Source organism: Phoenix dactylifera, chromosome 2 (genome assembly GCF_009389715.1).
Source record: "Phoenix dactylifera cultivar Barhee BC4 chromosome 2, palm_55x_up_171113_PBpolish2nd_filt_p, whole genome shotgun sequence".
Taxonomy (NCBI): domain Eukaryota; kingdom Viridiplantae; phylum Streptophyta; class Magnoliopsida; order Arecales; family Arecaceae; genus Phoenix; species Phoenix dactylifera.
Genome location: NC_052393.1, coordinates 515,384 through 576,895, shown reverse-complemented (window position 1 = coordinate 576,895; position 61,512 = coordinate 515,384). Strand labels below are relative to the sequence as shown.

The window sequence follows — 61,512 nt, the reverse complement described above, 5'->3', positions numbered from 1 at the left end:
AATGATTTTTTCTCAAGAACGTATAACGGCAACTGGGTGTGCCTCCATCGATCCTTTGACTCTTTAGCTATTCTTTTTTTGCATCTCCCCCTCTCTGTCTCTCTATGCCTCTGTCTTTCTTTCTACCCTTCCACTAGTTATTGGAGTCTTTGTCATATATCCTCCTTTGTCTTTTTCCTTTTGCCCGCTATCTGTTCTTATCTTTACTTCCAACATGTTTCCCAGTGATATGGATAGCCATTAATCCATTGGTCCCTCTCATTTATGGAACCTCAAAACTAAAAGCCATTACCGATGGAAAGTACGAGAGGCCCCCACCTACCTCTCTCTATCTCCAATTTAAATGCGAGAGTTTTGCACTGTTAATTTTAAGGCATGGGTTATTTTCCACTAATACGTCATTGGATTTCATTGTATTTGATTTTTTTTTTTTTTGCTGTATTATTGTTCTAACGGTTTGGATTGTTTCAGGTGTCGAGGAACATTGATCTGGTGTACGGCGGAGGGAGTGTTGGCTTAATGGGTCTGGTTTCTCAAGCTGTGTATGATGGTGGGAGGCATGTGATAGGGTAAGTTATATTTCTTACTTATTTCATGTATTTTTATATATTTCTAGGTGTTTTTGAGAAATCTGGTTGTTTTGTTTTTAATTTAGCTCATTTTAACATATCATTGCCTCTATGCAGAGTTATTCCCAAGACTCTCATGCCTCCAGAGGTATGTCTGCTATTAACTAATTTTAAGTTCAAAAAAGTTAGAATGTGTATCCTGTTTTCCTCTGCAATTTAATACCTTCCCTTTGATACAGTCAATTAAGCCGAAAAAATCTAAATCTTTTTAATAAGCCTTTGGATCATCTTATTGCATCTAAGATTCCAAGTTCATTTACTATATGTTACTTTTGTTTTTTCATGAAAATAAGAAATTGTTTTTTTTTCCCTTCAAGCATAAATTCCCTTGCTTCTTAGGGGTGTGAAAGAACTGCTAATGCTTCTCAGCATATAGGACACTAAGATATCCTTAAAGAAGTGCTTGCAGCTTGAGGAACCTCAATCCCACTCCTCCTCCTCTCTCTAGCTGTGTTCATTCGAACCTCCTATTTCATGCAAAAAGATTATCCTCATGTGGTTTTGTTGGAAACTTTTGGCAGATAACTGGTGAGACTGTGGGAGAGGTGAAGCCAGTTGCAGATATGCACCAGAGAAAGGCAGAGATGGCCAGACAGTCTGATGCCTTTATTGCCTTGCCTGGTTAGTGTAACACCTGAACTCTATGGTAGATCAAGTAGACAAAAATGATACTCTTGATACTACTTAGTATTTAATAATTTAAGACTCTAGAAAAAGAGAACTAAAATCAAGGTAGAACCCATGCTAGTTTCTGAACTTTTCCACTCTTTTTTTTTTTGGTCTTTTTTGTTAATATATCCATGTTTTCTTTCCTTTCATTTTTCCTGGTTTTGAAACCAAGATGCCTATTTTTTTTTTCAGCTTTAGGTTATCTCAAAATTTCAAACACCATGTACAAAGGTCCTCTTAATTAAAATCTAAGAAAAAGTTTTTGGATTACTTTTATCTCAATGGAACCACTAATTTTCTTTAAGATGTAATGTAACTTTTGCACCCAAATAGTTGGGAAAGGCTGGATAGTTATGGTTCATGGTAAGCAATATATCTCGGCTAATCTTTCTCATGTACTTAATCTTTCTCGGAGATGTTGTATGCCTCTTGCAACATGAAGCGAAGGCTTTAACAGTTTTAATATTTCAGAATAAGCTCCTCATTATTTGGACTCTAGATGGGATTCTAATATGATCGAGTAAATAGGAGTTGAAACTGTCAAAACAATCTCGTGAACTTGAGGGGAAAATACAGCTAAAACCTTTTCTAATTTCTAAAACTGCAAAAGAGAGAAGCTCCACATAATTTTCTGAAAATATGATAAAAGTATACAGAATTGAATAATATGCTTTAAAATTATGTTCCTTCTAATATGTCATAACTAAAAAAATTCTGAATGTTTGGATAAAATAATTGTATGATAAGAAAAAAGTTGTTGTTGCTCTCTTAATTTTCCCCAAATGGTAGAAGTGTAGAGCATCACCTTAAGCGAAAAATACATGATAGGAGAATTGGCTTTTACAAGTAAACCTCTAAACTATCAATATGTGGTGCTGAAAATTAGGATTTTCTAAGAAGTATGAACACGTAATTGTTTGTGCTATTGGTTAGCAGCCTGTCAAAGTTTATAAAGTTTGCCAGTCAAATCATGTTAAAACTATTCTCATTAAGTTGTCTGTATTTATTCTTTAAATGCATAAGAATTAACTTGGTTCTAGTCAAGTTACTGGCTGTGTTGTGAACAACTTGGCTCAGATGAGAAATTAATGAGCTGTATCCCTCTTGGGTACTCCATTGCTTCACATTTCCTGTCACTAAATTACTGTTATCCTCAGAGGTAACTCCTGCAGAAGCTAATTTTCTTAAGCAGAAGGTAATTTGTTAGGAGCTTTCCAAGAAAGGACTAAACCAAGGAAAACGTCTAATAACTAGCAGAAAAATGTTAAAGCAGTCGAAGAACAGTGATTCGTCATAGCTCGAAGCTGATTTAGTGGACTTTGCAGGAGGTTATGGAACTCTTGAAGAGTTGCTTGAAGTGATTGCATGGGCTCAACTGGGAATACACGACAAGCCGGTAATGAGAAGTTTTCTTACAGTAATTTGGGTCCAACCAAGGTTTTTGTGTATGTATTTCGATTGCAGTCACCTGTCATCTCTTGGATTATTATTTGCTTCTGCATGTTTTTGATTTTATGATACGACTTGTGTGAGAACTGCATATTTGAATTACTACAGGTACTAAAACCCACAAAACTAGTTGAGCCTTAATAGAAGTGGTCTCCATTTGGTGGAGGTCAAGTTATTAATTCCCTCAAAGCTATATTGGAATTTTTGAATAATTTCAGGGATAGTTTTGTCATACTTAGGATCTTATTCAAAAAGATTAATCAGAAGGTGTTATTTCGATTCCTTAGTTCTGTATAAATATCAAGATATATCCAGTGCATAGCCAATATGGGATTAAACACATGTCTGCACGAATGCCGGAAGACCTTCAAACAAATGCATATGATACAGAGGTTTGTTAAGCTTGTTCAAATTTGCTGAGGCATGTAAAGCCTTGTGCACAAGATGGGAAGGGCCTTAGTATCCAACTATAAGATTCATATTAAAAAAAAAACAAAAAAAAGGAAAAATGGAATGCTTGCATTTCTAATATTAGATTTCTCCAAGGCATTTTTATGATCTACAGGGTATGAATTATTTGTGGTTTAATTTTGTTGTGTGATGACTGGTTTCTTGGATATTTATTAGCTTGCTCGGTTGACTGGAAACTCAGCTTGCATTTTCAATCATTTTGGTTTTCCAAGTCATAGCAAAATTTTCATGGTTGGTTCAAGAGTTATCCAATTTGTGAAGTTGACTGACACCAAACTCAAGTAGCAAGTAGGTCACCTCTGCTAAGCAGCATTTATTTTTCATTATTTTCTTTTATCTTTTACACATTTTAAAAGTTTGCCTAGTTGACTTGCAAGTCAACCGTAGTCTCTTTTCTTGTTACATTGGTCTCAAGTCAACTTAAAACAGTCACAAAATCATGTTTCAAGCTGAGTTTCGGACTTATCCAACTTGTTAGGTTGACTCACCTCAAACACCAAGTAATTTGGTCAACTCTGCTGAAATTTGCTTATTTTTTTTACCATTTTTATTTAGTGAGAAAATGAGGTGAGTTTTGAACTTTATGAACTTTGATAATGTCAACGTTTCTTGGATCTATATGTGTCTGTGCACTGGAGACTAAGCAGCTGCATTCCCAAAAATCTTTTTATTTTTCGGACTTCTTGCAGGTGGGATTGCTGAACGTAGATGGCTACTACAACTCATTGTTATCTTTCATCGACAAAGCTGTGGAGGAAGGTTTCATCATGCCAAGCGCCCGCCATATCATCGTTTCAGCTCCAACAGCAAAGGAATTGGTGAAGAAATTAGAGGTACTTAGAAATTTACAGGACTTGCAGCCAAGTGCAGTTTATATGCTGTTGATGTTGTTCATTCATGTAACATGAAACCTATTGTTAATGTATATAATCACACAAAGAGGCATAAGCAATAAGCACGAATATAATTTTTATGCATTGATCTCAGATTACAACTTGCAAACATTGAATTTTTTCCATGTTCTTGCGTTCTTTTAGGTATACTTCCCTCGTCATGAAAGAGTTGCTCCCAAGCCGAACTGGGAGATGGAGCATCTGGGACACTGCCAGAAATGTGATGTTTCTAGATAGGTAGAAGGAAGTTTGGGCAAGCTTTGGAAGGCATTAAACCACATTTTGGTAGGGTGTTAGGGGCAGGTTGAAATGACCAAAACTTTGTTGTATGAGATAATGCTTAGTGTTTCTTGTTTCTTTCTTTCTTTCTTCTTCTTCTTTTGTAATTATCACAAGGCACCTCAACATGGAAACAGTTCCTTCAACTTTTCTTAAGTAGAAATTATGGTTTTGTCTATGTTCAAATATTAGAAACAGACTCTAAAATATCATCTAGTATTTCTTCTTGGCCAAACCTCTAAAGAGTGAAATAAAGCATTCACCTAAATAAGCTGTCTATAGATGCGGTCCTGTTTTCATTCTCTATGATTGTGAGATCTACTGAGCAAACATTAATATCACAATCCATCCTTAAGAGAGAATTCGGTCTTATAATACTTTATTATTGCATAAAAAAAGGCAAGGCTTCAGTCATGTAATCATTTGGCCTGAGATGCAAGAAAGCTTTTCCTTTTCCTCTTTTTGTGGTGAAAGATGGAAGATAGGAAAAAGGAGCGGGTTGGCAGGCTTTTACAAAATCTTTGTGCAAACAAAGCCCAAACCTGCCCCAGTTTAACAGATTTACTGAAAAAAAAAGCCATATAATAGATCAGTCAACTTACCTGATCCCAGTCCTCCACTGGCGACAGCTAAAAGTTATCACTTTCAAATTGGACCAGGCATCTGCTCGGATCTAATAGGGTTGTTCTAATCATCTATATACCACAAGGGCATTTGTGAATATACTAATTTTATCTCACTTCCCATTTCTGAGTGATAAAACAGGACACTTTCTGAACAGCTTTTGTTTGAACTCATGCGCCGGCAATTTACGCCCACGAATAATATTAAATGCTGTAAAATGCAAATCCAACACGAGCGAGGAGAAAACTTTTAAGAAAATAAATAGTCGTGATACATCCGACGATGTCATTGCATAACATGCGTAAGAAAAATGCTTACAGCCAGGTCCACAACAGTTTTTACAACTATAGTTGAACAGTATAACAAGATCATAGATTATTACAGCAACTGCTCTGCATGAACTGCTCCCTGTAGTACACAGTATTATGAAAGATCAGCTATGTTTAGTTAACAAAATGCGAACTCTCAAAGATCAGAAGTGGAATGGCATATCAGTTTCATTTTGTACCTTTATATTCTTCTCACTATGTTAATTATATTAATTTCTATTTGTTCATCTGACAACTGCAGAACATGAGCACCAACTAGACTCAATTTCTTGTTCAGTTTCTCCCTAATGATATTACCTCATCTAGTATCTTGAGTGCTGCCAGCGATCATAAAGGATTCACCACAACCACACTACCCTTCTGAATTAGGATTTATAAATATGAACTCAGAACTGCAGAGATAATTATTTCAGAATGAATAAATGACTCTAATTTATTGGCCCGATAAGAAAAAATATAGCAAAAAATCGAGCTAGATGATCAGCCAGGAGCAAGCATACTTTAGGGCATCATTAACAAAATCCATCTTGGTTCCAACCACATGCATGAGAGCTCTTGGATCAGTTAATTTTAAATATTCCGAATGACAGTCTCTCAAGCAATCATCATCCTAAGATGATCAATGAACTAATGTTAGGCTACAGAACACACGAAAACACAAAAATAGTTCTACACATTCACCCCTTGTAACAAAAATGACTATGTACACCTGCTAATATGTGTCGACACGGCTTTCTAGCAATGAATGGCTTGATAAAAACATACTTTATAAATGGATGGTGGTTCACTTCTGCAGAGTAAATAGGATCAATGGATCAAATAGTATTCTAAGGGCCTCCTTGGACACCCAATCACCTAAATTTAGATATTGATAAAACAGGTGGCAGTTGTGTAAAGATAAAAAGGAAGACAAAAGTCTAAAGTAAAGCTAAAAGATTATCAAAGAAAGATAAAATGGAAGACATAAATAAACTGTTAGAAAACTTATTTGAGAAATTCAAGAACCAAAATAACCATCAAATAAAGAAATTAGCTCCCTCTATATGTTATATACACATCAATGTCAGATTATCTTTTTCTTCAGAACTATGCCTAGACTGCATATAGAAACAAAACTGAAAACGTTTTGCTTAAGCAGAGCATGGAGGAAGCTCATCTGGAGGAATACATAGTTCTGTATCAAGTTCTGAACATTCTGTCACCAGCTAATAAAAGAGATTCTGTGATATGGAGGTTGATTTCCTCTGGTGTTTCACCATTAACTCATTTTACAAACTTCTGAATTTTGGAGGGCTATTGCCAGCAGGATATTTGGTAATTTCATAAGCAATTGTGCCTGAAAAAGTGAAGCTGTTTACCCTGTCGGCCGACCGGTGAAAACGGAGGGGTTTCAAAAATACAGAAAATTTAGTCATCTAGATGCTATAATGATCTTTTCCGTCAAGCAATGGAAACCCTAAGCTACTCCTCAGCTCAGTTCATCGGGACAAATTAAGTTAAAAAAATCCAAATTATCAAGCAAAACTGAAAGAAACCTCTCGGCGTGGTTGGATAACAAATAGATTTGAAATCTAATGAAGAAATCAAGTGCTCGCGGTGGCTGGTAAAAAAAAAAAGCCGTGATCCAGACCTAAAAATGCGAACTTTATTCTTAAATTTATTACATCATACAGAAAACGACGAAGAAAACGACCGATTCCAGCCGTCCTAAATCCAAGATCGACTCCAACCCCAAAGTTTTAGGGTTAGGGTTGATGAAGGGTCTGAATAAAGAAGAAAATAAGTCTGAGAAAAAAGGGAGAGAAAATTTAACGCCTAACGAGATGATCTGTGCGCCGAAGGATAAAAAGGCGGTCCTTCGCCGGCGACCGGCCGCCGGAGACCAGGCCGAGGATGAGATTGAGAATCCCGAACGTTCAACGAAAACGGTCGTTGCTCGCCCGGTTCTACCTGTGGATTATGATGATATATTTACACGCGGACATGTGCTACTTAAAATGGTCGTATCCAGTAGAAAATATACTGGTAGCAAATTAGCATATCCAAGTATCGAACAACGTCAAAATAAATCAAGGTAGTTATTTCAGTTATGTAACAACCCGCCGTAACAGAACAAGTATAAAACATAACGGACTCTTTAAAACCGTTATAACGGCCATTAGAATATCGTAACGGCCCTGGCTTATTGCCTCGCTTCTGTAACCTTCCGCTTTCCCAGAGCCGCCTTCGTCAGTCCTTCGCTCCACGAAACCTCAACGGTGTCGCTCCCTCTCGGCTCTTGGCGAACGAAACAAGAGCTCCTTCCGCCGGCTTTCAAGAATCCGAAGACAGCTATCTCATCTGACTACTCCTTTAGATCCTTCTTGATCTCTTTTTCTTGGTCGTTTGCTGTAATTCGATTTGGATTGAGAATCTTGCTTTTGGGTTTACCCTTCCGTTTTTTCTTTTATATATATGTGATTATCTTTGGCTAGGAATTCGATTCCAGATCTTGATGGGTCATTCCCTGATCCATTAAGCCGGTCCCATGTAGATGGAGTAAGTCTTGATGATCAAATTTAGTGCTTTTCTTGCTGATTAGGAATTGTTCGTCCATAAAGTTCATATCTTTCTCTCATACCTTTCATTACTTGTTATTTGACGTAATAGATGTGATAAAACAATGCTTTTGAAACCATTGAGTTGATTTATAAATGCAGAATCTCATTTAGAGATGTTCAATTTGGGTAATCATGTCTTTGAAATCGGTGACAAGGTGAAGCCTTTCCATGGTTGGGAAGTCTTGTGAATGGCCTAGTATCTATGCGATGCCCTTGGGTTACTATTTAAAACTTCAGTTCTTGTACCTGTCTGTGTGGGATTATGATGGAATTCTACTGGCTTGGCTTTGGGATTGTATCTGTCTGTATGATCTAAGAGGTCATAACGAAGCACCTTTGTCTTTTCAACAAAATATTTGCATACACAACAACCTCTTCCATGCATGACAGAATGGAAGATATTGCAACAATTACAAGCCAAGCCTTGTTTCCATAAGGAATACTGCTTCTGAGTCCGATGGCAGAGAGAATAGCAGCAGAGTAAGCGTTATAGTAGGCTCCTTGGATTATTTGTTATGAAAACTACCTGGTTAAGAAGGTCCTTCCCTGTCCTTAGAAGCCATGCTTTTGAAATGTCTTCCATCTTTTTTTTGAGGGGGGTTAGAATTTGTAACAACCCACAACCTCACTCAAAATGACGGGCCGAAAGGTATCTTTTAGGTTCCTTAATCTTGTATCTTTTAGGTCCTCACATACTCTCTCCGTTCAAGCTCTGACGTCCTCATTAGGCTAAGGATTCAAATCCACTCAAATCTAATCATAAACATCACGATCGGCTCGTGATCAGCTTGCATAAACTCGTATTGCAGTGTCCCTCTAGCTCTGACACTATTTGTCATAATTCAGGATCTCACCTCAAAAGGCTAGCCAAAAGGTATTTTTTGAATTCTTTAATCCTATATAAATACCCAAGATCTATTCAGCAAATAATCAATGTTTGACTAAACACACATCCGCACGGGTCCTCACATAAATAGGCCATTCTAGGTACCCATAGATGCAGAAAGTTAAAATGATACGTTGATCGTATACTTAAATAAACATCAGTCTTGTATGGGTAGAGGTGATTAAAATAGTTCTTGAATGAAAATTCTGTTTCTTTTCCTTTAAAAGTTCTCTGCTCAGTTTATGATGATTTTATCCCCTTGATAGATTCCTTAATTAAGGGCGCCAAGTATACTTCATTATGTGCACTTGTGTTTCCTCCTCTCCAACTCGTTATATATTCTGCCTCTATAACTTGTCTATCATTGCAATAAGTTGTCAGCATGTCGGCTATCTACCATTGAGGCTGCCAGTTAATGAATGCCTGAGGCATTCTTGCGTGGAAATATTACTGCTGATGCAAGAACAAGAACTTTTTGTGGCCATGTTTCATGCTTTAGTTTTCCATATGGCCTCAGATGCTGATAATTTTGCCTTACCATTTCTTGTGCTGAGATAGCCTCGAGCATGCATGGCTTGCATGATCCATTCTTTTTTGTTCTGATGGTCAATGCATACGTACATCCTTGCCAAGCACTTCATATTTTGATGGCAGATATGAAGCAGAATTGCTCTATGTACTAATTCATTTACCATTTTACCATTTCATAAATGGCATCCTGGACCTTGTTTCTTTGAGTTTAATGGTCATTATAGACTTTTTAAGTCAAGAAAATACATGTATTATGTTGAAAATATTTTGCCTAGAAACTGCTATATCTTTATTTTATAGAAGTATTATAAAGGAATAATCTACTAGAATAAATCAGAAGATTGAAAAAAGCTTGCCTAAATTGAAGCGTGTGATATACATTGCCCTAAGAACATGATTCGTCCCCTCTGTACAGGTTTGCGACGATCGAGCACGATCGCTGTGTAGGCTTGATCCGATCGTCTTCTTCAGCCCAAAAAAATAAAAAAATAGAAACCAGAAAGTTGAAGAGTGAAAAAACTCTGTCTGTAGAAGAAACTTTTGGGATACAGAATACCAGTGTGAGAGAGATTCGATTATTTTTTGATTAATTCCGAAGAAGTCTATTTATAGATTATATCCGGAAGACCGAAGAGACGCGACGGTTCCGAAGGTACGTGTGATTCTCTTTCGAAAAATTACAACTCTTCTAAAAAAGAAGTCTCAAAAAAAAATATTTTAAAGCATTTAAAATAGGATTCAAAAATAAAAAATTATTTTTTTAAAAAAAATAAAACTCCAACATATTAATAAAATAGAAAGGATATCCTTGATAAGGAGTCTTGTTTGGGGTCATGAAATACTTCACATTGTTAAGTTAAAGCATACTTTTCAGATACTTTCCTATCGAAGGCAATCCATTGCTATCAATTAAGTCCATTGTTGGTATGATGATACTTGAACAAAGCATCCTATATATATTGAATAAAGTGCCATATATCAGGTTTGAACTAGTCCAGACAGTCAGGTGCCGCGACTAGTTGAAATATAACATAACAATAATTTCATATAAAGCCCTCTTGAGCATAAATTTTGTGGATAATTTATCAGGATGCTCAAGTTCTTTGATACTGGTTGAGTTTTCAATTCATTCCCATGCTGCAACTCTAGCTTGGGCTTATTGTACTGAATATTTTTAAAAAAGAATTGTAAAAGATAAAATAAAATATTATTTATCCAAAAATTATTTATGTTTAAGGAGTGATATGTCATGTATTCTACCACAATGAGCACATCTAGATCAGATATCAACTACGGAGGTTAAAGAAAAATAGCACCTCTGCCTACAAAATTCTTATTATTGTGGGTTTGAAAAAGATTAAATGCACACAACCTTATCTTCACATATAGAGATGTTGTTTCTATTTTCTTGAATCCAAGGCCGCTTGCCCAATTTGACCGACCATAGCTACTAACAAGTACAATAATCCCTGCCTCCAAAGCTCTCATTGTAGCTAGAATTTGTTGACAAATATTAATGGTAACCTTTGCTATCTCACTTGCCGTTTCTTCTCTAATGGCAATATTTTTGTAGCCCCAACCCAATTTATTAGAAGGATAAATTTATAATAATACAGGTGGGATCTTCTCGAGTAACTTTTGTAAATTGGACCAATTGGGACCCACACAATATGCAAGTAGAGTCGTGCTCATCATTGCGAAAAATTGTAAAATACTTTTTGAAATGATAAAAGTTATGTTTAATTTTTAATGAAAGGATTAAAATTATCTATTTCTCCCCTTTTCATATAGTGCATGGCACTAAAACTCATGAATAATGATTAGGGAATCTCATGGTATCCACGTATCTTGTTTTGGCGTGGTAATGGAGTGAAAAAAATTCTAGCATTTTCTTGCTTAGAATGTGGATGTTTAATTAATATGCTCGATGAGGCATCCATTGCAACTTATCACCTATGAAATGGAAAGCACCTAAAAACTAATTAAAATGGCTTTTGAGACAGCAGTAAAACCTTAACCTTTTCCAAACAGCCTTTTTATCCTTTCTGAGGAAAATGTGGAGCATATCTTGTTTATAATATCTTCCGTAAAGAATCAAAATAAAACCTGACCCCACATCTGATGGACCCATTGAAAGGAACAATATGTGCAAGACTCCCTCATTCTAACAATTGATAATTATAAGAACAAACTATTGGCAGATAAGAATCACATTGCTTAGCTTGAGCGAGTGAATGCAGAGCCGGAACTTTCTTCTATAATCTCCACACCAGCACCTTCATCTTTGATCATGATGTTTTCATTCCTTTTAGAAGCCATTATTCCATGACCTAGCTGATGCCGGACAGCGGGAGAAGAGAAGAAAGAGAGAAGAAGGAGAGAGGAGAAATAGGGAAGAGGGAGAGAGGAGGATGAAGAAAGAAGAACTAGGTTTCACACCTAGCCCTACTCAGAATTTCACATGCCAGAGCTAAAAGAAAGGAATTCAGAATCAATTTTCATTCATAGCATAACCCTAAACGATATACGGTCCAACATATTTATATACCCCAAAAATGCAAAAAAATTCTAAAAGAAACTAGTCTCACAAAAGACTCTTAAAATAACGAAATACCAAAATAAGCCATAAAAGCTGTCAAATAACAACATACCCTAATAAATATAAAATCACTTCCAAAATAAAATCAAACTGGCTGGACTATCCTCCTGTGGCAACCGTAGAACCGAGTAACAGGTGACCTAGCACTGGTGTCCGCACCACTAGCAGTACAGAAAACCTAAAACATCAATCCAATTAGACTATCCCTCGACAAATTCTACAATGTCAAAATGAGAGTTTCTGTTCCTTTAGTTACAAGGCTCCATGTGATGCATGGTGGCGTTGTAAACGTTAGGGTTGTGGTACAAAGCACTAGCCTCTTGTAGCTTGCGGAAGTAAAGTATTTCTCTCTTTTTTCTTTTTTTTTTTTTTTCAGAAAGAGGTCTGCCTGATTTTTTTTCTTCCACACCTTTCATCTTACTGGTCCATCCTATGGACCGGAGCAGATTGAAGCAGGTTTGGGTCAAGAAGCGGCAACCTCCTAACTCACCTGCAAGTTATCATCATAGCTACAAAAACTTGGAACATATAATGATTAATAAAGAATTAAATAAACTAATCAACATGATTCATGGGTTTGGAACCAGCTAATTTCCAATTGGCCTGACTCTAATGACCCACTGACTTTGCAAGCTAAACCCAAACTTGCCCATTTATAAACAAGTGGATTTTGGTTTGACCCGTTTTGACCCAATTTAAAAATGACCAATTTGAACCTATTTATTTGGCATGGGTTCATGAAGGTTTGCCGATCCAATCAGAATTTTTCCATCGCTAATTTATTCAACCCTGATTTATTATTAATTTTATAGCACTCTTAATACCTTAGGGGAACAGTCAAATTATTTTAAACCAAGCTTATTTGGTGAGTGATGGTCTACGTGGGCATGATTTGGAAGGGTGATTCGCTAATTCGCGAAATCTACGGTGTAACAGCTAATTCTCGCAATCACCCATAACCGTCAAATAAGAGCCGGCGAATCCCTCGCCGACCGCGCGTCGCATACTCCTTTTTTTTTTTTTTTTGGTCAAAACGCATACTCCTTTTCCCTCTCTCTCTCTCTCTCTCTCTCTCTCTCTCTCTCAATGAAAGAATAGACAAGGGAGCAGAGGGGGAGGAGAGAGCGAGGGAGAGAGGGACAGAATAGAAACGAATAGAAACCCCTCGTTTCCATTCTCTCCCACCAACCCTACGCTATATTTGCCGCGAAATCCCCGCCCCCTCCTCCCTCTCCCCCCACTCCTTCCCCTTCTCTCCCTTCTCTCCTTCGATTCGATCCATCCGATTCTTCTCCCACTCGGCATTTAGCGGTTCGGTTCTTGATCTCCTTCCTTCGGCCAATGTTGGTTGATCCCTCCTTCGTTTGGTCCCCTTTCCACGGTTCCGTCTTGCCTCGGATCTAATCGGATCACGTCTCGATTCCCATTTTTCAGCTCGAAGGTATGACGAGATTTTTTCTTTCTTTTTCTTTATCTTGTTCTTTTTGCCTTGCATCATCGGTATTGATCTGGTCGTGTCAATACTTTGATTTTTTTAAATTCTATTTATCAGGTTTTGAAGAAATTTAGATGCACTTTTGACCGGTTGTAAAGTATTCATTCTTCTTCTGTAATTTACAGAGTTAAATATTGTGCATTTTGGTTGCAATGTTAATGATTGACTGGATGAAATTTTTAGTTGGATCGTCAGATGGTTCTTGCTATCATCCAGAATTTATCATGTGGTTTGATATGTTTTGGTTATAGATGGGGAGAAAGTTTTGGACGCTGAAAGAATTTTTTTGTGCGACATCGCTCTGGTTCGGTGGTCCTTATTGAATCAAGCTCTCGATATAAAGTGCGAGAATGTTATGTCCCATTCACGTAGCATTTTTGCATGGTTGGGAAAACAAAAGAATAGTTTGTTATATTGTTGACAAGTCATGACAGTAGCTAATGCTTTCTTTCTTTCTTTATTCCCTTTGGGTGTTATCCATTATTTTGAATTCTTGGGTTTTAAATTGCTTAATGGTTTCTTATGCCAGTCTTATTGTATATTATCTTTGCTTTGTAGAAGTCTCCATTCTCAATAATAGGGCAGATGGATCTGTTCTTTAAGCTTCTTTCTGGAAAACATTTCACATGGTTACTGGTTTTCGTTTCAAAATTATAACAACTGATCTTTCTGATTTTCTTTATGAAACTCTCTATTAAGTTGTTCTTTTAACATTCCACTAATGGATTCTCACACCTTTTAATTCTATGCTTTGTACTTTTATATTGTTACATGTAGGTGACTGTCTACGAGTGTTGTTTGCCTGGATTATGCACAAAGACTTCGAAGGAAGTTTCAGCTGAAGAGAAAATTTTTGTATCTGAACCAAAGGAACCATGAAAAAAGCTTTTGATCAAACATTTAGAGACCTGTAAGATTTATTTATGAAGTATACTATGATCATCCGATTCTGTGAATTTTGTTTCATCTGATGTACGCTATGCCAGAAATTGGAATATCTTTGAAAATTTGTCACTTTAGTGCATTACAGGTTGGAACATTGGATAAAGAGATCTGATAATATCGTGAACTATTTTAAGTTTTCAGTCAATGTGACTTGTGGGGATTGCGGTGTCCTCAGATGTATGGCCAGGTCTTATTTCCATCTTTTTTCTTGTTAATTTTTTGCAGCAAGAGAGAGGTCAACAAGAAAGTCTTAAAGGTGCCTGGTATTGAGCGGAAGGTTGGTTATCTTATTTTGGCGTCCTCTTAGTTTTCATGTACTCTATGCCTTTTCTTTATTAAGCAACATGTTTTAGTAGGGAAAGAAATATATGACTTTGATATGCCTAGCAATTCCATGTAGATGGTGGGCTTCTTGGTTAAATTTAAGCTTAGTGCCGAAGCATGAAATCAACTCTTTCCCCCCTGAGGAATGCTATGATTTCACCATTGTGAACACATAAAAGACTACAAGCTGACCAATGAAAGGAGATAGGCAATCAAAACCTCCAAATACATAATTCCATTGAGCTCCAGGACCTTCCAATCAATGAAGCAAAAGGAGAAAACTTATACTGAGGCTGTACATGTTAGACTACAAAGTCTGAGATGGTCCAGCTTTGTTGCTTGGACGCTTTAGGTTTTCAGAGTTCTGGAGTGCTAACTCTTTTGGACACTTGGAGATGACATGGCGTAACACTCTGAAGACACTTCAGGAATGCAGTGTCCTACTTGATTAAAAGTATCGGCATGTCACACGATTTTTAGAGAGTCATGTGTTTGAGTTCTCAATTATTTTATTGCTAATCACTAAGGTGTCCAGTCTCTTATAGTAGAGAGTCACATCAAAAGTTTATATGCCATTAATCCGAGTTTTCTTTAGCAAAAGAGTTTCAGCAAATAGTCAAAGCTATTCTAGCTGCCAGCTATTTTGAAATATTACATATTTTTACTTCTGTAAAATTTACTATTTGGAAGTATTTCTGTGTTGGGTTTTTGGAGGTTGAAATGATGAATGGTTGGGTGGACAATTAGACACTTCGCACCCATGCCAAGTATCTTTTTAACACAGCAATGCTGTAGAAACAGTAACTTCCTGAATTATATAAACTCCAAGTCAGATTTCAACAAGAATACTATGAATGAAGATGAAGATTTTCTTTTTCATTCACCTTCAGGGAATTAATATATGTAATCTTGTCTCTAAATTTCAGGTGCTTGATGCAACAAGCAACGAAGCTTGGGGTCCTCATGGGTCGCACCTGGCAGATATTGCACAGGCCACCCGGAACTAGTAAGCTTGCAGTTTCATCTGCTTTAGGCTACCTGCATTCCTTATTTGCAGCAAGGTTAATCACATTTCAAAAAATCATGCAGTCATGAATTTCAGATGATCATGGTGGTCATCTGGAAGAGGATTAATGATACTGGAAAAAATTGGCGTCATGTCTATAAGGTGCCGTACAATCTCCTTCCATCTTGTCATATGCTGCCTTCCATGTAAACTGTTATGCTGTATCTATTAATGACCTTTACTAAATGTTCAAAATGTTTGTACAATCTTCTTCCATGTTATCATTTGCCGCCTTTCATGCAATCTGTTATGCTGTATATGTTAATGGTTTTCAGTAAACTTTTAAAATGTTTTGAATATAGCACTATTTTTTAACAAATTATGCACTGACACAATGCCATAATGGGTGTGTTGATGAAGTTGTTTGTACTTTGTAAATTGTTTAATCTTTTTCTGGCATGCTCTCCACTTGCAAGTGACACTAATAGCTTATTCCATTGAGCCTCAGGCATTGACTGTTCTGGAGTACCTAGTAGCACATGGATCTGAACGTGTAATTGATGAAATCAGGGAACATGCTTATCAAATATCGGTAGTCAATGCCATCTGTTTTCATTCTTCTGCTATTTTTGAATATAAAACTTATTTAACTTGTTTTTGGCATGAATTTATCAAACTTGCAATGCTTATGAGTTTAGCTTTTGTCTGCTTTGTCAGACTTTGTCCGACTTCCAGTATATTGATTCTAGTGGGAGGGATCAGGGAAGCAATGTTAGGAGGAAATCTCAGAGTCTCGTTGCTCTAGTAAACAGTAAAGAAAGAATACAGGAGGTCAGAGAGAAAGCTGCTGCTAACAAAGAAAAGTGAGCTTATGTTTTTAACAAATAATGTTGAATTATGCGACACATTTTGCAAATTTAGTATCTTGTGATATTGTATAGGTATCGTGGTGGCAGAACATATAGGCCTGATTCTCATGGACATGATGATCGCTTTGATGATAATCATTTTGAGGGTCGTTACAGAAATAGAGATGAAGATCGCAATGGGTATGAGAGGGAAAGAGATTCAGGGTATGACAGATATGGCCGAGGTGGGGACTCATCTAGTCAGGATGGAGATCGCTACAGTCGGGATTTTGGTGAACGCTACAGAACAGATGCTTATGGAGATGAGAGTTATAGAGGGCGTGGCAGTGATAGTTACCGATTTAGGTCAAGAAGTAGGAGTGTTGATGTTGATACAGATCGTTCTGTTGATGATGATGACCGTTATTCATATCGGTACATGCTACTTCCTCCTTTTATTTCAAATAAAATATATTTATATTTTGATTTTTCATCATGATTAAATTAAAGAATATTTACTTTCCAGAGTACACCCTCTGTTCTGTAAGTATTGTTCTCAAATACACAAGGTACTTAATATCCTCTTTATGGTGCAGAAGTGGTGATACAAGGGCTGATGACCATTTTCAGCATGAAAGGTAATTCCCAAGTGACTGTGCTTCATGGTCATCCTTTAATTGTTGAGTTCATGGATGTCTCATGTCTAAGGATTAATGTACTAGTGCATCCTAGCATGTCCAACTGATACAGTTCCAATGAGGAAATGGTACTCAGGACATCCCCAAGGCACCAATTCCCAGTATACCTGTCAGGATGGCTTGGAAGTTGGAATGGTTGCGTCTGATAGGCGGGATGGCTTCGCATCCCATACTATTTTCCTTTTTTCCATTTTTGCCCTCTTCATTCATGTTGTTAATGGCCATTTTGTCCATCCTGACCCATCCTTGTACCGTAGTGACCCAAGACGAAACTGGCACAAGTACCAGTATCGAAACTTTAATCCTTGCTCATATCCATGTTCGCAAACCATTGTTTGAAACCGAAATAATTAGTTGTTTCACCAGACAACTTGAGTGCAAGCTATCTGAGGAAATTGTTAGTGCCCCACCCAGTTACGAGGAAGCAACAAGGGATGCCCAAAACTATGTGCAGGATGAGAGGTAAAGATTTCCATTGTTTGGGAAAACAATCTTTGATGCAGTCTATTTCTTCTGACATCATGCTCAATTTAAGGGATGGAGGGACCTTAAAGGCACCCATAGATGATACATCTTCACTAGCTGCACCTAAGGCAACTTCTTCCAAAGATGCAAGCCAAAGTCGAGACCCTGCTGTCACTGGTGGATCAGTGGCAGCTGAAGACAACATAGTTGATGCTTTTGATGAGTTTGATCTGCGTGCTTCAGTGGCAGGTAACGAAGATCTGGCCTTTCTGTTGAGTTCCTGCAAATCTGCTGCCAAAATCATCTAAACTGATGTCACAACTGCGTAATTTATGTTTATTTAAAAGTTAAAACTAATATTTATGGCGTACATGTTCAAGCATGGGTTTTAAACAAAGATATTTTGGTTAAATTTCTTCCTGCCAAAACCATCTCATGTTCATATTTGCAGTTGTATAATTTTTGTGCTTACTTCAGCATATGTTTTTACCAACAAGTGTAGTAGCTATTTTGTTATTATAACTAGAATCCCATTAACTTTGTTAATGATCACTTCTGCTATCCATATGCCAACTTCCACTGTGAATGTTGTCACCGGTCCACAGTGTACGAAACACGTAATGAAGTTGGAAGTAAATTGAAACTGTCATGACATGGGTGCCCTAAATACATGAACTGACGTTTTGTATACCACTGCAAGTGGTGACCAAATCTTGCAGCAGAAATATATGTTTGATCACGTGAAACATTATGATAAACATCAATAATGCATCTTCTACTATATATAACACTAATGCTTTATTTTGACTGGAAGATTCCATAAGGCTGTGAGGCTTGCATGTCCCATGCTCCGTGCAAATATACCTTATATGCCTCATATACTATGAAGCCACTAAGTACACTGTGTTCAGTTTATTCACTCTTGATTTACTCTATATAGATTATGTTTTTGAAAAGGACGAGTCACTCATATATATTCTCATATATATTTATTTATCATTTCTCACAGAGTATCATTGCAATAGAGATATGATCCATAACTTTTCATTAGTTAATGGAATCATAGCCACTCATCATATCCTTCTTCCTCATTTGAGTCAATTATATGCTGTGCTAGTTCCACATTGAATGACCATGTAGAATTAATCTATCCATGTGACTGCTCTCTTCTGTTTGAGAAATACATCCAAAGCCATGGGCACTGCGTTTGCTGAAGTCTATTTGTATGGCTGAAGAGAAAAAGTAGTAGGAGTGAAGCAGCTGATGTAGAGTCCATTAGTAATTCAAAAACCCATGAGAGATGCACCATGGATATTCAAGTCTCAACAGTTCTTTGCCTTGCTCTTGCATTTTTTTGATCATAGTTTTCTTGGGGTAGAGGAAGAAGTTATGGACTACGACTACCATTGAGGGTCAATCATTGTAGTTCGCTCATGCATGCATGAGGTTGTTGGTATAGAAAGTTGAGGTGAAGGCCTTGGTGAATTCTAGCCTTTATCAGGAAACATTTGAGTTTACTAAGTCACAACTGATACGAGCAGACCAAAAGGCTATTTCACTAATTAAGGCAAGGTCTGCGTAGACTAATTGTTAAGCTTAGGCCTTCCAGAACACACAGTTTCCATGCTGTTTATCCCTTAATTATGATGTTCATTTTACGATCTCAGTGACCAGAAAGTTGATACTGTTCAGGTCATGGCTGATATCTAATCTCCTTTGGGAACCAAGACCTAATGAGCTACCCCATAGCAAGGTTTTAAGTATCGATTCTTATTGGCTGGTATGGGGGCATACGATAGTGATCCAGTATGGTACTGCTCCAGTATGGAGGCTTGGTACACCCCATACCAACACATGGTACAAGTGCTGTGCTGATTCCAACAGTGTATTCAGTACAGAGGCATTCCTGTACTTAGAAAGTAATAATATAGGGTCTGATATCGAGACTTAAAATTTTACACAAAGAGTCCATCCTTGATTAGAATCGTTCATTATTTTCTATTATTATTATATAATACAACATATGGATATCATATAAGAACATGACAAACCATCTGGATTCAGGAATTGTATGTTCATTTGCATCTCTGAGGACTTTTCATCTTCTATTCCAGTTAGACCAAAGCATGGCGATCCATGTCTAATTTTTTGTAAAGTTTGGGTGCTGTGTGATGAGAGTGGTGATGACATGGTTTCTTGTAATAGACTTCTCATAGTTATTGGAGTCAAGGTTTCTGAGAATCATTAATTTAGTTTTTAAAAATTCTGATCAGGTGATTTTTGTTTCATCATTAACATATTTTGTTGTTGGAAGGTGTTCTCACAAATCATTGTTTAAGTCCATTTTTGATTAGGCAAGTTCATGTTGCATCAAAAATATTTCTTATTCATGATTTGATATATTTATAATATTAAATGGAGTAAGATGATGAATATCTGGTGGATTGTGATTTGTGACTATTGGTCAAGTTCTTTTTGCCGAAAACTTTTTAGTTTCTGTCTTTTTTTATCGTTGTTGTTGTCATTATATTTTCCTCATTCCAGTTCTTTACATAAAACTAAATCAGATGCCATATAAATTTCTGGTCTAAATCTAGTACATTTAGTTAATTCCTTTGAAAGAATGACCCTTGTGATCCCTCACAATCTTGAGCAATTTTACCCACTAAGAATCTTGTTTCTAAATCAGAATTATTTCCAAATTATATTTTTCAAAGAAAGACCATGGATCCTCTTCTGATCTCCTTATTCTAGACAAATTCTACTCCAGCATTCTAAAGCTACTCCAGTTAATTAAACTTTACATGATGTTCTATGTTTACCTAAAAATTCCATGTTAAGTTTTGATATCTAAAATTTAGACATCAGAGCTATAAGCTTTTCTTAAACTTGTGAGTGGCTTGATATGCTGACCATTCATGTTCATTAGTTTCTATATACTGATAATATCGGATGAATCATATATTTGATTAACAATGACCGATTTTCTCTCATTGGAGTTAATGCAAGCTCTCCCTGATATTCTTCGTTGGAGAAAGATACCAATCATACGTCATCCTATAGCCCTAAAATCAGACAGCTTAGCACAAACAGTTTAGGTGGTTCGGGAGTTCTCTAACCTTTCAAATCGTGAACTTAAAGCTCATGGAAGACGTTTGGGAACAAATGAATATTATAATTCTTCAATCTTTTATTATTAGAACTCTGAACCATTTCCCTTACTCTCATTAAATTGGCTTTGTTACTTTATCGATGACTAATTAAGCCAGTGTCGCTAACAAGTGGTTGATGGTGGTCAAAACTGGACTTCATTTTCTTCCCAACTTTATAGTAATTCAGGCTTGTAAAATCAAGCTGTTCGTTCATGGTCGCTTTCACAATTGTCAAACATTTCTATCTGGCCTTCAAGTTCCTTGCTTTCTACCTAATAAACCAAATGCTGTTTTTTCTAGTAAAATTTCTGATACCTTTTGACTCCTTCCTCTATTTTTCCCCAATTTATGCCTATGCATTATCTACTTTGTATATCTAAATTGTTTAGTAGATACATGTACTCATTTTGCCTGACTAGATCTAGTAATATTGTTTCTAAAACTCATCAGTTTGACTGAAGTTATGCTAATAAGATGTTTTAAGTTGTTTAATAGTATAGTTTTGAGACTAGCAATATGGTTTTTAAGATTATGTCCATCCAAGTAATACTATGCTTATGTTCTCTGGGATTCTGTCCAGCTCATCATCGTATGATACTTTCTATAGGTTCTCAATATCTGTTTCCCTAAAATTTGTGTTCGAAGGATCATATTCTTTTCACCTTTAATTTCAGAAGAACTAAAACTATCTGCGTAAAGCTTAGTTACGGAAGTGTGTTGAGTGCTGCTACATGGAAACAGGTCTCTTAAAAAAAATTAATAAGAAAACAGTCAGGAAGGAGGTGCAGGGACTAGTTTCCGAGGAGATTCACAAGCAGATGTGTCACCCTAAATGGAAGATTCCTGATACCAAGATGTAAAGTTTATGGGCTCAGTCCATTCTTGCTTTTACCATACATATCCAGAAGTACTAATGTAACACGGTTCCTTCATTTTCCTTGCAAATATTGCAAGTTCTGACTTTTTCCAAAACTAAAAGAAGCTTGATCTATTTAAAGGTTTACGAAAGCTTGGAATTTGCATCAAATTTTTTCAGCATGCTGCAGTGCCGATTCTCCCTGTTTAGATCCAACTATTTGTGTTTCTTTTCTTCTCTTTAATGTTTCTTGATCTCCAATCTGTATTATGTATGGAACCACTTTACATTAGAAACACCAAAAGGTCAACTTGCTCAGGCATTTTTTTTCAGCAGCAAAGGTTTGCACATGTGCAAGAATTTAATATAAAGAATCACTTGCTAGGTAGATACTTCATGTAGATCCTTTTTATCTTTGTAATTGGAGACATTCCTTCTGCTGGCTGGGCTAGTATTAAAATGTTATGAAGTTAGTTTATTATCATTAATAAAAAAATCATGAGGTTTTGTTAAATGATAATTATGTACCATTGTCGATGTGGCTGTGACAACAAGAAGTCTCAAGCTGTCAAAGGATTGCTTGCTTCTCAGTGTTCTTTATATGCATTGTATGATTCAAATAAATTTACAAATCAATTAATGAAGCAAGTAGTAGTATCTGAGTGGTATTCGTAAATTTGATGAAGAATTTAAAGCACGAGTGCTTCGTTATTGTTTAATACTGTCAGCTATTTCTACCAAAAAAAAAGAATATTATCAACTAGCAAGTGTTATTTTGGCTACACAATGATTGCAAGTACCACATGCCAACCTACTTTGACTTCTTTTCCTCTCTCTTTCTCAGCTGCTCCACTGGCTGCAAGTAGTCAAGAGTTGGACATTTTTGGATCCTTATCAGCACCAGATTGTGCAAATTCAATGCCTCTGGCGACATTACCTTCTGGCATCACAAGTTCTGAAGCTGATACGCCAATTAATTCTGGTTTTGGGACAAATCTTGTTGTCCCATCAACATCCTCTGCTACTGTGAACCAGGTATATTTGGTCATCTATAGTGGGCATTTAAATCTGATTAAGTTTTAGTATCATATTTGGTCGTGGGAGCTAGTTAATCAAGTATTCTTATGACTTGTCATTATTTTCTCTCTTCGAATTCTCCTAAAAAGTGAACTTTTTTTTCTTTTAGTCTAAATCCCAAAAAGTATAACTTCCAGTCCTAGATAATACTGTGTATCAAAACTCAGATGAATCTGTTTCTTTTTTATGCCAAATATTTATAGATGTTGAACAGAAATGGAACATACTTTTATGTTGTATATTTTGCCAAATAACTGTTTTGGAAGGTGGTCCTTTGGGTGCCTAGGTGACTGCATGAGCTTGGGCAATCACCTGGCTGCCATTTTTAAGGCCTCATTCCAAAGTGGCCACCGTGTGTGGTCGTGCTGCTTAGTGGCACCCATTCTAGTCTTAAAGTGGCCTAGACGGGTCAGATTTGGGCAGTAGTTTGGAGTTAATCATGTGTTAGGATGGGTGAATGGGTGCTTTTGATGTTTTAGATGGGTGGATTATCAACACCCTTCCCCTTAACACCTTGGTGCGTAAACACTTGTTTTGTGTACAAGTTACAAGCTTGCTGATTCGTAATAGTTGTTTATTTCCAACTCTGATTGGTTTTTCTATGATTGCTTTTTGATTAATTGAACTACTGAGCAGTTTTTTGGGATTATCAAGTTACTTTATTATATTATTTGTAGGTGAAAACTACTATTTTAGTGGTTACATATCCCTAAGACTTAGAAAATATAAAAGACATATTTTCGTAATTTCCTTTTTGAGAAGGAATGTAAAGTTCACCTTGTTTCAGTTGTTTCTTTAATTTATTGTTTCCTTAAATTTCTTCATATTTATTTTAATATTCTGGGTATTTCTATATATTTATGAATCTCAATTGCTTTTTTTTAAATTTTTTTGATATTATCCATCTGGGCATCTATCTAAGCATCATCTGCTGCAGAAGTGCTACCCAGTCTTCTGCCCTCTATGCAGCAACTGACTTTGAAAATACTGGTCTGGATTTATTTTAGTAATCACAAATGATTTTCATTAGCAATTCTTTTCCTCTAGAATGAGAATCCTTCAACCTTGTCTCTTTCCCTTCTAATCTTGTATTTCTTCTGTTCATTCTCCATTGCGGAACAATCATGATTCCTATTTTATCTATGCCCAGCCTGTTGAAGATCCTTTTGGAGATTCTCCTTTCAAGGCTACTCAAGAAGATTTCCCGGCTCAGCCACAAGGCTTCACACCTGCCCCTTCCTTCCAGCCTCTTGGATCAGCTGGTGGTACTGAAACTCAACAGCCAATAGCCCCCACCTTGGAAGCATTCTCAAACTTCAATTTTGGTGACACCTTGGATGGTATTACTTACGCTCCAACTGCTGCAAATAGTCAACATTCTTCTGCTGGTCCTACATTTTTGGCTGCAGAGTTTCCCAACGCACAGGAAAACAGCGATATTCTTGCAGATATTCTACCACCTACAGGCCTTGCAGCTCAAATCCCTTCACAGGCAGTTCAGCATACGGCTACGACAGCTACAGCAAGTGCTCAAATGAATTTCCTTCCCCAGTCAGGGGGAGCTGTTCTACCACAGATGAGCTTTGCAGCCAAAATCCCTACACAGGCAGGTCAACCTGCAGCTCCAACAACTATAGATGGTGCTCAAATGGATTTCATCCCGTGTCCCTGGCTATCAACTCCAGAAGCAGCTCCAGTTTCATCACAGGCAGCTTGTTTTGCAGCTCCAGCCAGTATGCAGGCAGCTGAGCCCACAGCTCCAACTACACGTGGCGCTCAAATGAATTTTCTCCCTTATTCAAAGCTATCAACTCCACAAGCAGTTGCAATTTCATCACAGACAGCTCATTTTGCAGCTCCAACTAGTATGCAGACACCTCAACCTACAGGTCCAATAACTACACATGGTGCTCAAATGAGTTTTCACCCCTATTCTGAGCTATCAACTCCACAATCTGCCCCAGCTATATCACAGACAGCTCATTTTGCCGATCCAGCTATTACGCAGACAGCTCAACCTGCAGCTTCATCTGATATCCTTCCCTTCCAGTCAGTTGCATCAGCTCCGGTAGCTTCACAAGCAGCTTCCACTCCCTTGGCTCTACCTCCTGTGAAAGCTCAGCCATCAAAATTCCAGCCAAAATCTGCAGTCTGGGCAGACACATTGAGCCGAGGTCTTATCGATCTGAACATATCTGGACGTAAGTGCTTGCGTTTTTCGCTTACATTTTTTCAGTAAATGTCTTTCCATTATTATTATAAATTCCCCCCAATGTAGGATAAAATTTCTTGTTTCTGATCTTTGTTGTTGCTAACTATTTGTTCATTGGGTTCTGATTTCTGCTGCAGCTAAAGTCAATCCCTTAGCAGATATTGGAATTGACTTTGAGACCATGAACCGGAGGGAGAAGAGAAAAGAGATGAAAAGCTCTGCGACTCCTGCTACATCTACCATCACCATGGGCCAAGCTATGGGAGCTGGTTCTGGTATCGGTCGAGCTGGTGCAGGTGGCCTTGCCCCACCTCCAAATCCCACAATCAACCCAGGCTTGGGAATGGCCATGGGCATGGGAGTGGGCGGAGGAACTGGCATGGGAATGGGTGTCGGCATGAGCATGGGCGGGTATGGTTGGGGCATGAATCAATTACCTGTGGGCATGGGAATGGGGATGAACATGGGTATGGGCATGGGAGTGAATATGGGCATGGGTCAAGGAGCACACGCGCGACCGCCCACTGGATTGCCTCCCGGTCCTGGCATGCCTCCGGCTCCTGGCTTGTCAGGTATTGGCTACAATCCCATGATGGGTATGGACAACTATGGATCACAACAGCCATATGGAGGTGGGTATGGATGAAAGAGTTTAATCATTAAATAAAACTGGGAAGGAGAAACGAACCCAAGCCTGAGAATTGGTGGCACTGGTATTCCTGAGCTGGTTGATTAAGATGTACTTGTGTAAATTGCATTCATTGTTTGGGCGTTAGGATTCTATGAATGTCTAGTATTGAAAGTCAGGCTTGATCTGCGAGTATTTGATGCGGTGTTAACTGGATGATAGATTGTTCTAGGTTCATTTGTGGATTATTTTTGAAATTTGTAACAGCATGTTTGCTGGAAGGAAAATAAATTTCATTGTCATTTTTTCATATTGGAAAACCTTGTTGAATTTTAACAAATCTTCCATAAGATCATCTGAATTTGGCACGATGACAGCTGATATCGTACAATTACTATGGCAGATGAAGCACTCTCCGACTAGTTTATTCTCTTTTATTTATGTTAAAATTTTAAGATTTCCTCTGAAAATATCATTCCATTTTCCTGGAACACCCTCAATGCTTACAAACAAACGTCCTGATTGGTATCAAAATACAAAATACTAAGGAATGCTCACTTTTTTCTATTTTATTTTTTTAAAAAAGAGCAAAAACCTGGCAAGCCGAGCAGCTTCATTTAATCATTTCATGGCGAAAATGAAGGCATGCTCACTTTATCATTTGACTCTATCGATATTGACAATGGGACAGCAAAGATGGTAGTACAGCCAGTTTCTGCCAGTAAAGATGGTCGTACAGGCAGCTTCTGCTAGTAGCTTTTTTTTTTTTTTTTAATATGAACGAGACGCTAAGACGGATCACCGACCCAGGAATTTTAGGAATTTTTAATATGTCGGCAACGCCCAATGGTGAGAGCTAGAAGTATCGGTAAACGCAACTAATTAACACTTCGATTTAACAAAAACAATATCCCTAAGACAAACAACAATTTTATCTGGGAAAAACACAGGAAAGCATCTTTCGACTCCCCATCTTCTCTTCTCTCTCTTAGGGCTCGTTTGGTTCGCGGGAAGTACTTTCCCTTCTAGGAATATGATTCCTGGGAATTAGATTCCTAGGAAGAGGATCCCTAGAAAAGTACTTTTGGCATGTTTGGTTAACCATGGAAAAGTGACAAATTTCCAAAGTACTTATGTTTGGTTGACTATCCACTTTCCTGGGAAAGTTATGTATAATTCCTATTATGCCCTTAATAAAAATTAGATCTTTAATGCCTCTTTAATGCTTCTTTAATGCTGAAGGGTCTTTTTGGGAAAAAATAAAAAAGGAGTAATTCCCACCTCATGGGAAAGTAACTTTCCCATGTTTCTCATGGGAAAGACTTTCCCATGAAATGTGGGAATCATATTCCCATGGGAAAGTAACTTTCCCATCTCTCTTCTTTGAAAACTCCAACCAAACAAGAGGCATTTCATTACTTTTCCGTTGACTACACTTTCCCCCCTCCTTTTCTTGCGAACCAAACAAGTCCTTATTGGAAGTGAAACTTTAAAAAAAAAAATTAAGAGAGGAGTGGACCTTTTTATAACTAATTTGGTACAAGGCAAGCATCTCTTGACGTACCCCAAGAATAAGCATTACTTGATTGGATTTGATGGAGACGCGCGTCTCTTCACATATCTCTCTCTCTCTCTCTCTCTCTCTCTATTATAATATGAGTTGACTCGAATTGATTTTTTAATTTAAAGTAGTGAAAGGGGCTAGTTTCCGTTCTCTCTTTCGCGCGAATCCATAGACCGCAGCCTGAGCCCTCAAATGACGCCGACGATTCATAAACACGGATTCGAGTTGTATATTTGGCATGAACGAATGATGATGGATCTTCTTTCAATGATCTCAACGTTCTGCACAGATTTTAAAGTATTCTGAACTTCTTGGATCAGGACCTGTACAGATCTCGAAACGATGGAAGGAGGGTGAATCCTTCTTTCGCACGAAACATACAACTCCGGATTGAAGCGGAATCAAACCCGTTCTATTGCTGCACATGAGAAGGGTCATATCATCCGAACTAACCTTCCGTGGTAAGTTGATTCAAATTGATAAAAAGCTGCAAAATATATAGAGTAAAATAAGGTGATCTGCCTGCTATCTGTGTTCTGTGCAACATGGCAAATATTCAATTCAAAATTCCTTTACTGTGAGCAAAATTTTCCCTACGACTGGCCTAAACTTCGGCAAGATGCACGTATCTTGCAAGTCAAAAGATGCTAGCCTCTGTACAATCTAAATAAATGTTCCTGGAGACACCACCTTCGTTCGAAGTAATTTCAACTCTACAACGCTGTTTAAGTACCTCAGATCCATCAATGGCGGTGGCTTTAGCTGCAGCTAGCCTCTGCTTCTCTCCTCCCCACTCTCTTGCTATTTATTAAACCAGGAAAATAGCGGGACTCCTCTAGGTTTCTGCTTCTTGGTTTCTTGAGAGGTTTGACGAGCTGCCACTTTGGCCATCTGGGGATACCAGATTCTAAGGTTTCAGATCCGGGTTCTAACCTTATTTTTCCGTAAGCCTTCTTGCCCTTTTTTTTTACAGATAATGGGAGCGGGTTTCATGCCCCCACCCTCACGTAAGCCATATTAATGGTTTTTTTTGGTTACTTAGAAGTCTAAATTTCAAATTTAAATCTTTATTATGCATCTAAATTTCAATCTTTAATCATTTTCCCTCAACTGTGGCATTTCATATTTGCTGTACAATAATCAAACATTACATGTCCGGTTAAAGCAACCTAGTGCAATGTATTGATCTCATATTTTTCGATAGGTAAAAAATGGCATCTCAGCCGATGTGGTCGGCAATATAAAAAGTTATATACATACAACTAGATATAGATAGATACAGACTAGAGAGAGAGATCGGGTAAGTCAACATCCATGCCGGTCTTATATTTATCTCAAGATGAGATAGAATAGGTATAGTCTGAAGACAGACAGAAGGAGGATAGAGTTAAATGAGACCAGATAAAATCATCAAAATTATTTTTTTTTTTGCACACTTTTTTTTTTTTTTTTTTGCTTTGAGAAGGAGATTTATAAAGGGTAAAATCCTTCCCATTCAAATCGAATCAGATCGGATATCTGATGAATGGAGTAACAATATATAAGGAAAGCTGATATTGCTCCTTTTTTTTTCCCCCACCCAAAATCTGGCACTTTATTGTTGTCAGGAAGTGTGCCCATGTGAACCCTTCTTTGATTGCACTTCTCATAAGGTCTCCAAAATCTACAAGTTAATATATGAAAGAGGACTCAAGTTTATGTTTAGTCTCTACGTAGCACATATACGCATGTCTCTCGTGTATTAAAAGCTTCCCCACATGATTTGTTGCTTCCAGAGTAACAAACACTCCTCTTCCCCTTTTGGACCTATTGACTTTTGATCCCTCTCTCCACCTCAACTGTAGTTCTTGGACTCAAAGCTTCCTTCCGGCATTTGACTAAAAGTTCTCTCCTTCATTATATGAAATCAATTATTCCTAGCCTCAATCATTCTATGAGAGTGTAACCATTGTCTTCAGTGCTTGTTTATGCCTTTATTTACGCACTGATATCTATGAATTCATTGGATTAAGCTTTCTTTTGCCCTGGACAATGCTTTTCCCTTGTCCAAATTCAAACTTCATGGCAGTGCTAATTAGTCGATTCAATTCTTCTCTTGTTTGAGTTGCCTGGAATTTAGCCCTATTTCTTGATTCTGATTTCCTTCGGAGCATAGAGACAAGCTCTCTCTGTATTATTTAGTAGTTCATAACCACGAATTACTAGTGTTATCCATTGAACTTATGCATGGTTGTTTAAGGTGGATATCATTACTGAGAAGAAAAAAAAAAATCTTCGGATGCTCATTCTGAAATAGATTTCCCCCTGCATTGAAGCTTGTCATCATTCATCAGAATTATAGTATGTTTTCATTATATGCTCCTGCCATTAAATTGCATTTCATATTGTATATTTTTATTTTTCCTTGATAAAAATTGATATCTAGGAGAAACCATAATTTTCAGTTGTTCTATTTGCTTAAATTTTCGTGCTTCTTTGCTGGACTTGTTTCTATTGTTTGGACATTTAATTCCAGCATTTTGTTTCACTGCTTTCTTGTTTTATAGACCTTGTTCTTATGTCAAGATCTTCTTTACGTATCTGGTCTTGTTTCTTGCCTCCCAGTCGTGGATTGACTATCTTCCAGCCAGCACTTTCATGTTGAGCCCTGTAAATCTTCGCTGGTTCTATCGAAGTCATTGTAGATCGACTTTGGTATTATATGATTAGAGGCTTCTTCTTGAAAAAAAAAAATATTTGTCATTTGTACATCTCTCTAAACTTGGCATGTTAATGCAGATCTCTCTCCGAGTCCAAATTCCTCCGATGGGTTTAGTTCGAAGTCCGAGTATAAGAAGTGATGAATCCTTGGAAGGGATAATCAGTGAATATTGCTCTCGAAAAGCTAATAAAATTAGGATGCCAAGGAAGTCTTCTTCTCGCTTCATTTGTGCCCTCACTTTTCTTCAATTTACTTTTGCCATATATGCAACCTTTCTTCTTTATTACATGACTCCCACCATTGATCTACGTTCCAAGCCAGACTTCTCATGGGCCACTCGTATCGCTCGAAACTGGAAGCACTTCATCCTGCAACCCCGAATGCTGGCAAGCTTCCGAGAGAATCATGTTGCATTCTCCCCATCTGATGTATGCGAGCACGAGAAGCTTGATTTCCTACAGAAGAAGTCGGATGATGCACTGATGATCAAGCTCAAGCAGGAGCTCTACAATGAAGTGCTGGAGTTTCAGAAGCAAAATTCAGGAGCTGAAACACTTGCTGAGATCATGAGAATGAAGTCTAAGTGGAGCTTACGAGTTTCGGAAATCCCAAAGATTACGGTGATCTTAAACCATTTTAAGAGGAAAACACTTTGTGCTCAGCTTGATTCACTGCTACATCAGACTTTGCCTTTCCGCCATGTTTGGGTGCTTTCTTTTGGAAGCCCAAATGAGCTCTCTCTTAAAAGAATTGTCGAGAGCTATAACGATTCCAGGATCAGCTTCATTAGCTCAAGCTATGACTTCAAGTACTATGGAAGGTTTCAGATGGCTCTGCAGACAGAAGCTGATTTCGTTTATATTCTGGATGATGATATGATTCCTGGAAGGAGAATGCTGGAGATTTTATCACATGTCGGGGGGACGGAGAAGTACAAGAATGCAGTCTTGGGAAGTATAGGAAGAATCTTGCCTTTCAGACAGAAGGACTTTACATTCCCGAGCTACCGAAAGTTCCGATCAAAGGAGGCAGGCTTGTATTTGCCCGATCCGGCCTATGATATCGCTGTCGAAAGGATCGTGCAGGTTGACTTCTTGTCGAGTTCGTGGTTTCTCTCCGCCGATCTTGTTAAGACTCTCTTTGTTGAGAAACCATCTACTTTTATGACTGGTGAAGATCTGCATCTCAGGTAAGTGATGATCATTTGGAACAGAACTCCATGTTAATTGGTTTTGTCTAGTTTTTGAAAGCATATGGAGGGAGGGATTCGCAAGGATGATTAAGAGCTGCGAACTACCATCTAAGTAGCAAATATTGCCTACATAACATTTAGTTGGTCGATATGGATCTAGAATTTCTCAAATAATATAGCAGACAAATTCCATGCTTTTTGTTAGTTGCTGCCTATGATTTGGGTTGGTAGGTGAATTATGCCGGTTTTAAATGAAGCTTTTAGCTTGAGAGGTTAATTTTTTCATTTTTCTGATGCGATTTTAGTGTCTTCATTTGTTTACTTACGCATAATCTTGCAGTTACCAGCTTCAGAAATACAGGAATGCTGGCTCCTACGTCTTGCCTGTCGATCCAAATGACAAGGAAACCTGGGGAGATAGTGAGCACAGGCTTGCGTATGTCTCTGAGACCACAGTAATCTTCAAGGATATCGTCCGAGTCCGAGATGATCAGTGGTGGAGGGCCCTCTCCACTGGTTACATTACTCGATGGGCTGCAATGTACCCTCAGAAGATAGATGCTCTCTTCTATGCTCACTCCCTTGGAGAGGTTGAAGCACTTGCTCCTCTTCTTCAGAGGTTTCGATCGACTGTGGGAAAGAAAGCATACATTGCAGTCTCAGGTGGCAGCTTCTGTCCATGTGAAGGGGCTGCGGTTGTTCTTAAGTGGCCAATATCTGTTTGCAAGGAGAGAAGGTTCAAGATCTTTGATTTGGAGATTGCAGCCATCTCGGGAGCGTCCAACTCCGAGGTCCCCATTTTACAAGCAGCGTACTCGAGCATGAAAGGACTCGTCAAGATTCACAACCCCAGCTTGCTCATCGCAGTAGCTGATATCGATCTTAACTTGAAGAATGCTCTTAAAATGGCAGCTGAAACTAATTCGAACCGCTCTGCATTGGTTCTCTTGCCGAGGTCTGTAATACCCAAGGTTCTTTGGATGCCCAATCTACGATCGACAGCATTACCAAGTAAGTTCCCAATATCCTTGACCCAATTTAAACCATATACGTTGACGACTTCACTCTTTCTTTAGACTTGGAGAAAGATTACTATAGTTTATTTTATTTCTTTTTCAACTTTGAACTGCATTTCTCAGTTTCTGCATCATGTTACATAAATGAGCATTTTTCTATTCTATTCTGTTCGCTGTTTTTAGCTGTTTAACTTCCTGTTTCCTTTTGTGTTTTTTAGCTCTCTAAGAAATCGGGTGGGCCTAGCCTCCCTTTTCCTTCCAACAAAAAAAAAAAGAAAAAAAAGCTTGGAAAGATACAGAGTAGCAATAAATACAAGCATTACGCTTCTCAGAGAGCTAAATGATTAATTTCATCTCTCTTGCAGACTGGAACAAGATGAGAGTGTCTGTTAATATCATCACCCAGAACCGAGCATCTTCTCTTCAGAGGCTCCTGAGATCCCTGGAGAATGCCTATTATCTCGGGGATGAGATCCCTTTGAACTTCAACATGGACAGCAAGGTTGATGAGGAGACACTAAAGGTTGTGGGATCCTTCGAATGGAAGCAAGGGCCTACGCTCACACGGAGGCGTATCATCCAAGGTGGGCTGATTCGAGCTGTGAGCGAGAGCTGGTACCCGTCATCCGACAATGACTTCGGCCTCCTGCTAGAAGACGACATCGAGGTCTCTCCCTACTATTACCTCTGGATAAAGTATGCGCTCTTAGCCTACCACTACGACCCCCAGGTCTCGCTCCCAGAGCTCTCTTCCATCTCTCTCTACACCCCACGCCTGGTGGAAGTAGTGAAAGAAAGGCCCAGATGGAATGCTACTGGTTTCTTCAAGAAGATCCACCCCAACACCCCATATCTCCATCAGCTCCCGTGCAGTTGGGGCGCAGTTTTCTTCCCCAAGCATTGGAGAGAATTCTACGCTTACATGGGCTCGAGGTTCACCGTGGATGCCAAGCAAAACCCAGTTCAGATCCCCAGGTCCAGGACTAACGGGTGGCAAGCTTCTTGGAAGAAGTTCCTTATCGATATGATGTACCTGAGAGGATACGTGAGCCTGTACCCAAACTTCCCTGGCCAGATGAGCTTCTCGACCAACCACATGGAGCCCGGCGCGCACATCAACGCCATGAACAATGCGGTGAGGCACAGCAAGGAGGACTTTGAGGTGCCGCTGATAAAAGATGACTTCACGAGTTTATTGCCCGGGGGGAAGCTGCCTCCTGCTTCGAAGCTGCCGGTGATCGATCTATTCAACCAGCCGATCCCTTTGAAGGGATTGAAAGCAGCAGGGGCGAAGCTCGGGCAAGATGTGATCAGCTGTAGCAAATCAGAGCTTGTTATTGTTGATCACAGTACCGGCTTGCCTAAGAATTGTACCAAGTTCTGAATATGATTTTTTTTATAAAAAAAATAGTTCTTGATTTTTTATGTCATGTTTGTGAGCATAATAGGGTTGATGATTGTGGTTACTAACCCTAAGACAAAGGGTATTTTTTTTTTCAATAATATAACCAAAAGTGGTCTCTCTCTCTCTCTCTCTCACACACACACACACACACACAGAGGCAGTTGTGACCTTTGAATTCACGCTGGCTAGGCTGAGAAGATCGAGGATGAAACATGCAGAGAGATTAACTGTTGCAAGCCAGTTGTAGGTAATTCAATGCTGAGAATACTTCAGCTAATTAGAGAACTTCTTGTTTTCTTTTAACATATTAGGTAGGAAACCATGAAGTAACGAGTAGATCGATGATGTAAGAAGCCATATTTTATCGACAGTCTAATGAAAATTTATAGAGAGAGTAGGAAGTCTTAAGTACACTAACCATTGGCGGGAGTCGGAGCGGAGAGAGAATAGATTAATTATTATAAATAAAATTTAGTGTATTTTGATATATAAATAAATATATTAATTATTAATAAATCCTATATTAGATTTATTTGATAATTGTTAATTAATTATTTATTATTGATTATACAAGATCACAAATTTGTATCCAATTCTCTTATGATATACAAATTTGTATGTGCTATTGATTTCAAATCCAAATATCATTATGGTTTCATCAAATTTCAAGTGCCATTGCTTGGGTGCTTGTTTAAAACCATAGAAAGATCTGACTAGTCTGTAAACTTTATTTTCTTAGCCTGAGATTATAAATTCCTTTAGCTGGTCCATATAGATTTCTTCATTTAAGTCTCCATTTAGAAAAGCTGTCTTGACATCCATCTGATGAATTACTAATCTATGGATGGAGGCTAATGCTATAAGGACCCTAATAGTTGTAATCCTAACTACATGTGCATAAACATCAAAGAAAGTTACCCCAGATCTCTGAGTAAAATTTTTGGCAACTATTCTAACCTTAAATTTATCTACAGAGCCATCAGGCCTAAGTTTCTTCTTAAAGATCCATTTACACCTTATAATTTTATAGCCAGAAGGAAGATCAGTAAATTTTTAAGTATGATTTTGGATAATTGACTGCATCTCATTGTCCACATCTTCTCTCCAAAAAAGTGAATACAAGGATTTCATTATGTCCTCAAAGGTAGTTGGAGAGTCTTCTATAAGAAAAGTATAGAAATCATCTCCAAATGTTTTCTCTACCCTGGATCTCTTACTTCTTCTAGGTTCTGCTTCTACTTCTATTTGACTTGTCTTTATTCTACTAGAGCTACCAGCTATATCACTATCTACTATAGTTCTAAGTGAAAAGGTGTCTTCAAAATATATTGCATCTCTGGCTTCTATGATGGTGTTGTTACTAATATCATTTTCTTCTGAATTAATCACCAGAAATCTATTATCATTACTATTGACTACATATCCTATTAATATCGCATCCACTGTTTTAGGTCCTATTTTCTTTCTTTTAAAATCAGTTATTTTCACTTTTGCTAAGCACCCCCACACTTTCAAATAGTTAAGATAGGTTTTCTATGTTTCCAAACTTCATATGGGGTTAGATCATTATTTTTAGAGAAAATCCTATTGAGGATATAGCCGGCTGAAACTAGAGCTTCCCCCCACAAATTCTCTGATACTCCTAAGCTTATAAGCATTGAGTTAACTATATCCATTAAAGTCCTATTCTTACTTTCTGCTACTCCATTTGATAGGGGAGAATATGGTGCAGTCACTTCATGAATGATTCCATGATCTTCACAAAATTGAGTTATGTCATTTGATGTATATTCACCTCCCCGATCTGATCTAAGAATTTTAATTTTTTTCTTCTGTTGGTTCTTAGCTTCGATCTTAAAAATCTTAAATTTGCTAAACATCTCATCCTTGGTTTTAATTAGGTAGATGTAACAGAACTTGGATAGAACATCTATGAAGGTCACAAAGTATCTGTTACCTCCCCTAGAAGTTCTACTCGAGTCACAAATATCACTATGGATCAACTCTAATAGATCTGAATCCCTATTAATAGATTTAAAAGGCTTTCTAGGGAGTTTGACTTCTATACAAATTTGACATTTCTCATGGTTCTTAAGATCACTTTTTGGTATTAGATTTAGGTTCATAAGTTGCTTAATTGAATTATAATTTATATGACCTAATCTACCATGCTAAATAGAAGGAGGTTATATATTCATAATCAAAGAATTTTCGTTCATTGAAGGAGCTATTATATTCAACTTAAACAATCCTTCACTTAAATATTATACCATGAGAAATTACAACTTTATTGGACTTAAAAACAAGACGATAGCTTTGTTGGACAAGCAATGAACCACTAATGAGGTTTCTCCTAACAACTGGAACATATTGGACGCTGTGCAGGGATAGAACTTTTTTAGAGGTAAGCTTTAAGTCCACTCGTACCACTCCTAGCACACGCGCCTCCGAGCTGTTTGCCATGATCACAGCTCCTCCACTTGAGACCTGGTAAGAAGAAAATCAGGAGCGATCCGAACAAATATGAATACCGGCTCCGGTATCAATCCACCAATCAAGTGCTTGTAAAGTCATGTTAACTTTAGGAGCGAAGAAAACAGACCTGAAAGCTATCTCAGAGAAGCCAGCGCCAGAAGTCACCATATTGATTTGAGCACTGGTTGTGTGTAAACCCTTTTTCTTGGATTAAAGAGGTGCAGTCTTCTTATAGAAGCATTGGGGAGACAAATGGTTGGTCCGACCACATACATAACAAAAATGGGCACCACCATCCTCTTTCTTCTTCTTATGCTCCTGGGATTGGATAGGTTTTTCATTATGGTGGTTAGGATTTCTAGAATTGTAAGGTTTCTTTTTGTAATACTTATTTTTGAAGGATCGGTTCTGATTTTCCTATATAGGGCTCTACATTATAAGCATTATTCTTGTGTCTAGTAGAGGTTTTACTCCTGAGCCTATGCTGCTCTTCTATTTTAACGAAGTTCAAAACTTGGGTTAGGGTGAGACCTCCTTGAGTATGGCTCAGTGTCTTAGCAAAATCAGACCAGAAATTTGGTAGTTTATCTATCAGATAGGCTACCTGAAATGATTCATCCAAATTGGTTCCATTAGCACTAAGCTGGTGGATCAGGATTTCAAAATCATGAATTTGGTCATTCATAAGCTTTGATTCCACCATCCTAAAGTTATTAAAGTTGGAGGCCTTAAACCTCTTCACCCCAACATCATCAAAACCATATTTGCTTTTAAGGGTGTCCCGAAGTTCTTTGGCACTCTTGGTTGTATAATAAATGTCATACGGCCTCTTAGAAAGGGCACCTACAATTCTATGGATGCAATGATAGTCTATTTCATCAGGTGTCCTATAAGATGTGCTAGTGGAGGCAGAAGGTTTAGTGTGGGAGGAGAATGAATTTCGATTTGAGTTTTGGCGAGTAGCATATCGTGAAGTATTTGGGTTGGACCTGTTATCAACTTCAGTGGTGCTCTCACCTATGGCTGAGATCAACCCTAATGTGGTGAGCCAGAACCGCTTGGTTCTGCCACCTCCTAAAGTTATGGCCATCAAATTTTTCAGGTTTGGCACTAAAGTGGTCACTAGTGTTTGAGACCATAGGTTGAAGATTGTAGAAAAGAGATATAAACCTGAATGAAGGCAAAAAGTCTATGTCAAAAGATTGCACTAAAATTTGGTTAATTTGTAACAACAAATTTAAGTTTGCACTTAGGCTTTTGTAAAAATTGAATTTGTGTAATTTTTAGTGATTATATTCACTAACTAATAGTATGAAAAAAAATTGAATTAATTATTATGTATTAACCAATTTCCGAATTTTTTATTTGAATAGGATCTGGAAATTACTCCTTAAGGAGTCCAAATGGAGGTATAATAAACTTCTTAGAGGTTAAACAAATTATTGTCTTTTTAGAATGATTTACTGAATTATATTTTACTAATAAAAAAATAAACAGACACTTCTTTGGATTGTTAGCAATATATTATCTAAATAAACAAATAAATCTAAAAATTACAATTAATGGAAAATCTTAAAAGGAATAATATATGTATATATTATTCAACATCAAAATAATTCTATTTTAATACAAAATAAATCTATTTTAGCACAAAATAAACATATTCATTTAATATATTTAAATCATAAAATTGCAAATACTATATATCTACTAATATTAAATTTAAAATAAAAGTTAAAGAAAATAGCCTGATTGAAGGCAGGTCGAAGCGCGTAGACGCTGTCCCAAAAAAATATTTGCCCCTACGTACGGATGTTTCAGCAATCCTCCTCAGAGATATGACGATCCTAAACTTCTTCTTTGGTACGTCTCAGAAGAAGCCAAATCGAATCCGATCAGACTTTCAGATCCAGCGAAGAACGAAATAAAGAGAATAAAATAAGCAAAATATAATTACAAAAATAAAAATCAGAAGTGGCTAGAGGAAGAACTTTTCTCTAGAATTTTTATGGTATTTTTCTCTAATTTTTTCGTATCCCAAAAGAAATGAAATCAAAGGGTATTTATAGGTATAATTGTGCAGGGGCAAATAGATCTTTTTCGCGAACGCGTTTCGCGAAATTTAAATTAAAAAAAAGAAAAAATGGTAGCGGGCGCCTGGCTATTGCGCACGCGGCCCGAGAATGGTTACGTGCGCATTTAATTTTTTCATCAAAGCTAACTTGTTCTATAAAATGAACTGCATAGTTCCAAAGTCATCTCTACCAACTGCAATCTAAGATGAAAATTTTACTGTCGAACATAGTTGACTTGGAAAGAAATTGGAAAAACAATTTTATTACTCGAAATATTATGAAAAAGTCACAACTAAGTGATAAGTATAATGCTTGGGATTAATGTGAATCAAAATATTAAAGAGCGTGTGGTGGTTCTTGCTAAAATTATCTAACTTGAAGTTATGTCGGTTGGATGTGATTTTCATTAGCCCTATCTAATAACTTTAATTGGAATCCAATTCATATTTGATATTTTATCAAATGTTTTATATTTATATCTATTATATAGTTTCTTGTAAAATTGTTAATTATAATTTGAGTTTATAATGTTGTCGAACAATTTTAATTAGCATGAAGGAACTAAGCTTTTCAAATAATAATATCTATTTGAGATTTAGTTCTACTCTTAATCTATACCTAGTTCGATCCAATCCCATTCCAATCCTATTTAAATCTAATCTGATCCAATATATTTCATCTAAAATAAACAATTATTCAGGTTTGGCACGAGCCATACACCAATGAGACTAAACTCAATGGCACGAGCTATAAATCCAAAATTCTTTGACATGGAAGATCAAAAAAATTTGAAAATATTTCTTAAATTTTGGAGGTCCCAACAAAATCTTGGCTGATACAACAAATATAAGATTATTAAGTATTTAAGACAGTCAGTTTTGAATCCTGTGTAGTTAATTTATTATATTCAAGGAAGGTCAGGAGATTTTAATCAGGAAATACTAACACAATCATCATCTTAATCGGACAAAATTCACTGTGCAAAATTTTCTATTATATAAAATAACTAGATAAGGATTTTTTTTTTTTGGTAACAAATACCCCACATACTATTTACTTAGACTGTTCCTGTTTATATTTTCGGAACAAATCATGTCCAAAATTCTCGTTGTCTAATTTCGTCTCGTTATACTTTATTCCTTCGGCGGAAGCCCAATCCTAGGGTTCCGGCCTCGATCGGAAACGGTGAGTACGTGGACGCCTCTCGCACAAATCTCGCTCGGTTGGGGTCCAATCACCCGAAGCTTCCGGATCTTCGGAGAGCTTCGAGCAGCGACGCGTTTCCGAGGAGTAAGGTCCTGCCTTTTGATCAAAAATTTCATTCGGTTCTCTCAATTCGGAGTTCAATAGGGTTTCTTCTTGATTCATCTCACCGAGCGTTGTTGTTAGGGTTTGGAGGCGAGGTGCTCTCTATGTGGACGTTGATGCGTTTTTTTGTATTCTAGGAGGAATTCAGGACTGGGGTTTTTAGATTCGCGCATCGAAGCACGAGATTCCCTAGAATAGATTGAATCTTGTGGGGTTCTTGGTGCTTGGTTGCGGGGAATTTGCGGGCCGAGGCATAAAGATTTGATCTTTGGGGGCGAGAGATGTACCAGCGCGTGGCCACAGGTGCCACGCGGGGCGGGATGGCGACGGACAGCGGAGATGTGGTGGTGACCCTCGATCAAGTGCCGAGGTGGAGCGATGCGGACCAGCGAGCCTTCGGCGCTGGGGATACTTCATCGCCCTTCTTCCACTTCTCTGATCCTCTCACGTCGTCTTCGGGAGCTGAGACCGGGGGTGATGGGGTGGTTTCGATCTTTCCCGTGGATCATGAAATCAATTCGAAGATATATCTGTGGCGTGGCAACCCGTGGAATCTTGAGGTTGATGCTGTTGTGAATTCCACCAATGAGGTGAGCATTTGATATGCAGTCTGCTTAGGGATTGAAAAAAATTGGCACATTCCTAGGTACTTTTGAGTTCATTTAGGGTTGCTTGTAAGTAAAACTAGTTTTAAATTCTACATAATTTACCAAAGAAGGCTTATCAAACTTGCAAAATATGGAGCGTATGATGCTTTTAGTTGGATACAAGACTAATTTCTTATTCAAATTGCTTGGTAGAGCCTGGATGAAGCACATAGCTGCCCTGGTTTGCATGCCGCTGCTGGACCTGGTCTTGCAGAAGAATGTGCTACATTGGTAAGTTTGGAATACTGTAGGTAAAATATTAATCAGCTCAACTAATCTGGGCTTCGTTTTGTCGAAGCATTGACAGCAATCAGACTTTTGTCTCCTCTGCAGGGTGGATGTCGAACTGGAATGGCAAAAGTGACCAACGCATATGATCTCCCTGCTAGGTAGTTGTCTGCAAGCCCTCAAACAGGAGTACTCATAATGCAGAAGTTGTCAAGTCATTATGATAACTAAGTCGATAGTTAGGATAAAATCATCTATTGCGTTGGTCAGCATGATTTTCTGATTCAGCTGTGTTTATTTAAGTATTGATGCACTTCCATCAATATGATAATTCCTGTTATCCACTTAACAGGGATCAGGTGCTCATATAGCAACATTCTCATATAGCATCATTCTCAAGCTTAAATGCTAAAAATCAGAAACTAGAGCAGGACCAGGTGCAGGTTTGGGCGAGCGCAAGCATAGGTCGGAAGAAAAATAGAGTAAGGAACTGCTTAGGATGTAGCAGTCAGAGGGGATTTCTAGAGAGACTGTGAAGTAAGATATCCTAGATAGAAATTTCCATCTGCTAAGTTATCAAGCCTTTGATATTGCTTAATCTCAATATCTTCGACTTATGTTTTTTCCTGTAGTAAGTTTGATCTGCAAACTGGTCATAATTTAACCTACAACTAGGTTGTCCTAAAAGTCCTATTCAACAGATATGTTTTGCCTTGATTGCCTCTCTGCAACTAACCACAAGTCTACCTTCCCTCCATTCTATGTCTGGTCATCTCCCCAGCCTTGTAATTAAATATGATAGGTTTATGTGTCCCATGAATCCTTCTTTGAATAGTTTGGACAAGCTGTTGAGAAATATTGTGTGTAGTGTTTCATGGGCCACCCAGAAACTATTGTATTAATAATTGTCTTTCTTAAAAAAAATGTCACTCGATGTGGATTCCTACTAAAAGATGCCAAATGGGCTAGGAAACAATGTTTTCATGCCCGAAAGGAGGAACTCTTTTTAGTACTAGTGCTTTCCCTAGGACTATTTTTTAGCATATTTTGGTTCAACAAATGACTTTTTAATCAATCTAAGGCTACAATTGATTCGACACTGTGAATTTTCTGAAATGGATGCATCTTGGATGATTCGACACTGTGAATTTTCTGAAATGGATGCATCTTGGATCACAAACAACCAATTCAAGAATTTTAAATACACTCAAAAGGTTTACAAGTAAAAAATAAATCCTAAAACACTATAAATAGTCAAGCCACAACTTTTTCTGTGTTAAAATTTCTTCACAAGTCCAGTCAGATATGGTGGTTGGCATGATTTTCTGCATTCAGCTGTGTTTATTTACATATTAATGTGCTTCCATCAAAATAATCATCCCTGTTATCCAGTTAACATGGTAAATTGTAATGGTCTCTCTCTCTAAAAAAATGCTCATTATGACATCATTCTCAAGCTTAAATGCTAAAAATCATAAGCTAGGACTAGGTTGACCTACAAATCCTATTTAATAAGCATGTTTCACCTTGTTTGCCTCTCTGCAACTAACCACAACTCTACCTCCCCTGCATTCTAAGCCTGGTTACTTCCCTCAGCCTTTCTAAAAATGATAGGTTTACGTGTCCCATGAATTCTTCGTTCAATGGTTTGACACAAGCTGTTGAAAAAAAATGGTTTATCTTGAAAAAAAATGTCATAACATGGTTTCTTATTAAAAGACCCAAGAATGGGCTAGGAAACGATATTTTCTTGCTCGAAAATCGGATGCTTTCTAGCCTCATCAGGGCTCTCATCTTACTAGTAATTTCCCTGCATTATTTTTTTGAGCGTACTTTGGTTCAACAAAATGACTTTTTAAATCAATCTAAGGTTGTATTTGATTCAACATTATGAATTTTCTGAAATGGATATAGCCTAAACCATCTTGGATCTTAACCAACCAATTTGAGGACTTTAAAGACACTCAAAGGTTTACCTTAAAAATAATTCCTACAACACTACAAAAGAAAAATAAAGCTAAAACTTTTTCTCTACATCAAGATCTTTGGAAGACAAGTGAGATATAGGACCAACCTTACACCATAGGTGGGTTAAGTCTGCTAGTTCTAGCTTAACTCTGCCCTGACTTGAACCTGTTTTAAGTTTTAATTCCAAATTGTCCCTTTCCATTTTGTTCCTTTCTCTTGCCAACAAGGCACTGCATGGAACAGTGCGAAAAGCATCTCACTTGCATCTTATGTGGCCAATTCTAGTAACAATAATGCCTCTAAAATATCTTACAGAACACATGCTTCTCTATTTTTGTGACTTCTCCAGCTTGTTTTCATTGATTTATTATTGAACACTTAGTGTTGTTGGTCCTGCGTATTTTGGGGTGTTGGTCCTGTGTGTATTTTGACTTTGGCTATTATCCATATATAAGCTTGCTTTGTGGGTGCATACTGTCACTGACTAGGTTAGCATTTGTTCAACTTGATCTTGCAGAAAGGTTATACATACTGTTGGTCCTAAGTATGCTGTCAAGTACCACACTGCTGCTGAGAATGCACTTAGTCACTGCTATCGTTCTTGCTTGGAGCTTCTGATTGAGAATGGACTTCAGAGGTTGGGTGTGGTGAATGCTGCAAATGTTTAAATGCTTTAAACTCTGAATATTTTATAGGCTTAGCTTCTGTCTTGTTCTAATAGATGAAACTAACTATAGGTTTGACACCCTTATGCAGCATTGCCACAGGCTGTATATATACAGAGGCGAAAAACTACCCTCGTGAGCCAGCTGCACATGTTGCAATAAGTGAGTGATGCAAAATGCTTTAACATTGTGTGTTCAGTTGTTTATCATGAACATGGTGCCTTTTTGTTATCATTTTACCTAATTCCTATTCTTATATATGCACGGACGTGCTTGCATATAATGTGTGCAATATTTTTGCATTTGCTTGTATGCAATTTCTTTCTTGTCATTTTGTTTCACTGATGTTAGTTTTGTTTTGAGAATGGGCTAGGGACTGTCAGGCGGTTTCTGGAGAAGCAGAAAGACAAAATAACTGCAGTTGTTTTTTGCACTACCACATCATCTGATACAGAAATATATAAAAGGTACCTGCTTCTACATGTCTCATATATGAAAAGGAAATGTGGCATCCAGATCAAGATATTTAGGTTTCAATTGAAATTTATATACTGTGATCTGTCTTTTATGCCATAACTAGTCTCTTGCTTTGAAAGTCTCTAATATCATTTGACAATATTCTTCTTTTGCTTCATTGGTTTCTATTCTGATACCAGTTCATTATGCAGATTGCTTCCACTTTATTTCCCTAGGGATCGGCATGAAGAAGAGATTGCAATGTCCAAGCTTCCATCAGATGTAGGAGACGAGAATGGTGAGACAGTAATAGATGAACGAAAGATTAGAATAAAACCATTGCCCGCAGTGTCAGCATCTATTCCAAAACCTTCAGCATCCCTGGCTGATTCTCCTGTTGCTGATGTTGGATTGACAATGAAACAGTCAGTACCAAAATCTTTGGTTTAATTAGTTTTCAGTAGCCTGTAAGACAGTTCCAAAGATTTTTTTCTGTTTTTTGGTTATTCTCTTGTGCTAGTCTTAAGCTAGTTTCCAATTCTTTGATCTGAAAGCCAGGCCTTGGCATGATCTCCACATTCTTAATGTCCATGTATGGACCACCAGTTCTTACTCTTTTTCAATTTAAAAACCTACGAGATGTATTCCAATAACTTCCTATTTTATGACAGTATCTTAGTGAACCGTATTCCCATGCTCAAGTTCGCTCTGCAGGGATACTATGTTCTTATTATTATAAAGCATAATTTTGATTTAGTATGTGAACAGAAACTAATAGAAAACTAATGAGTATCATGTGAAAGTGCAGAAGGATCCCCAAGGAGCTTTGCTTATTAGGCACCCATCAAAATAACAAAATATGGAAAATAAAGTACCGATTATTTGGGCACTGACTCACTATTGAGACAAATAATCTTTTTGCAATAGTTTTCCCTTCTCATTATGTCCGAAAATCAAATTTAAACCACCCATTCCATTGTTTATACATAGTGAGCTTCAGAAAGTAATAAAGAGTTTGCGAAGTATAATACTATTGCTCAAACAACTCATGGGTATAAAAATTATCTTCTATGCTTCAATCGGACTACAAATAAGTATCAGCCTAGCCTGCTGCTTACCTACTTGTAGGATTGAGGAATTAGAGACCTTGGCACATATGCTAAATGGAAAGAGGGAAGGTGTTAAAAAAATGACTTGTCGGGTTTTGAGATTGTGTGAGAACAAGGGGGAAGGGTTTCATTTGGCTAAAGGCGATAGAGATGCATCTTAATTATTTGCTTGTTTTCACCTTGATGAGGAGATTGATTACTTAAAAGCTGATTATTATTAGGGAGGGCAAGAGGAGAATAAAAGGAAGGTATTAAAGGCAAGAGATTGATAACAGATCTTGGAACATACACTGAATGAAAATAGGGTCTTAAGAAAATGACTTGTTAGGTCGTGAGGTTGTGTGAGAGCAAGGGGGAGAGGGTTTAGTTTGGCTAAAGGTGATAGAGATGCAACTTAAAATTTTGATTTTCACCTTGATGAGGAGATTGATAGCTTGAAAGTGGATTATTATTAGGAAAGCAACAGGAGAATTGAAGGAACTAGGAAAGATTATTGGTTGATGGTTTTGCTGAGCTATAAATAGATTTTGGGTACCCGAAAGGTTATATTGTGAGGAGACTTTTGATAATCATGAATAAATAGTGGATTGAATGAAATACATGGTTAAAAAATTATCTCTTCAAGATAAATGCTTGTAGAATTGTGTAAAAGATGAGAATTATAGGATATAAAGATGACAATCATCGCCTTGAATGGGAAACTTTTTTGTACAGATGGATACTTGGATCTTGTAAATTTGTCTCTCCAAAATCAGGAATAAGGAGGCCATTCCTGAAGTTCTTTTCCTTTAGTAATAAGTGATAGTAGAATTATTTGACAATAGAAAGGAGTTCGTTGTCATATCTAATCCAAGACGGCAGTTACATAATATAGTAATGCATCACTTGCCGTTATCATAATAACTTGACCATATCAACCAGGAATGTAATTTGAGTTTTCATCTTATGTATTTTGATTTTTTTATTTCATAGCTCAGAAATTTAAAGTTATGGAGTCAGAACTCATAATAACACTTGATTTACTAGGGCTTATGCTCGGTTTTGATTTCTTCATCTGTTTAACCCCAAACTTAAAGTAGGTTTAGCTAATGGAGACCTATGTAAGGGCTGCATATGCGCAATTTAATTTCTTTTCAAGGATTTATGCAACCATATTGGTTTTACAAGTGTTTATCTGTCAGATGCTAGTTTCTAAGGGTGCATTAAAAAATCTTACATATATTTATGGTTAAGTTATGATGTTCCAGGCCAGATCATTTAAGCAGATTGTTCATGCTAAAAATATACCATACAAAGTCACCATGTGATTGTGCTGACTTGACTCAATATATTATGGAATTTTAAACATTATATTCAATTTATCAAAATGTAATGTGATCATAGCTTGAAAGTTCACAGGTTAAAAGAGTACAATACTTAAATGCTCTGATGAAATATGGAAAAATATATTCTATTTTTGATAAAAGCAGACTTTTAAACCTCTAACAAAAACATTATTACACATACATATCATACATATATAATATCACTATATAATTGAATGCTGGAAATCACATGAAGCTTTAAATTATGATAATTTAATATATTATCAAGGTCTTGTTCATTATATGCAAATTGATGTGCACACATGGGAGCTAATTTGAAACTCCTACAACTGTGATCTGATTTTTCAAGTTTGAGTTGCATGATATGGAGAGCTTTTATTCTTATACACACTATCCAGCCTGTTAGTTGGTCAGCAATATATGTCCAATCCTTTTGTCTTTGAAGAGTCTCATGATAATTCCTCAAGTGTCCTGGTCTTTATATATATAAAAAGGACCTTAATAGTGAAATGACTAGTGATGGCTTGAAGTGTATGTATCATTTTTCATTGTTATACAAATGTTACTAGTGTTTAAGAAAAAATTGAAAACAAGAAAGCTAATATGTTGAATGATATTCTATTAATGTTGGAGCCAGTAGGGAGGGTCCGAATGACATTTGTCATCTTGCTAGTTGGAGGCTGTCCCGATGGTACATTATTTGCAATGATTCAAATTTTCTGTAATTTATTCTATAGAGGATACTCAATGGAAGAACAAGAAGTCACTCGGTGGGGATGGGAGAGATCACTGCTTTGGCAGGAACTCTAGAGGATATGTTTATAGAGATCATGAAGGTGGTTTCATTGTTATGTTAGTGTCTGTTAGTGCATCATGGTAGGTAAATTCCGGTGGATCAAACTCTTATCTTTTGTTGGGGGTGGTTCATTGGATGATTGGCTAGGAGGTTAGACCCCAACTATTTTTTTGTTTCTGTAGACTAATGACCTTGAAGTGATGGGAGTCTATATCTGTCTCTGGAAGATAGATATAGACGGCTTGGCCCACTTGCTGTAGATTATAGCATAACTAGACTTAAGCTAGGAGTGAGTTACTTTCTAGTTTTTTATCTGCTTTTTGCTCTTGTACGTGTGCCGGTGAGGTTGGTTAGTGTCTGCTTCAGCACTCTTTGGCTTATTTTCCTTTTCTTATAATTGGTTGGAGAAGCAGGGATTGTAGTTTTGAGATAATTCTCTTTTATGTGAAGTTTGCTTTTCCTGCAATTGAAAAAGGGAAAATACTGAATTCTTTTTCTTTTCTTTTCTTTTTTTGGGTGTTGTGGGGGGTGCAGTTGGGGATCTGGGGCTTACTATATTTGAATTCCTTACTATATAGAAAAACATTGCTCAAAATAACATTAATTTATCTATGCCACCAGGAAGTCTGTCAAGTTGGATTCATATTTGGATCCTGGGTTTATGTCATTGAGTAAGGACCCTGATCAGCGACGGAAAGAGCAATGGGAAAAGAAGGCCCAAGCACAAAGTGGATTTAATTGTGCTAAGCTGCTTGGATTTGGTGATCTAGGTGGCCCTCCATTATCTGCAGCTGAGGAGTACTCACTTCATTCTAGATATCTTGCTAAAGCAAATTCTCTTAACCTTTCAGAGATTGCTGAAATGAAAATTGTGTAAGTTCCTCCTTTCTATATTGGCTGTAAATGCATATGCTAAAATCTCTTGTATTCTAATGAAGTTGATTTTGGTCATTATCATATCTTTAATATATTTTGCTTATTAATTTCAGTTATCGTGGTGGAGTAGACAGTGAGGGACGTCCTGTAATGGTTGTTGTAGGAGCTCACTTTCTTTTACGGTGTCTTGATTTGGAACGTTTTGTTCTCTATGTAGTGAAGGTAACAAGTCATATGCTGAATCACATTATTTGCTCTTCTAGATCTGTTTTGGCTTATGTTTTGCACTTTAGATTGTTAATTTGCAATAAGTTTCCGCAAAATTCTCAGCAACATAATTGTGAACTTTCTCTAATTGCTAATAATGGATAAATTTCATGCTTTAAGTTTTAATAATTTAATCAGGGTCTTTTGCGACAAGTTGGTCCTTTCATCTACCTCAATAAAATGGCCTTGAAATCATTTCTTTTTCAGTTGAAATTCAGTGGGCCTTGATAAATGCCGCTTGAATTACCTATTGATTCCAGTACCATGTAAATCACAAAATTTCAGTGCAGCAAAAGGCTTAAGTAATCCTAGAGTGACTCGCACATTTCATTATTCCTTGACACGTACCCATCTGCATAGGCTTAACTGGACCCAGCCCATTTGCCCCACAAAAAAGCGGGCTCCACATTGGCCTAAATTGACATGTTAGAAAAAATAGTCGAAAATCAAGTTTTAAATCATAAAATACTTTAAAAAAAAAAACAAAGCTGACCGTGTTTCTCTGTCTATTGAACCCATAGCTTCTCATATTAAATTGTTAAACTGTTTGGTAAATAAAGAATTAAGAGTTTCCCAGATGACAACAGTTCAACAAACCTTTTCTTTCTTAAATCTTCTACTTATTTCTTGTTTCAATGAGTAGAACCCAATTTCACCACTTCACCAAAAGGGAGAGAGGCAACGAGGGCAAAATCACAGTTGGTTTATCATTCATGAGGTATTGTGGAATATCTCACTGTAACTCATTGTTGACATACCATTGTGGTGATTTTTAATCAAAAGAGGGAATGATGCCTGTAGTGGTTGTAGATTGTGCATGGGCTATAGGTAAGCAGGCCAGCTTAATCTAAATGTTCTTGTCATTGCAAGAACTTGACCTTTTATAATTCTGCATCAAGTTGCTTGGCCTGAAACCAGCACAAAATAAAAAATGCATGACCCATGCCAGATTGATTGTGTTGGCTTTGTGAAACCTAATCATAGCTTGAGGTTTTGGAACCAATCACTAGCCATTTGTTTATCAGGTTTGTGTAGGTCAAAAAATGAACACATTTCTGAAATTCTAATTCTGGAACTAACAAAAACAGCACATTTGTCCTCACAATTTTTTAGGTCATGATGGATGATTCACCTTAATTTGATATTGGAAATAAAGTTTTAGAACAATTAGTAGAAATTGCGTAAATTATCTCTGTATACATTGTTCATGAAGTTGGTATCAGAAATTCTATTTCAAAGATCTTTACAATATTCTAATCTAAACGAATCTTTGGCATTCTTTCTCACAACATCAAAGCTTTTAAATCCAGGTTAGTTGTAGAGTATGTGTTTGTGTATCTTTCCATTCACGCCCAAGCAAGTGATCATCTCCATACATTTGCACAAAACAATGATGGATCACTTGAACCATTAATCTCAAAGTTGCAAATAATCTTATCAGCATTGCTATTAGTTTACGTTGCCACTATTTTATCATGTACTGATGTTAAAAATAGTTCTCAACCGCCAAGTCTTGATGGTATGGTTATAGTTCATTAGCATGTATACCTTTTTCAGGGAGTTCTGGCTAATTAGGGCGGAAGTTTTTAACGACAACTTGGTCAATAACAATAGCAAATGGAATATTGTTCCATTGTTTGTAGTCTGGTGGATATTGTCATTGCAAGAGGAATGTAGCATTTGTTTCACTCTTCATCTTATGTTGCTCTTAAGATTATGCTGGAGTTACTTTGCTTAGTTTGCATCTTATGATACTCTTCATCTATGTTTTCACTCTCCATGGTAATATCCGCGAGACTAATATTATATTCAATCTACAGGAGTTTGAACCCTTGCTTCAGAAGCCTTACACAATTGTCTATTTTCATTCTGCAGCAAATTTACAGTTGTAAGTATGCTATGGATTAATTGGAATCCTGAAAGTAGCACACTTAAAAATGTCTTTTACACTTGGAGATATACATAGCTCGGTGCTCTGGCTCCTTTTTGGAGATACACATAGCTCAGTCTCCCCAAGACTGGACATCTTGGATTATATCTGCCAATTGTGGTCACAAAGATTGGATTTAACTGGTTTTCTGATGCCTGCCATTTGATGCAGAGTTTTGCCTCTCACATTATAGCTTTGGATTTCTATTGCCTGTAAACCTCCATTTGGTGGAATTATTATTTGCTTCTTTTCTTAATTTAGTCTCTTTTATGCTAATTATGTAAAATAACAGGCAACCAGATCTGGGATGGATGAAGCGTTTACAGCAGATACTTGGTCGAAAACACAAGCGTAATCTACATGTTTGTACCTAATTTCAACTTGGTATATTTATTTGGGCCCATGCAAGATCCATTGCCATGTTTAAAGTGATCATTCCCTTGACATTTGCAGGCAATTTACGTTCTCCATCCAACCCTGGGTCTGAGGGCTGCAATCTTCGCATTGCAGCTATTTGTTGATGGAGAAGTTCTCTCTCTCTCTCTCTCTCTCTCTCTCTCTCTCTCTTGTGCGCACACGCACAAACGCACGCATGCGCCTTCTATTGGTGGCTTAGATTAACCAATAAAGCTTATATTGTTCTCATTATAAGTGACTTTTTTAATCATTGTATGTAGGTGTGGAAAAAAGTAGTATATGTTGATCGACTTTTGCAGCTGTTCAGATATGTGCCTCGAGAGCAGTTGACTATTCCCGACTTTGTGTTCCAGTGAGTGTACCATAACCCTTATGTTACTTTAAATAAATTGATGCATAATGCATGGAGAATTTGGTTATTGAATAGTGTCTTTTTTTCTTTTTCTTTTCCAGACATGATCTTGAGGTGAATGGAGGGAAGGGTGTAATTGTTGATCCAAGAACGAAATACATCTACCAAAGGCACTCTGCATGATCTCGTGGCTTTATTGTATATTCAGTGTGTCGTTTGATCGTTGTCCGTGTAAGAGCAGTTTGCCCATCTGTTGATTTTTGTAGTTTTGGAATTATTTGATTGTATTTTCCACAATGGGAAAGAACAAGAAATAAATGCTGTCACTTTTTTTTGTATGTAAAGGCGGTGTCTTTCTCGGTTTGCAGCATGTTATCTTCATTGGCTCGCAGGAATCTATGCAAAGGGGGCAAGGTTTTGGCAAGGAAAAATTGAAGCTACAGTTAAGAGTTTCTTTTTTTTTTTTTTTTGATTTGTTGGAAAAGCAGCAAAAGCAAAATATGATCTTTTCCTACATATATATATTGTTGTGGTTCAAATCTGGCCCGAGGATGACCACGCCGGCGGAGTCGAGGGAGCTGCCGGTGAGTGGAAGAAGAGAACGAGTGCCACCTTCTGCGGGGCGGCGAATCTGCACAAAGCCTCATTAGTGAGGGTTCCGATGAGGATCCTTCGACGTTCAAGTTAGAGTGGAATGTTGTAGGTCTATCCAAAAAAAAGAGTCCCTTCGGAATTACCTGACCGAGCTATTTATAGCCTTGGTGGAGTGGTCCGGGTGATGGAGGTACTGTCAGTCTCCATCATGAGGGGGTATGGCCATGAATCAGATGATGTGCAGCCCATATGGGCAGGTGACGTGCGGTAGTCCGTTCTTAAGAACAATAGGGCGTTGACAGTCACAATAGGGTATATCTGGAGTAGTCACGATGTCGTTTGACTGTTGTTAGTCGGTTATGGAGGCATGACGCGGTAGTGTGGTGGAGTACGGCCGCGTAGGTCGGCATGGGCCCGTACGCTGGTGCGGTCACTGACGAGGCCGAGCTCGTTAAGTAGTCATGTCATGCGTTTGACGAGGTTGGCCTGCCAGATACTGAGAGTAGTTCGGTTTCGTGGGCTCTGGGGTGTGCTCGGAGGTGCGCCTCGAGCTCGAAGATCTGAGCGTACCGCTGGAGGTTTGGCGTCCCGAACTTGGTCGGGACGCGTCGGTGTTTGTCTGGAGGCACCTCAAACTTGGTCGGCGAGTGTTCGGAGTTGGTGAAGCTTTCGGCAAAGTTTCGAGGACGAGCTTGCCCTTAGTTGAGATGAAGATTCATCCGATTGTTGTTGGTGTTTACTGAGCCAAAACTGGGCGGCCTTTTAGCTGTGGGCTGGATGACACATTTTTCCCTCTATTATATATAATAGCGTTGATTTTGCATGATGTGTTTGATGATTGTGAACACCCCTGAAGGAGTATTCTTAAAGAAAAATGATTTTAGAATCTCTTAGTTTTGGAAAAATAATGACCATGCAGCCGATTGTTGTTTGATTTTATTTTGAGATACGGTTGTGGTGGAGGCTTATGTTGGGGATGTATCCATATTTTGGGCTCTAAACAACTTTTAGATTAATAAAAAGAAAAAAGAAAATTTCTATTCTACAAGGATCGATATAAATATTAACAATTTCAAATTATGCTAGTTTTTTCTCAATAAGACATTTTTTTATTTTTTTGATATATCGCCGCCTGATATTTGACGGATATGAATATAGCAAACAAAATTAAAAAATAAAATACTATACAAAAGTATTAGCACGGTCCTGTGGTCTATTCCGAAGAAACTTGTAGAGTGATAAACCGTGACGAAAGTAATTTAGTCCACCATTCGTTTTTCGATATAACTTGATAGGAGTTGCAAACGTCGGACATATTTGAAAATGCCAAAATGGTTGCAATTATGATTTTTTTATTCTTTTTCCGCTGCTTTTCGCTTGTCAGCAATTTAGTTTCATGCCACCTTCCATGATGATTCCATTCATGATCTTGTCAGCAGATTCCCTCAATCGACGAATTAAAACGTGTTTCATATGCCGTGCGACCCCTCAAATGCTTCTTTCAGCACAATGGCGGCAAGGCCAGCCACCCACGTTGCGCCAGCCCAATTATCAAGGCCCACTCCAAGCAGAATCAACCTTACAGCATGTTGGATTAAAGAACCCCTCAAAGCCCAACACTAGCCGGCCCATCAAATTTAAAATGCCGAAGCGCTGGCTTCGCTGCTATGATTTAGGAAAACGCTTGAAGTCGCAAGCCAGATCACTGCTCAGTTCGATCACTGGATGATGTGGAATTCGCTGATTACTTCGATGGCACCTCACGAACCCAGACTGCCACATTAGCCCTGTGAACTAAGCAGTGATCGGTAGCAGTGCTCTTGCGGATTACCACCACTAAATTATATGATTACAGCGACTCTGAATAAAGTTCTAAAACGCTACTCCATGACATCCGCAGACTCTTAGATGAGTATGGTCTCTCTCGGGCTACACATATCTACTGAAAGGCGAATAGCGTTGCTAATTGGATAGTCTTTTTCGTGGCTCACCATTCTGGAGGCTTCACCTGAATAGACTATGGGTCGGTGTTTTAGTTTTTATATTATTTTTTCTTTTCTAATTTTATTTATTGCATTCACATCCGTCGTGCGTAAGCCACCGTTGTACCAAAAAAAAAAATCGGAATGCTAACAGGGAAATTTTCAGTCCCTTGTATTCCGATAGACAGGCTGATAACTTTGGCATCCAATGCATCAATTTCTCACTAAAATGTACAAAACCGATGACCCATAGTAGATACGTTACCGGTTCATACACTGGCCCAGATATTGACACTCCACTGACTCTAAGAATTGAAAGTGATAGGCCGCTCAAAAGATCACTTGGCTCTTTTAATTGGCATCGTCAAGTGTGCCATTAAATTAAGCAAAGCGACTTTTCTTGGCGATTCCTCCAAGTTCATTAGTTAAAACTCTATGTAGCTGCCTGCAGCAGGGTGGTTCAGCCCTGTTCAGAAGCCGCAGTCGTCGAAGACCAGGCCTACTCTGTGAAAGAGTATTTCTCCAGGAATATGGACATACAACAATCCCTTCCAACCCCTCCCCCCACCCCCAAAAACCAGAAGAAAAAAAAAGCAATCCAAAAAGGAGAAGAAAAATTGATGTCCAATCAATTTGTTTAAAAAATAAACCAGAAGAGAGTTTTTTGTCTGCAAAATTAAAAGAATAAATAAAGCACAGGAATTTGTTTTCTTCTCTCCAAATTTCTTCCTTTTCCAGGTATACGCAGGGAAACTCAATTGATTTCTAAGGAATACTGAGATGGAAAAAGGCAGTTTTGGTAGGAGAGCTCCTTTCAGAGAAAGTGAGTTCTAAGCTTCACCAAACGCCCACATAATTTTGCCTGGCTGTTGGCCCATTGCCTTTGCTTGCGTTCACAGAAAGTTCAAGCTACATCGACCAGTCCACCTTCTAAGCTTGCATGGAAAGGAACATATTTCTTAAACCTCTTACACTTTTTAAAGTCAAGTCACCAATCTCACAGTCCTTCGGAACTAATTGCCCTTCTCTATGCCTCTCTATTTCTTTAACCTTTCTGGTAAAAGCTTGCATGAAAAATCCATCTGACGATGTGAAGGTTCTTTCAATTGGTTTTTTTATATAAAAGAACAAAATTATCCATCAACTAGTCAAGATTACCTAACCCAGTTGATCAAATCAACCCAATACTCTAAATCTATAGGATTAAATAATTTAAAATGGGTAGAGTATCACAGTCAAAAGTTCGTCGAGGGTTAAATTCACCGTGGAGAAGAAAACTTTATGTCCACTTTCGTGAGCTAATTATACGTTTTGAGAGTTACGTTTGAGACATGATGCCTTTCTGCATTTACCATGGAGTATTCCAAGGGGCATTTGCTCCAAAATCGCATGATAGAAAGCTATAAAACAATTCCAAAAACCATTTTTAGGGTATTGTGGCAATGGCTCCGTTTTAAATTCTTTGGATGCTTTTGTTTCTATTACCAACTAATATACTCCAACCTATATTTATGATGAATTAAATACACATACTATTAATATTCAATATATATATATATATAGGGTTTTATGGTAATTGCTCCGTTTTAAATTCTTTGGATGCTTTTGTTTCTATTACCAACTAATATACTCCAACCTATATTTATGATGAATTAAATATACATACTATTAATATTCAATATATATATATAGGGTTTTGTGGTAATTGCTCCGTTTTAAATTCTTTGGATGCTTTTGCTTCTATTACCAACTAATATACTCCAACCTATATTTATGATGAATTAAATATACATACTATTAATATTCAATATATATATATATATTGTTGAAAATGAATGATTCATATATTTTCAGTACGGATACAATAATAAGTTTCGGAGCGCTCTAAGCAATTTTCCTTTCTCGATCCATAGAGTACTTTCGGAGTGACTGGCCACATAAGAGGCCATCCAGTGTACAGTCCCGTTAGTCTCTCTAAATACATACTTAGCCTGAAAGTTCAACGAATATATTTGTTCACTCATAAATTAGAATATATCCATAAGTGTAAGGACAAAAGTGTTCAAAAAATATTAAAATTGGTTTTTTAAAGGGAAAAAAAAAAAGATACATTTAACATTCAAAACAAAAGCAAAATGTCATTATTTTTTTCTGTATTTACCAAGATTGATTAATATTCAAGTATGTGTTCCAAGTGGGTCCCACATACTCTTGTGATCTTGCCAAATTATATGGAGAACTTTCGAGTCCCCATCTTCGGCTTGCAATTTGAGCGGCTACGCTTGCATATTTGGTGGGACCAACATCAGGATCAAGTAGATGGACGGTCAGAGATTTTCCCAATCGTCCGCAACAATTTACCCGCGCCGCGCAGTGGCCCACATCAGGTCCACCAAAACTATCATCGATCGCTCGGATAAACGGACGGCCCAAAACCGCCCCCCGGTTAACCGTCCTCTTAAGTTTTTGGCGGTACATTCTCCCCCGGGCGCACTTAATTCAGTAGGGGTAAAATTGTACCTTGGAATTGAAAGGATGACGACCGCGTTGTTTGCTTGCCGTCGCCGTCTGCGTTCTCCCTTCCCCCCACCAACCCCGGGGCGGAAATCCGTAACGGCGTCAAGCCTCCGGAGATCGAAAATAAAAAGGGCGCATTCGCTCCTCCATTATATTAGAGAGCAGAGCTGAGCCGCCCTGCCCTTCTCGCTCCCTTCCTCCCTCCCTTCCCAATCCCTCCTGATCGCAGGCGATATCGTCCGTCCGTCTCACCGGAGGCTGCTCGAGCTTTAGAACGCCGGACGGGAGAGAGGAAGAGGATCTCGCAATATTAGGGTAATTTTTATTTGGTTAAATAAGAGTTTTTGTTTCATTTTTATGGATGGATGACGACCGTGTTGTTCGCTTGCAGCCATTCGGATTAGCGTAGACCGGAGGAGATGTCGGAGCGGTCAGGCTTTCAGCTGGGTGTGATTGGGTCGCTTGCTCTCTCAGTTGCATCCTCTGTTGCCATTGTCATCTGCAACAAGGCTCTCATTAGCTCCCTCGGCTTCCCTTTTGGTTCGCCTCTCTCTCTCTCTCTCTCTCTCTCTCTGTTGCTGTCATTTTCCAATTCTATATGTTTGCGAATAATAGAGCTACCCGGGCCATGTACAAATTGTAATTTTTTCTTTTTTTTTAATAAACAAAGTCCGGATGAAGAATAGCCGAACTCGAGTAGACTGGATTATTGTGGAGTTCATAATGTCGAGTCTGAAACTTGGCCTTAATCTGACATGAATTAGGACTGGTCAGGGTGATACTTGTTACGTGAATGACTTTGATCTAAGGTTTCGGTAAGGCGATGATTTCCCATCCAAAACTGAGTTAGCGTTCGTAATGGAAATAACAGCTAGCCTCATGTGTGCAAGTGGGCTGGTGGTCCCAAACAAGCAAAACCCAAGTAAGCAACCAAACATAGACCCGGCCATCCTTGAAGTCAAGGCAGGTCTGTCAGGCCAAGACAGGGTCTCGGATCAAGACTCGACTCCCAACAGATTTGACTTGAATCTTGTAAATTTGAACTAGTCCGACTGAATATGATCCAAAAAAAACAAAAACTCTCTTAAAAACTTAGGACCCACTTGGTTTGCACGAAAAATTTTCTCTTACTGGAATGGAATGTTTTTTCTGAGAAGTTGATGCATGGGTATATGATGCATGAAAAAGTAGTTTTTGCATGGAAATTGGACTTTTTCATATCCCATATAGGTTTTTTTTATTATTATTATTCTCATAGGGAAGCTACTTTTCTATCTCTCGTTTTTGAAAACTCCAACTAAATATGAAGTCTTTCTTGATTTTTTCGTTGACCACACTTTCTTTCTCCTCTTCCCATGAACCAAACGAGTCCTTAGATTAACCTAAAAGGAGACCTAACGTTGCCACCAAGTCGAGGGTCATAAATCTTTGAATCAAATTTGCACCTGGAGACTAGTTTGCCATGGCGTAATAACTGGAGACTAGTTTCACTGCTCTAATTTCGGTGTGGATTTGAATCTGGGCAGCGACGACCTTGACAAGCTGGCATTTGATGGTTACCTTCTGCACGCTCCATGTTGCACAGCGCCTACAGTTCTTCGAGCCCAAGTACATTGATGGAAGGACGGTGGTCCTCTTTGGCTTGCTTAATGGCACCTCCATTGGCTTCCTCAACCTTAGCCTTGGCTTCAACTCCATCGGATTCTACCAGGCTAGTGCTGCTGCTACTACCTCATCTTCACATCCCATAACCATCATCATCTTATAAATCTAGTTAAATGATAATAGTTGCCTCATTCTAAATATTTCAATTTTTTTCTATATATATTTTTTTCTAACAAATATATGCAATGTTAATATAATCAATATTATGTGTTGATATGTATGCAGATGACTAAACTCGCCATCATACCCTTCACAGTGCTGCTAGAGACTATCTTCCTAAAGAAAAAATTCAGGTCGTACAAACCACCAGTGGATATTACTCCACTTCTCATCTTGTCTTTTTGATTTCTTTTTCATTCCTGAAGCGTATCTAGTAGAGCAAAACTCCTTGCAAATAAGGCAATTAATTCAAAGTTCATCATGAATTGCTCTCTCTTGCAGCCAGAGTATCAAGCTCTCACTTCTGGTCTTGCTCATTGGAGTTGCCATTGCATCTATCACCGATCTCAAGCTCAATCTTCTTGGCTCCGTTCTTTCCCTTCTTGCCATTGCTACTACATGTGTTGGCCAAATTGTATCCTGCATTGAGTTCCTATTTGGGTGCTAGTAACTAAGGACTCGTTTGGTTCACTAATTTTTTTTTTCTCACTGAAATATTTTTTTTGGAAAGCTGATTCTTGGAAATATGATGCCTGAAAAAATAGTTTTGGCATATTTTGTTGACCATGAAAAAGTGGTACATTTCAGAGTGGCTTATGCTTGGTTGAGAATCTACTTTTTTGGGAAAGTCGTGAGAAATATCTATTATATTGTTAATAAAGGGAAAGACCTTATGTATTGATTTTGATGGCTTGAGGGTAGTTTTGAAAAGGAAAAAAAAATAATTTTCAACCTGCGGAAAAGTAGCTTTTTTATGTTCCTCATTAGTTTTTCTTTCGCATGAAACATGAGAATCTTATTTTTATGGGAATACTACTTTTCCATCTTTTTTTTTTTTTTTAAATCTTCAACCAAACAGGAGGTCTTTCTTCGTTTTTTCGTTGACCACACTTTCTCTCCTTTTTCTGCGAACCAAACGAGTCCTAAGCATGCTGAGTAACTCAAGTTGCACATGGTAGAACCATAGCTACTCTGCTTGCTTTCACTAGAGCTACGGTTGGCTTAATTCTTAATGGATATATACCTCACTTTGTGCCCTGTTACTGTGGTTCAACCTATTGGCAATGGGCTGGGTTGCAGCTTTTTTTATTCATTTTAGCCATGTAAATTTGTGCGTGATTCTTTCACATGGAAAATTGGTATGGTATCTCATTATCACAACGTGTGATGATGTTAGCATGCTTTCCTTAACCCTTAATTTGAACAAAAGATGACAAACACAATACAGAAGAGATTGAAGGTCTCCTCCACGCAGCTCCTTTACCAGTCCTCACCCTACCAGGCGGCTATCTTGTTTGTCACTGGCCCTTTTGTGGACCGGTTGCTAACGGAGCGCAGTGTTTTTGCCTTCAGCTACACTCCTGTGGTTTTGGTATGTTATCATTACCTCCAACCTTGTATTTTGTGCATTGCATGTCAATACGTGCATGCACCCTCTTGTTCATTATGTGCATAAGAATGCTTATATGATGGTGATTATATGTACATGCATACATTCGGATAGGTCTCATGTATGCGAATCAAATGGCTCAAGCATACATGTCTCCATATTGATTTGTTCATGCCATTTCTTAATTAGATTTAGTTATGATTTTTCTATGCTGATTTGTTAATCTTATGCCCTACTTTTGCAAAGTGCTTAATATTTTATAAATTCACATGGCGTGGCAACTCATGAGTCTATATTTGAACGCATCAGATATAAGTAACATTTATAGCATTGCTTATATAATTTTTTGAACAATCATCCAATATTTAAGCAAGATGGTGGCGAACAACTGCTCGTTTAATTGAAGTATAACTATGCAGCCCTTTTCCTCAAGAGAACTTCTTGCTTTGGCATCTCCACTAATATTGAATTTAGTTAAATGAAGTCTTCAGAATAAGGGGGGAAACTTTGCATTGCAAGTGAAATGGGATACTGGATGTTTTGCTTAAATATTAGTTCATATTTAAGCGACCTAGGGCAATTAGTTCATATTTTGCAGTGAGAAATCATAATCCTACACATCTTTGATGAATCACTGAATTTTCCAAAGTGCCAACTGTACAGTGTTGGGAATTATGTGAATTACTGTATCACCTGTATCATCTGATGAGTAAATTACTGTAATAGTATAGTGGTTTTAAGATAATACTCTCCAATGCTTAGGTCAGTTCGATATCATTACTAATATGCAAATCGTTAATCATGTGACATCATCATGTTAATGCCACCATGTATGCATTTTTGAATAGCCCATACAGCTGAAATTTCTGGTGAACCGTCTTTAGGGGTTCATCATCCTATCTTGCTTGATCGCGGTGTCTGTAAACTTCAGCACGTTCTTGGTGATTGGGACGACATCTCCGGTGACATACCAAGTGCTCGGCCACCTTAAAACATGTCTCGTCCTCTCCTTTGGCTACATCCTGTTGCATGACCCCTTCACTGCAAGGAACATTGTAGGCATCCTTATTGCAATCTTTGGCATGGCTCTGTACTCATACTTCTGTGTACGTGAGACCAAGAAGAAATTGGCCAATGATGTCTTGCCTATCTCGCAGGTTTGATTCATCTCATATATCTCACCTTTATTATAATGAATCATATATCTTACTAGTGTTAGCTCCCTGATTCAGTTATTCATAGTTGTAGCTTCTCGAAATTTTCTATTTTCACTAGAGGTGGGGTGCAAACGAGCCAAGTGGAGCCCAGCAGTGGGCTACTAATATGGTTTGGCTCGCTATATAGCAGGTCTGTATAAGCTTGGCTAAAATTTCAGCTGGCTCAGCTCCTTTATGAGCCAAGCTCTAGAATCAGTAGAATGTGGTTAAGCTCGGCTAATTTCCTAGTTGACACAAGCTTAAACGATCCATCATCGAGCTAATTCCGAGCTGTTCATAAACAGCTCGGATTTTTTGCAGCCTCAATTTTCCACAAATAACTTGATCTATTCTTAATCAGGAGAAGCTAGAGTGAGACAAACCTACTCTACCTTTTTGTGAATTGTAGAAGTATGTCCTCATGTTTCATTAACAGAAGTTTGAAACAGAAGTGGGAAAAGTTACTACAGATTATGCTTTTATTTTTGTAGAAAGCAAAAATGACCATAAGATAGTAGAGAAGGAATATTTGAAAGCAAGAGAGACATAACTTGAGTGCATGGAAACTTATCTTAAAAATTATAATTCCATGAATCTGAATATAATCTTTTTGCCACGAGAAACCAAATTGGTGCACTGTCTATTTAGGTTTTTTTTTAAAAAAAAGAATTCTTTATCAGTCAACAGTGGCTGATCAATCATAAGACCAGAAATAACTTTTTTTTTTCAGCACAAGGTGTTTGAGTCTTAGAATTCACGACACCCATACTCACATTCTTTTATTACCTTTATACTCTTTTGGTGTTACTGTAGATGGCGGACAAGGAGAGCACGCCTCTTTTGGCTACCAAAAGTTTGGGGCATCATCAAGATAAAGCTGGCAACGAGACTAAAAAAGCTGACGGGATTCCTGCAGCTGCCAAGAACTCTCTTGCATAGTTACTCTCGAACAAAAAAAAAAAAAAAATCTCTTGCATGGTGAAGTTTTTGTTCTAGCGGGCAGTAGGAATCGGAAACCTTCCAATGTTTTGGAATGGTGTTTCATACCATTCTTGTCAATTGAGCGTACATCATTTGTATTCTTTAATAATCTCTAAATCTTTTCTTCTTTAGCTCATCCAACGTGACTACAATCTAACAAGAGAGCTAGATTTCACAACGGTACTCTTAACAACCCATTTGGCCGAATAATGAAACAAAAAACTATCACTAGAAGAGAAACTACATTTATTGAATGATTTCATCAATATTTTTTAAAAAAGAGAGAGATATTTTAATACCACTTGGCTGGTTGTAAACATCATAGTCCTGTAATGAATGCATGAAGCAACATTATCTCACCATGTTCCAGTAATGATGCTTACACTTCAGAAGCTTCTTTGCCTACACTGTTAGAGGACATAATTTATGATGGACATACAATGCTACATAAACACCATATGAAATAAATAAATAAATAAAAACTTCATCATTAGGTATGTTCTTTCACTTCTCTTCAAGCACCCTAAAATTCTAAACTCTAATCGTGTCTCTTTTCAAATTTAAATATAAATTGTTAGGTTTCTAGTATAT

At 37.7% G+C, this 61,512-nt stretch overlaps 5 protein-coding genes across 13 annotated transcripts in view; all 5 read left to right on the top strand.

Moving 5' to 3' along the window:
* LOC103708424 (probable cytokinin riboside 5'-monophosphate phosphoribohydrolase LOGL10) overlaps nucleotides 1-4,576 on the top strand; it is a 5,159-nt gene extending 583 nt beyond the window's left edge. The window contains exons 2-7 of the mRNA XM_008793346.4: nucleotides 472-569; nucleotides 687-717; nucleotides 1,151-1,250; nucleotides 2,624-2,694; nucleotides 3,908-4,051; nucleotides 4,256-4,576. Coding sequence (XP_008791568.1) covers nucleotides 472-569; nucleotides 687-717; nucleotides 1,151-1,250; nucleotides 2,624-2,694; nucleotides 3,908-4,051; nucleotides 4,256-4,348 — 537 coding nt within the window. The 3' untranslated portion in view covers nucleotides 4,349-4,576. The remainder of the gene's footprint in view (nucleotides 1-471; nucleotides 570-686; nucleotides 718-1,150; nucleotides 1,251-2,623; nucleotides 2,695-3,907; nucleotides 4,052-4,255) is intronic.
* Nucleotides 4,577-13,039: 8,463 nt separating this feature from the next.
* Nucleotides 13,040-26,033, top strand: LOC103708455 (clathrin interactor EPSIN 2-like). Of its 4 annotated transcripts, none has more exons than XM_039116412.1 (15): nucleotides 13,041-13,400; nucleotides 14,016-14,083; nucleotides 14,232-14,364; nucleotides 14,625-14,676; nucleotides 15,650-15,729; nucleotides 15,813-15,891; nucleotides 16,238-16,321; nucleotides 16,447-16,592; nucleotides 16,671-17,012; nucleotides 17,174-17,215; nucleotides 17,642-17,737; nucleotides 17,811-17,989; nucleotides 22,593-22,783; nucleotides 23,976-25,026; nucleotides 25,175-26,030. In XM_039116412.1, exons 3-15 carry the CDS (start codon nucleotides 14,330-14,332, stop codon nucleotides 25,681-25,683), a joined length of 2,886 nt encoding a protein of 961 aa, XP_038972340.1. In that variant the 5' UTR covers nucleotides 13,041-13,400; nucleotides 14,016-14,083; nucleotides 14,232-14,329; the 3' UTR covers nucleotides 25,684-26,030. The 4 variants fall into 4 exon arrangements, with proteins under 4 accessions (XP_038972341.1, XP_038972340.1, XP_038972339.1 ...); XM_039116411.1 differs by having other exon boundaries at nucleotides 14,013-14,083; XM_039116409.1 differs by lacking the exon at nucleotides 14,016-14,083.
* Nucleotides 26,034-27,992: 1,959 nt separating this feature from the next.
* Nucleotides 27,993-33,568, top strand: LOC103708423. 3 transcript variants are annotated; one of them, XM_039116393.1, is made up of 5 exons: nucleotides 28,987-29,569; nucleotides 29,834-29,923; nucleotides 30,008-31,119; nucleotides 31,463-32,133; nucleotides 32,504-33,568. In XM_039116393.1, the coding sequence occupies exons 2-5, from the start codon at nucleotides 29,867-29,869 to the stop codon at nucleotides 33,520-33,522; spliced, it is 2,859 nt and encodes a 952-aa protein (XP_038972321.1). In that variant the 5' UTR covers nucleotides 28,987-29,569; nucleotides 29,834-29,866; the 3' UTR covers nucleotides 33,523-33,568. The 3 variants fall into 3 exon arrangements, with proteins under 3 accessions (XP_038972331.1, XP_038972321.1, XP_038972326.1); XM_039116403.1 differs by lacking the exons at nucleotides 28,987-29,569; nucleotides 29,834-29,923 and adding an exon at nucleotides 27,993-28,173; XM_039116398.1 differs by lacking the exon at nucleotides 29,834-29,923.
* Nucleotides 33,569-39,185: 5,617 nt separating this feature from the next.
* On the top strand, nucleotides 39,186-50,806 carry LOC103708421 (protein GDAP2 homolog). 4 transcript variants are annotated; one of them, XM_008793337.4, is made up of 15 exons: nucleotides 39,186-39,383; nucleotides 39,539-39,991; nucleotides 40,202-40,279; nucleotides 40,382-40,437; nucleotides 42,762-42,881; nucleotides 43,001-43,071; nucleotides 43,283-43,376; nucleotides 43,578-43,790; nucleotides 47,217-47,468; nucleotides 47,585-47,693; nucleotides 49,559-49,626; nucleotides 49,961-50,030; nucleotides 50,122-50,196; nucleotides 50,346-50,437; nucleotides 50,539-50,806. In XM_008793337.4, the coding sequence occupies exons 2-15, from the start codon at nucleotides 39,683-39,685 to the stop codon at nucleotides 50,618-50,620; spliced, it is 1,689 nt and encodes a 562-aa protein (XP_008791559.1). In that variant the 5' UTR covers nucleotides 39,186-39,383; nucleotides 39,539-39,682; the 3' UTR covers nucleotides 50,621-50,806. The 4 variants fall into 4 exon arrangements, with proteins under 4 accessions (XP_008791559.1, XP_008791560.1, XP_008791561.1 ...); XM_008793338.4 differs by having other exon boundaries at nucleotides 39,483-39,991; XM_008793339.4 differs by having other exon boundaries at nucleotides 39,186-39,388.
* Nucleotides 50,807-55,681: 4,875 nt separating this feature from the next.
* On the top strand, nucleotides 55,682-61,057 carry LOC103708422 (UDP-xylose transporter 1). Its single transcript, XM_008793344.2, has 8 exons — nucleotides 55,682-55,845; nucleotides 55,922-56,070; nucleotides 57,057-57,241; nucleotides 57,421-57,488; nucleotides 57,637-57,769; nucleotides 58,565-58,726; nucleotides 59,629-59,901; nucleotides 60,754-61,057. The coding sequence occupies exons 2-8, from the start codon at nucleotides 55,950-55,952 to the stop codon at nucleotides 60,877-60,879; spliced, it is 1,068 nt and encodes a 355-aa protein (XP_008791566.1). The 5' UTR covers nucleotides 55,682-55,845; nucleotides 55,922-55,949; the 3' UTR covers nucleotides 60,880-61,057.
* The last annotated feature ends 455 nt before the right edge of the window (nucleotides 61,058-61,512 follow it).

Bases quoted from the DNA above. Each gene is read 5' to 3' on its own strand.
- LOC103708423 (XM_039116393.1), top strand. From the start codon at position 29,867: ATGTTGAGCCCTGTAAATCTTCGCTGGTTCTATCGAAGTCATTGTAGA. The intron at 31,120-31,462 runs GTAAGTGATGAT...ATAATCTTGCAG, and splicing joins GGTGAAGATCTGCATCTCAG to TTACCAGCTTCAGAAATACA. The intron at 32,134-32,503 runs GTAAGTTCCCAA...TCTCTCTTGCAG, and splicing joins ACGATCGACAGCATTACCAA to ACTGGAACAAGATGAGAGTG.
- LOC103708421 (XM_008793337.4), top strand. From the start codon at position 39,683: ATGTACCAGCGCGTGGCCACAGGTGCCACGCGGGGCGGGATGGCGACG. The intron at 43,377-43,577 runs GTACCTGCTTCT...TTCATTATGCAG, and splicing joins GATACAGAAATATATAAAAG to ATTGCTTCCACTTTATTTCC. The intron at 50,438-50,538 runs GTGAGTGTACCA...TTTCTTTTCCAG, and splicing joins ATTCCCGACTTTGTGTTCCA to ACATGATCTTGAGGTGAATG.
- LOC103708455 (XM_039116409.1), top strand. From the start codon at position 14,330: ATGAAAAAAGCTTTTGATCAAACATTTAGAGACCT. The intron at 16,593-16,670 runs GTGAGCTTATGT...GATATTGTATAG, and splicing joins GCTGCTGCTAACAAAGAAAA to GTATCGTGGTGGCAGAACAT. The intron at 25,027-25,174 runs GTAAGTGCTTGC...TTTCTGCTGCAG, and splicing joins CGATCTGAACATATCTGGAC to CTAAAGTCAATCCCTTAGCA.
- LOC103708422 (XM_008793344.2), top strand. From the start codon at position 55,950: ATGTCGGAGCGGTCAGGCTTTCAGCTGGGTGTGATTGGGTCGCTTGCT. The intron at 56,071-57,056 runs GTTCGCCTCTCT...GAATCTGGGCAG, and splicing joins CTCCCTCGGCTTCCCTTTTG to CGACGACCTTGACAAGCTGG. The intron at 57,242-57,420 runs GCTAGTGCTGCT...ATATGTATGCAG, and splicing joins ACTCCATCGGATTCTACCAG to ATGACTAAACTCGCCATCAT.